The sequence below is a fragment of the Trachypithecus francoisi genome, unplaced genomic scaffold, assembly GCF_009764315.1.
Source record: "Trachypithecus francoisi isolate TF-2019V2 unplaced genomic scaffold, Tfra_2.0 Lachesis_group15, whole genome shotgun sequence".
NCBI classification, from domain to species: domain Eukaryota; kingdom Metazoa; phylum Chordata; class Mammalia; order Primates; family Cercopithecidae; genus Trachypithecus; species Trachypithecus francoisi.
Window position 1 is genome coordinate 6004771 of NW_022681460.1, and position 72089 is coordinate 6076859.

Genomic DNA, 72089 nt, shown 5'->3' on the forward strand with positions numbered 1-72089 from the left:
AGTTATGTTTTCTTCAGACTTATTTCCTTTACTATTGATATTTGGTCGCCGATTACCTTTATGTTTTGTTCTTTACATAATTTCAGTATAGACAGTCTTTTAGTTCAAATGGAATGGCTTTAATTCTGCAATTATGTCGATGCATAAAATTAAAGAGCCACATGGATCCTTACTCCCAGTTTGAAATGCAGTCCTCCTAGGAGGGGTCCATGAATGTCCGTTCACAGTGGATCTTCCAAGATCATTTCAAAGAAAAGATACATGATCAGAAATGTAGAGGACTAACGCTCGTAGCCCTGTCATTAAATTCTGTTTATGAGCTTAGGCCTTGACCATTTCATATGTAAATTAAAGGTATTGGACTAAAGGATTCCTAAAATTACATTATTCTATGAATGTGTTTCACAGAGCTAATCATTAATTTTCTCTCTTTTTAAAATAATTCTTTGCAGATGGCTTTCTGTAGTGCTAGATAACCTATAATTTTCTTTACAGAGTCACTGTTATGATTGAGCTGGGACATAATATTACTTATTCAAATATATAAATGTATTCAAAAATACATAATAGAGATTTAGATTCACTATCTTTACATTCAAAGTGCTCTTATATTTCTAAAGTACGATAGGCTGTTGGCTTACTAGAGTATACTCTATATAAACCTAACCCTTCCTGGAAATAAGATTAGTGCGTCTTATCAAGTATAGTACTTAATCTTGTCGAAGTCACAGCTTGCCCTGCCACCTCCGCTGTCTGTTCTCAAGCAGGTGATGGCTGAAATTCATGAATCCTGTGAGCAGCACTCAGGGTGCTCCCTTTTGCATCAGAATCCACCCGGCTCACAAGTCTGACACATTGCAGAATTTGGAAAGATATTGTATAAGTTGACTTGAAAGCAGTCAATATTATCCAATCTCTCATTATTTATCTATAGACCACAGATTTTTTGAGAGGCATAAACAGTAAGGCACCAAAACATAAATTATCAGTTCTTCTATTAGTTGTGGAGAGATATTCCAGGCATTCTTTCATTCAGTCATATTTTAGGATCTGGATAAATTTTTAAAATTTATGAGTTTTTGGCTTCCTTGAGGGTCTCCGTTGGAATCAGGCAGAGACATCTTAATCTGCTATTGTTATTGCTTATCCAGTTATGTGCTGTGAAAGCTTGTAATTCCCACTGGCCAAGAATCAATACACTGCATCTATTCTAGGTATCATGCCAGCTGTTCAAAGGATGGAATGCATTATATATTAGGCAAGCAATGGTACGTTAAAAAAAAGAATGGTTACTACAACAGCTTGGAAAACGTGTTAAAACTGGTTTATCATGCTAGTTCTAGTTTGTGAACAAAATTAATGTAATCTACCAAATGCAAATCAAGCTAATCCTATGTTAAAGGCTCTTTAGCAAGTAGAGTTGCTGAGAGAATTTTGAATAAGTTATTATCCAGCTACAAAAGAGATTACAGTCAAGTAGCTTCAATAAAACTCATATTCCAAGAAATATGAGACAGTGTTTTGTAATTCTATATAGAAAGTCCTTAAAGAAATAATTTGTAACAGCAAAGTAAAGCCTCTGGATATCACACTGTCTCAGATGCCTGTAATTTAACATATTATGTAGGAAAGTGTGTGCTTCAAATAATCTCTAATAAGAGAGAAACTTAAGCATCTCTTGTGTTTTGGTTATTGTACATTTGTTTTTATTTATTTTGCAACACAGCATCAGTATAATAATGTCTTTGTACATCAGTAAACTGAAGGAAAACAGTGGAGCATCATTTTTTCTTGGAAAACTATTGAGAACCATCAATCCTAATTGCGCCTTACTCCTCAAACTGTGAAAATAGGATGCTAACTGGAGACAGCTATGCATATCTAGTTGTTTTCTCATAATAGTAAATGAAGTATGCCTTTACATATCCATTATCTTTTTCTTCCAGAAGGACTTTTTAATTAATTTTGTTCTGTAAAGAATATTTCTTAGAATATTAAATATTTAAATAGATTTATCATTCATATTCAGAATTTTTATTTATTCTATAAAGTATCAAAGTTCAGCCCTTGGAACACTTGCATCATTTTAGCACATGCCTTTGCTGCTCCAAATATAAAGTTTTTAAAATCAAAGTAGACTCTATATCTATATATACATCTATATCGAGAAATAGATCTATATATTATCTAGACAGAGATAGAGATGTATATCATGTATACATATATGTATATACATATACATCGAGAGAGATACCATATGTAGCTCTATCTATATATGGATACCAATATATAGAGCTATCATATGTAGCTATAGCTATAAATATAGATATCAGTGATTGAAGGAATTTGAACGTTTTCAAGGCAGTGAGAGTTTGTAGATACATGACCCAAAACAGGAGAATCCAATAGGAGTGAGCATGGCCTTTGAGGCAGATTTCCCCCTAAACCACCATTTCTGAAATCAGATGCTATTAGAATGAAAAGCTGTCCAGGGACTGGAACAGTTTCCAGTGGCTTGGAAGGCAAATATACTGTAATTCAGGGTTCACTAAGAATAGTGTAATTTGTTACATAGCAGCAATAGAAAACTAACAAACCCAGTTATTATTAGGGTCTCTTTAGCACATTGCATACTCAGTGAATAGGAGCTGAATGAATAAGGAGCCTGGAATGAAGAATGAGACTCAACTAAGGATCTGAGGAATGGAAGTGGGCCATGGCTCTGGGTCCAACATCTCTATGTATCAGTAGATATGAAACAAAAAAAGAACTCATCTTCCTGAATAATGTACTAACTCAGGACTTGGGCAATCTGGCTGTGGTTCCCTTCTAAGGAAGCAGAACATAGTGCAGGGAGATCAGTTTCTCCATCTTCTTTGAAATAAAAAGGCAAGGTGCAGGAATGAGGGCAGATGCTTTGATCCGAGGGCCGTAGCAGGCCGGCAGCGCACTGAGTGGCAGGCTACAGCAAGTGCTGCAGGGTGAGCATCCACCAAGCGGAGCCACAGGTAATGATGTCAGAGGCAGCGCGGCAGAGGCGGCATGAGCAGCATCCCTGACTGGTCCAGACAATGCTGGAACTCGAAGACACCTAGAGGCAAAGCAATCCTCTGATGGTTCTGAGCCCTGCAGTCTCCCGGTTTAGGGGTGGGGCAGTACCGAGCAGGTAAAATGTGTGTCCAAATGACTTTGTGACTTTATTGGTAGAAACGACGTCTGTGGCCCCTTTTCACGTCTACAGAAAGCAAGGGGTGCGTTGTGGATTGTGTTGTGTTCCCCCATATTAAAATCACTATGATTAATATAATTTAAAAGTCCCATAGGAAAAGTGAACCATGTGCCTAAAGAGATGGAAATATATTATCAGAGAAAAAAAATTTTTAAGGAAAAGAGTAAAATGGAAAAACTCGACATAAACGCTAAATAAAACACAATACCAGATATGACAAATATTTCTGTCAACTTAGTAGCAGATGAGATACAGCTAACTATGAATTAGTCAATTTAAAGATAGGTCAATAAATATTATTCAAATTGAAATAAAAAAAGTTAAGGTGAGATTTTATTTAATGAAAAAATAGAAGAAAACAGTATCAAACAGCTCAGAGAAAATGACAAAGAATGTGACAGACATATAATTAGGACATGCTCCCCCAATCAAGGGAAAGAAATGGAATGGAGCATGGGTAATGAATAAAGAAGTAATAGCAGAAAATTTCCAAAATAAATAAAAGACAACAAAGATAAAGTAAAAACAATCAGAAATGCAGCCAAAGAAAAAGAAAACACAACATACAGATTAAAAATAAAATAATCACAGCTTGATGCTCATTTCAGATTATGCCAAGAAGACAATGGAGCTGATATCTTGAAAGTATTGAAAATAAAACTAGCAACCAATAATTCTTTACTCGGTGAAAACTTCCTTTATATTATTGGCAGAGACACTTCTAAGAAGAATTGAAATGAATACATAAAAACACGCTCAACATGGTCATTTTTACTTTACTTTTGATTTCTAAATTTTTTAATGATGTCTAGTTTTTTTCTTTTTGTAAATTTTTTCCTAGTATTCCTTTGGCTTGGGGATTTCTGGACTTCTTGGATTTGTGGTACGTTGCCTTTTATTTATTTTGAAAACTTTTTGTCTTTTTTGTCGTATCTGATATTTTGTTTTATTTAGTAACCATAAAGAAAAAAAGGTCTTTATTTATAGGTAATATGTTGTTGTATATAGATAATTTTAACTAATCTGCAAAAAAAAAAAAAAAAACTGTTAGAACTAATAAGTAAATTTAGCAGGGCTGCAAGATATGAAGCAAACATTCAATAACCAATTGTGTTCCCATAAATTAACAAAAATTTGATTTTATAAAACTATTTTAAATACCTGCAAAAAACATAAAACATTCAAGGATTTTTTAAAAATCAAAATATGTAAAGGCTATACACTGAAAATGAAATCAAACTGCTAAGAAAAATTTTAAAAGCCTAAATAAAGGCAGATAAATACCATGTTCATGGTTTGAAACCCTCAATAATTTTAACATCTTACATTTTTTTATTCATTGCACTCCCAATCAAAACTCCATTAGACTTATTTGTAGAAATTATCAAATGTATTCTTTTTAAAGTATGTGGAATGAAAAAATAACCCAAAATAAAGCAGTTTCGGGAAAAATAAAGTTGGAGAATTTAAAATACTTGAATTCCAAAATAATTATAAAGCTTTAGTAATTAAGGCCTTGTGGTAAATTCGTATAAACCAATAAAAAAAATGAGTCTTAAAATAGACCCACATATGCATGATCAGCAGATTTTTTTTTAAGTGCCAAGCTCATTTAATGGAGTAAGGATAGTCTTCTCAACAAACAGTGTTGTACCAACTGGAAATCTATATGGGGAAAATACAAACTCCATTTGGTAAATGTAGGTAACCAACAGAGACTTAAATATAAAAAGATAGTAGAATATGTATTGTGAATTGTTAGGAGAATACAAGAAAAAACAAGGAAAGAAACTGAAATAAAACAAGAGCCACCTGACATTAAAACCTAGATTCCATCCTTGATACACCAAAGGAAGTTGGATAGAGCACTAAAATGTACCTCTTCAGCCAAAATCAAATATTCAACCTCAACGTCAAGCTCTCAAATTTAAATGCTATCTAGCAAACCAATGTCGGTTAGAAGACTAAATTTTGATGAACTCCCTTAATTACATTTCTTCTCATCAATACAACTTTACTTGACTATTTTAGTCCTTTACATTGTTCCTCTATAACTGTTCAACACTTGAAATCTGTTGAGAGAAGTGCAAGCTACTACTCAAAAGCCTTTATTTCCAGGATATCCATGGTCTTGGTCACTTTCTCCTGGACATGAGCTGAACACCATAATTCCAGCAGGGACAAACAGGAAAGGGACAGTCTCCATAACTTGGATTGATTCTCTTTGGTAAGTGTGTATTAGCTGTTTTAGCCGATCTTTTTTTTTTTTTTTTTGTTATCATTCCATTTTAATTTCAAAGTAACTTTTCGGTCTTCTTTTTAAGCCAGGACATCTTCAATGGAAAGAGATTTTATGATGACTTTTTGAAACTCAGAGCCTATTAAATTTTGTCTGTACTGTACGGGATTATATTCTAGCATCCATGGTAGTGTTTCCTATCAACTTCGTGTAGTTTATGTATCATATTACAAGTTTTGACAAAAATGGAAAGCAGTTCAAGGATTAAAACAGAACCCCCTGCTTACACAAGCGCTTTTCCTCTAGGTAAAAAATGACCCTTCAATCTACACTTTTTGCATCTATTTGTTCAATCTGCTCTTTTAGCAACCTATATGTATGTATTTTTCATTTGGTACACAAGGACATCATGAGGCATGGTGCTGAATGACTTAGTAAAATTAAGATAAATCATAGCAGCAGCAGTATGGAAGTGTAAGTCACATAAATAATTCATGCTGAAAATACTGCATCTTCTAATAGTTATTGTGGGATTTCCATAGTGAAATTCATATTATAAATATTAAAAGTGTTTCAATTTGCCTAGATTTTGAAAATTTTGGGTAGTTTCCCTGACTAGTTACAGAACTGTCCAAAGATACTAGAATTTTCTAATTATGTACCTTGGAATGAGCTGAAATTCATCTGTGTTCAATTGTATGCATATTAAACAAATACTGAAAGCTTTTAGGTTTTAATTTTGTTATGAAATTTAAATAGCTGCCTTTAATACCTTCCAGGGATATGTTAATTGCTCTGTGGTAAACCTTGTAACTAGTTCATCCTTTGTTTTGCCTCTTTTTCCAAACTCTTGTTCTGTTAATTTCAATAGAGTCTGGGTCTGAAGTCATTTCTGGTTTTATTGGAAAGGGTCAACAGTTTTACACTTTGGGCCTGAGTTTGTTTTTAAATAGCAATTTAAAGTCCTTTACTTCAAATAAATTGCTTCAATATATTGTTGAGTCCTAAGATTCATTCTTGTTTTTCGTACTCATCAGCTACATTTTCATAACCGTAAGAATCTAGAACCATACGGTCCAATATGGTGGTCATTTAAACAAGTTAGATTTAAACTAGTTACAAATAAATATTTAAATTTAAACTAGTTAAGATTAACTAAATTTAAAAATTCAGTCTCTAAGTTGTACTACTCATATGTGAATAGTAGCTACTATATTGAAGATAATATTTACATTAACATAGAAAGTAATATTATAGGCCAGGCGTGGTGGTTCATGCCTGTAATCCCAGCACTTTGGGAGGGTGAGGCAGGTGAATCATGTGAGATCAGGAGTTCAAGACCAGCCTGGCCAACATGGTGAAACCCTGTCTCTACCAAAAATACAAAAATTAGCCAGGCATGGGGCATATGTTTGTAATCCCAGCTACTTGGGAGGCTAAGGTAGGAGAATCGCTTGAATCCAGGAAGCAGAGGTTGCAGTGAGCCAAGATCATGCCATTGCACTCCAGCCTGGGCAACAAGAGCAAAACTGCATCTCAAAAATAAATAAATAAATAAAGTAGTATTATACAGCACTGATAGTACATTTTGATATGTAGGAATAAATGGACCCAACTCCCATCTTATTTAATTATAAATTAATTGTATCAAATTTTTACCATTGGAGATATAGTAGTCCCCCTCCCACTTATTTGAGGGTAATATATTCCAAGACCCCAGTGTATTCCTGAAACTGCAGATAGTACCAAACCCTAGATACACTATGATTTTTCTACACAATAATACACACAGTGAAATTTCATCATGCTCCTCAGAACGGTGTGCCATTTAAAACTTATGAATGTTTTTATTTCTTACATTTTTCATGTAATGTTTTTGGGCCATGGTTAAATATGGGTAACTGAAACTGCAAAACAAAACTGTAGATAAGGGGATGGAGGACTGCTGCATATTTTTTATCTTCAGTCCTATCCTCTACATAATGCAATGAATGGTATGAAAGCAGAACTGGTTTCAAGTCAGTATCTCCCATCTGTATAGTCCCTTAACCTGTCTGAGTATGACTTTTCTTTAAATAATTAATATTATCTGCCCTGCCTATCTCAAAGGGCTTCCAGCATGCCTCTAGTATGCTGAATCACAAATAATAAGGAACAGTGATGCAGAAGAGAAAGCTGGAAACAGGTAGACCTGGCACTAGACATACTGCAGGACTCACCAGGGTACTGACTCACAAAGCAGTTAGTTAACAGTACCACTTGACTTTCCAACTGGACCTGGCAAGTTCTTCTTGATTTGTTTTAGAATTTCTTCCTCAAAATGCCTGATCCTTTTCACTAAATAGGCCTCTCCAAGGAGAAGAAATATGGCATTGTGATCTTGAGTGATCCATCTCTCTGGAGTAGACTCCACTTCGTGCCTATGTGAAAGATAAAGGGAAATCACAGTGTTGGAGCCATGCTCAAGTGCATCACTACAAAGCAGGTCTCCTATTTTGTGGTGGGTCCTAACAGTGCCAGTCAGAAATTCACTAACACAACCAGGAGCGATGGCTCACGCCCGTAATCCCAACACTTTGGGAGGCTGAGGCGGGTGCATCACCTGAGGTCAGAAGTTCAAGACCAGCCTGACCAACATGGTGAAATCTTGTCTCTACGAAAAATAAAAAATTAGCAGGCATGGTGGCGCATGCATGTAATCCCAGCTACTTGGGAGGCTGAGGCAGGAGAATTGCTTGAATCCGGGAGGCAGAGGTTGCAGTGAGCCAAGATCAGCCCTTGCACTCCAGCCTGGCAACAAGAGCAAAATTCCATTTCAAAAAAAAAAAAAAAGAAAAGAAAGAAATTCAGCCACACAAATATCCAGAGAAAGTCAAAGGTAGCTAGAAGAGGGGATGGCACTTCTGGAGACACGCAGTTCCCAGAATTACTCAGGCACATCAGACTTGTTTCTCAGATGAAAGATGAGTTCACATGACTCCACCGAAGGTGGGTTTATCCTCATGATATAATGCCAAGTTGGTCAGAAGTGACTCAAAAATAAGGCTGGGTTTAGGATGTGGCAGAATAAGAAGTGTACTTCTACTTATACATTGGAGAAACCATGGACTCACAAAGAAAATGTGCACTCACAGAGCAATACTCTCAAGAAGTAAACTGTTACTTGAGGTTGTGTCGTAACTTCAGCCCAAGTATAATTTGAGGATCTCCCATCATTTTTTGCTAGCATCAGGAGGCAACAGAGACCCAGAACACAGATTAGCATCAATGACCAGGTAAAACTCCCACTTCTTGATACTTCCCAACTGTGACTTCAGACAAATTTTCTTTCCTTTCAGTGACTCAATTTACTCAACTGTACAATGGAGAAGATAGCTATAGCTCTTATTATAGGATTGCTGAGAAATAATGAGTTAAATGCTTAAAATAATACATGGTTTGGTTGTGCATGCTCCACTTTCCCTCTAAAATACAGGATTTTAATTTGCTGAGCATTTACTATGCATAAGGCATTGTGCCAGAAACTGGTCATATCCAGTTGACTAAACCAGACAGAACACAAAGACTTAGGCTGCTTAGATTCTAGTGACATAAATAGATGGCCTGTTGCAAATCCGTGTGGCATGCGGGCTCTTCAGGTGAAGAGCAATTATGTTTTACTCTTATCAATTGTATAAGAAAAGCAAGTTAGCAAAGACTAAAGAATAAAAACATTTTTCAAACAAATAGTTATATAAAGTCATGTTGAATTAGGTTTTTTCTTTGTGTCCTCTTTTACAACTTTTTCCACTTTAGAGACAAGATTTCATGGAATTTTATGGAATATTTTATGGAAAACAATTGGAGAGGCAGAAAAATCTAAGCAACATTATATACAAATAACATAAATGCTGATCTATAACTGTCATTTTTCTTCACCACACTAAAGCACAGATGCATAAATACATCATTATGTTTGTTTTTTTTTAAATCAGGAACAAAATATACTTATGGTTTTTGCTATTAGTAATTTAGTAAATAGCCATTGCATTTCTATTTTCTACTGGAAAGTTTAGTTTGGCACTGTGGATCCCAACTAAGTGATTCCAATATAATACACTTCAAAAAGGAAACAAATACGTTTACTAAGAGAAAAAACGTGTAGTAGGAGAAAAACGGTAGAGTAAGTTATTAACTGTATCACACTGAGAGAAATATTGGAAGTGTCAGTATAAGTTCAATAGAACAACAGGGAGGGATACAAGTAGATGTACGAGCTCTGAGCAAGGCTTGAGGATATGAGAGCTCATGGCCGGATATGAAGATAAGAGAGCTCATGGCACATTCTGGGATCTGTGCAAACACAATACGCTTTAGAGACATAGATCCGTTTTGGAGAAACTCTGCTCAGCCTTAATGGCTCCAGGTATCGGGGGGGCAATCTGGAAATCTGCATTTTTATGAAACAACTCATCTGATTCTTATGGATAATAAATACATCTTGCTCTAAAAAGCATGAGGCATGTGGGAACCACAATGGATAAAGAAATAGGAAGATAAATCAAAATTAGTTTTGAATGACTCTTGATACCATCTTGGGAAGATTGGTGTTCTATCCAAAAGCAGGAAGGTGTCATAACAAATCTTTCAGAACTAAAATCATGCACAAAATATAGTTTTTAAAAAGTACTCATTTGAATGTGGAGAGTGCGTGAAATTTGTGAGTTCCATCAGGAGTAGATTGGGGCAGATCAGGTGGAAGTCATTTAAAGCTTAGGTTAGCTTGGTAGCAATAGAAATGGAGAGAAAAGTTTACCCGTTAGAATAAGACAGATGGTGACTTTTGTTGGCTTAAATTGTAGGGGAATAGACTGAAAGTATTTGGTTTTCAATAATGGAGGTGACCCTACATTTTGCTCATTCATATGGATACAGATGCTCCCCAACTTACAGTGGGGCTATGTCCCAATAAACCCATCATATTGACCGAGTGCAGTGGCTCACGCCTGTAATCTCAGAAGTTTGGGAGGCCAAGATGAGTGGATTGCTTGACCTCAGGAGTTCAAGATTAGCCTGGATAACATGGTGAAACCCTGTCTCTACAAAAAATACAAAAATTAGCCAGGTGTAGTGGTGTGTGCCTGTAGCCCCAGCTACTCAGGAGGCTGAGATGGAACGATCACTTGAGGCCAGCAGGTGGAGGCTGCAGTGAGCTGAGATGGGGCCACTGTACTGTAGCCTGGGTGACAAAACAAGACCTTGTTTCCAAAAAAACAAAAAAGTCATAAGGCGAAAGTATTGTAAGTTAAAAGTGCGCTTAGTACACTTAACCCACTGAACATTACAGCTTAGCCGAGACTACCTTATTAACATGCTCGTGGCACTTATGTTAGCCTGCAGGTGGGCAAAATCATCTAACACAAAGCCTGCTTTATAAAAAAGTGTTGAATAAATTACATGAGTAATTTACAGAATTCTGCACTGAAAGTGAAAAACAGGATGGTTGTGTGGGTACTCAAAATACAATTTCTACTAAACGCATGTCTCTTCTACATCATCATGAAGCCTCAAAATCTTAAGTTTAACTATCGTAATTCAGAAGCTGTCCATATTTAGTGATTGACACAGGAAAGATATCCATATGTGTTTGCATAACAAGAAATTTATTACTTGATGTTTAACCAAAAAATACCTAGGACATATTTTCTAAAATGATTTTTAAAAAATTATGTTTGTGGATTTTTATGCATATACATGTGTGCACACGTGTGCATATATGTGTGCCTAAATATGCAAATACATATACACATACCTATGTATGGCAAAAAATCATTTAGAATTTAAATGAAAAAGATAATTTTACTACGTGACATTTTAGGGTCTATAATATGCTAACATCCTTTACAGCGCTCCAAAAAATTGAACATTTATGATGTTTTCCAAATAGTTTTGAATCTAAAGTCTCCTTGTATCATGTGACCCATTGCAACCCACCTTGGGCAGCACTGAATCAGAATGACCAACTAATTTTTTAATAAACTTCTTTTACTATTGAGACCTGTCAAAGAAATGCACAATAATTCATTCATTAGACAACAAGTTTAACACATATGTATTTTATACCTATTTTCTTCCAGGTGTTATTACATTATCTGGAGATATAGTAGGAAAGAAAACAAAATAGCATATGACAAAGCAACTGCGAAATTTAACTGGAAGCAGATCGACCACTGTTTGTGTTTCTCTAATTCAAATTTAGGGGACTTGGATTATGATTATTCAGGTAATCCTCAACCAGTGAATCCAATGAAAGAATTTCTTAATAATAATGCGTGATAAAAACATTTTAATCTCTTGTGACTGATTCACTCACTTCTTCCCACCTGCAAAGATGATATTAGCATAGTGTAAGGAAATGTTGTAATTTTCCCAATAGTAAACAACCTGCGATGATTTATGCATCTGTAAATTAAATAATTTTAAAAATCAAACTTGCCATGTAATACAGTGCTATGAAGTTAAAAAAGGTCATTTTCTAAACTCTGACTACTATGACTTGTCCTCTGCTGGTGTATAAATAGAAAAGAGAGACAGCTAGGTCAATTATTAAAATAAAGGCAAGACTAAGTGTCATAGGAGAAAGAAAGTAAAGTGCAGTGGGATAGCTGGTTCAAGACAAGGCAGTAAGCCAAAAGAAACAGAAACCTAGTAGATTAAATTAGAGATATTCAAAGAAATGAATATAAAAATATATATTTATTGTTGAGCAAATGATATGAGCTAAAGAAGAAATAAAATCAACTAATAAATGTGAAAATGTTTAATCTTCTTAATAAAAATAAATCTGAAACAAAACAGTCAGGGTTCACAGCAATGCAAATATTGCAGAGTTGTATTAGTCGGGGGTCTCTAGAGAAACAGAGAGACAGTGAGACCTATGTTATAAAAACTGACTCACATGATCAAATATTTATATGATTTTGGAAGCCAAGAGGTACTATAACATGTTGTCTGCAAGCTGGAGACCCAGTAAAGCTGGTGATGTAATTCAGTCTGAGGCCAAAGGCCTAAGAACTGAGGGGTACCTGTGGTTTAAGTCTGTGATTCTGATATTGCTAGTAGGAGCTTCAGTGTCTGAACCCAGAAGAAGAGGAGCAGAGCTCAGGGAGAAAGAAGTTGCCCCTCCTCCCTCTGCTTTTTTATTCTATTTGGGCCCTCAATGGATTGGATGCTTTCCACCCACACTGGTGAGGGCGAATCTTCTTTACTCAGCCTCCTCATTCAAATGCTCATCTCTTCCAGAAAAACCCCCACAGAATCATACAGAAATAATGTTTTACAAGACATCTGTGCATTCCTTAGCCCAGTCAAGTTGACACATAAAATTAACACTCTTAAGAGTATAATTTGGAAATATGTTTCAAGAATTAGAAAAATTATCCAATACTTTGATCCAACAACCCTGTGACATTAGGGTATGCTACTTGCTCCCCAGGTTCTATTTTCCCCTTCACTTGCCCAAAAACCACTAGCACCCCAGTTTAAACTGTGGCCACCCATCCAGAGACTGTATTCCTATGGTTGCATGAGACCTTAATACTAAATGCTGGTCAGTTGGCTGGGAATGGAAATGGCATAAGAAATTTAAGGAACAAACGCTTTGAAAAGAAAGATTTGTGTCCTTCATTCTCTCTTTCCCTGTAGCTTGATGACAAATAAAGCAGTCAACATGGACATTGAGAAGGAAAACTTGGATTATCTCACCTCCCTTAGTCTCCCTGAGACTGCCCTATTATCTGAGAGAGAAATGAATGCTTCATTCATTTAAGCCACTTGTATTGTGTGCATTTTTTACATAAATTTAATCAATACCCTAACTAATGCAACTTCCTTGCAGGTTGAAGAATATATTGAAAGAAAAAAAATAACTAAAAGTATTGACAACAGCATTAGTATAACAGTAAAATTTGGGGAACTGGGAAAGTTGAATTAAATAATAAAAGAACAGTTAAAAATTGCATTGTTTCCATATAATAAAATGTTAAGAGGTTGAGATTTTTAACATTGAACACATAATTACATAGATAAATGCTCAACATAATATAAAGGGTAATTCAAATAAAACTATACATGATAAGTTATCATTCAACCTTGTTCAAAGGTTCTTGGAAACTGGGACTTTACACAAATTGATGTACAATAAAACCAATTTTTTTCTCATAGTTGTTAGAACAAAACCATGTTGAAGAAAACAATGTTATTTGCGGACCTTCTGTACATCTTTCACTTAAAGTCACCGTTTCTAAGAACCTATGGTCAACATTAAATGCGGACTTACTGTACTCATTATAACCCATACTTTATAAAAGAATTATACATGCACTTTGCAAAGGATTTATAAGATTGGAAGATAATCTACTGTGAGTCTATGCCTATTGCTATAACAAAATACCTTAAACTATATTATTTATAAACAACATAAATGTGTTGCTTAGAGTTCTGGAGGCTGAAAATTCCGAAATCAAGCTGCCAGCAGATGTGGTGTCTGGTGAAGGCCAGCTCCTCATAGGTGCTGCCTTCTTGGTGTGTCTCTTGCATGGCAAAAATGGAGACGGGGCAAGTAGGCTCCCTCAAGCCTTTTGTAAGCCACTAAGGTATTTGTAAGGTGGTTATAAAGGTGCGCAGAGCCCTCATGACCTAATCACTTCCTAAATGTCCCATCTTTTAATACTATGGCATTGAGTATTAGGTTACAACATATGAATTTCCAGGGAACACCAACTTTCAGACCACAGCATTCTCTCCCTGGACCCCCAAAATTCATGTCCTTCTCACACGCAAAATACATTCATTTTATCCCATTAGCCCCGAAAGTCTTAACCTGTTCCAGCACCAACCACAAGTTTAAAGTTCAAAATCTCATCTAAATCAGATATGGGTGAAATTCATGACATAATTCACTCTGAGGCAAATCCTCCTTCAGCTGTGCATCTGTGAAAGCAAGTACATTATGTACTTCCAAAATGGTGGGACAGGCATAGAATAAATATTTTCATTCCAAAGGGAAAAAGTAGGAAGCAAGAAAGGGATAACTAACCCTAAGTAATTCCAAAATCTAATATAGTGAACAACATTAAATCTTAAAGCTTGAGAATAACCTTCTCTGAAGATGCGTGCCTCCTTTAGGACTTATTGCAGAAGGGGTTAGGCCCCGAAGGCTGTAGGAAGTCACACCCCATGGCTCCACTGAGCACTGTCCTAGAGTGAACTCTCTGCAGTGGTCTTGCCTCAGGCCTCCAGTGGGAAATACCCTAGCAGGGAATCTCTGTAGTAGTCCAGGTGCTGTGGTCTTTCTCTGCCTGGGCCCTGAGGCTCTGTGGGAAATTTAAGTGGAATTTAAATTTTGAAATTTAAGTAGAGGCAGCTGCGCCCCCACAGCTGTGCACTCTACACACCGGTGGAGAAGGCATCTTGCAGCCACTGCCAAGGTTTATCACCTATGCTCTCTCGAAGGGCTGCCACTGCACACCGTGCTGCACCTGGGCTCATGGCAGCTACATGTGGGGCAAGAGAGAAGTGCTGCCCTGGAATTCCACAAGCAGAGTCTTGGGTGAGGTCTCCAGGGCTGAAGGTTCCTGTTTTGACATTGCCCTGTTCCCCAGACCTTGACCCTCTGGGCCTATGATGGAAATGGTAGTGCTGATAATCTCCAAAATGCCTTTGGGGTCATTCTTCTCCAATTTATTGATGAATAACACCTGGCTTCCAATGATTCATTCTAATCTCCTTGTCAAATAATTGCTTGGCCACACCTTTGGTGTTCTCCACCAAACAGACTTTTTCATCCTTTATTACATGGCCAGGCTGAGAATTTTTTTCATGTTTAAATTAAGATTTAAAGAGTAATCTTATGATTATAAATTTCATCTTTATTTCTGTCTTCTCACATTTTACCATAAGCATCAAGAGAAGCTATACTGCACCGTCAACATTTTGCCTAAATATTTCGTCCACCAAATAACTGACTTCATTGCTCATCAGGTCCTCCTTCCACAAAACACTAGAACACAAACACAATTAGCCAAGTATTTTGCCACTTTATAAAGAGGACCTTTCCTCCAGTTTCCTATAACATGTTCCTTATTTATCTCATCAGAATGGCTTTTACCATCCATATCTTTACCAACATCCTGATCAGGACCACTTAGGTAATCCCTAAGAAGACTGAACCTGTCTTTACACCAGGGAGTCCAATCTTTTGGCTTTCCTGGGCCACCTTGGAAGAAAAAGAATTCTCTTGGGCCACGCATAAAATACACTAACACTAACGATAGCTGATTAGCCAAAAATAAATTCCCAAAAAATCTCATAATGTTTTAAGAAAGTTTACAAATGTATCTTGGGCCACATTCAAAGCCATCCTGGGCCACATGTGGCCAGCAGGCTGTGCATTCAACAAGCTTGTTCTACACCCTCATCTTCTTCTGAGCTCCCACTAGAATCACCCTTTACAGTTTCTTCACAACAATATGGGCTTGTCCCAGCATGCACTTCAAAACTCTTCCAGTATCTACCTATTACCCAACTCGAAAGCCACTTCCACATTTTAGGAACATATTACAGCAGCACCCCACTCTTGGTACCAATTTCTATCAGAGTCTGTTCCTGCTGCTGTAACAAAATACCTTAGACTGTATAATTTATAAACAACAGAAATTTATTGCTCACTGTTCTGGAGGCTAGTAAGTTCAAGATTAAGGCACTAGCTGATTTGGTGTCTGGTGAGGGCCTCTTCCTCACCAGCACCTTGCTTCTGCATCCTCACATGAATGGTAAAGAAGAGGGGTATGAAGGCTGTGTCATCTAATGAAAGGAAGGGGAAGGAACAAGCAGATTCCCTCAAGTTTTTGTAAGGAACGCTAATTCCATTTGTGAGGGCAGAGCCCTCATTACCTAATTACCAAATGCCCCATCTCAACACTATTGCATGGAGTATCAGGTTCCAACATACGAGTTTTCGGGGGACAAAAACATTCAGCTATAGAACCTACCCAAATACTAAAATGGATTAGTCATAGGTGATGGGATACTGGCATCTTTATCTTTCTATTCATTCTTCTCTTTATTTTCTATATTTCTTTGAATAAACTTGCATTTTTTTTTTTTTTTTGAGACAGAGTCTCGCTCTGTCGCCGGGGCTGGAGTGCAGTGGCCAGATCTCAGCTCACTGCAAGCTCCGCCTCCCGGGTTCACACCTTTCTCCTGCCTCAGCCTCCCGAGTAGCTGGGACTACAGGCGCCCGCCACCTCGCCCGGCTAGTTTTTTGTATTTTTTTTAGTAGAGACGGGGTTTCACTGGGTTAGCCAGGATGGTCTCAATCTCCTGACTAAACTTGCATTTATTGATTTTAATAATCAATAATAGAGTTCTTATAGTCTTTCTCTATATCTTATAGTTAATAAAATGCAAAGGATACAAATAATATGCTTAAGAACTAGCTCAAGGGAACCGGTTAAGGGAGTGAACTATTTTTGTTTAGTTAAATATCAGAATTGGCCATGAGCTGGATGCACTGGGATTGAGAGGAAGAGAAATTGAAACCACTGTGCATAATAAGTGGCCAGGACCTGGTGGATTTGGGAGTTGACAGGTCTTGGGAAGTAACAGGAGGAGATCCAAAAAGGAAGAAATGGGAATTAGCCACATGGTGGGAGGCTGGGTCTGTGGTGAGGAGCAATGAGCAACTTATTTCAAGCATGAAGCAAAAAAAGACATCTGGGATGCAGGGCCCATTATTACTTGCCATGGTTGTGCTGAGCTGCAGTGCATACCAGCCCCTCCCCAGTCAGCTCACCTCTCACAATGGCATAGTTGGCACTTCAGCCACTGCAATGGTGTTCTGCTGCTGCCAACTCATGAAAAATGGTCAGTATATACAGGAGATGAAACGCAAAGAGGAAAATTCCATAGACGCAGAAAATCAGAAACACAGATGGCTAGGAGAAATTCAAGTTCTTCCACTCCCCCATCCACTGTCAGCCCCTGCCTGTAATCATGCAAATATGAGAAGGATTTTCCTCTCTCCATCCGAGGATAATGTCAGACTAGTTGTAAGGAATAGGCATGGGGCTTACCTACCTTTTAAAGTATGCACTGACCCTGAAAAATGGATTTGGAGACCATCAAGAAATTGATATGTCACAAACAGCTCTTATATATATATCCTCAGCACCAGCTATGAATTAGGTCTTGTGCCAAGGACTGCAGTCACGAAAGGGAAGTGTAAAACATTTTCTCTGAACAAGTTATTTACACACTAGCAAAGCCAATAAATATTACATTCTTAAAATAATTAGGACACATTGAAGTGCTCTGCTTTCACATATAAAGAATGGCTTTTTAGTTGCAGAGGCAAATCTGTAGTACTACCCACCTGGAAACAGGAACAAAAGTGTTTTAAATGCAGCAGAGTACCAGTTACATGAGCTTACTTCAGAATGTATTTCTTGAAAGTCTTAAAATGTAATTTCTTTTTTTAAGGTTACCTACACCTTTCTCTCAATTTAGCTTTCTTTTTGCCACTTCTGGTAATTTGCTCACATGCTGAATTTCTGCTAGAAATATCAGTCTATTCTTTAATTTTCCCTTACACAAGCTGGAGTTGGGAGCTCTTTTACACATTCCCTGTACGCTACAGATGCAAATTACATCCTCCTCTCCACCAAGGTTCTGTGGAGCTCATTGTCAGGGCTGACTTCAGGGAGGCTGGAGCTGAGGAGCCACCTCAGGCTCTCCTGGGCACCTAGCTCAGAGGACGCATCATCCAGGGCCTCTGGAGAGAAGGGGAGGACACTGAGCATTCAGGGCAGCAGTAACACTTAGCCTACTTGATTGCAGCTGTCAACCCTGTGGCAGGTTTCAAATGGAAGGAGACTGATTGTAAGGATAAGGAGGCCTACTTCAAATGGAAAGTCTCTTTTCATTTAAAAATAGTACAGTGTGCGGAAGTGCCGAGCAGCAAAGGGTACTCTCGACTGGTTTATGGGCACATCATCTATTACTCTGCTTCCTTCATTCCTAGATGGTAATAAGAAGAGAAAATGGCATCGATGAAGCAATCCTTTCCATGATAATAGAAACGGTATCTGAGAATGGTTATAAGATTAACTTTCTCGATAGGGAATAGGGAGACAAATTTTGTTATTCTTATTTTATTAAACTTACATAACATTTTAACCTCTAGTAATTTTTTTAAGTTTGGATAAAATACTTGTTCTATATTAAATTTGCAGAGTAAGAGTGAGTTAATTAATATAATCAGAGACACAGAGAGAGAGCCCTGCCAGCTCTTATTACTCAGGGGCCAGCTAAGTCAGGAAAAAAGTTTCTAAGAAAATTCAATCAAATGTTGCATTCACTAGTTAATTACCTAAAAATAGAGTTTCTGAGATGAAAAATGAGGCTGTTTCAGTGAAATTTAGCCTCACAGAGAGACAAAAAAAAGACTAAAAATAGAAGAATAAAAAAGAAAAATTTATTTTTTCTAAACATTGTGACAGTATCAGCTCAGGGGTTAGATCCAGACAGGGAGTCTTTACAGCTGTCATCAGCTTGCTACCAACTGCTGCATTTAAGTATTTCTATATTTTTTAGAAATTACTATTGAAAAGTAAAGATATAATTTTTCTGGGTATTTACAAAAAGTTCTCCCTTGACGCAGAATATCAGTGTGTCTGGATCCACCGCGATGTGCCTCCAACTCATAACAAGTAATTAACTTATAAAGACAAATATTTGGGAATAATTGATGCATTTTCCTATACATTAGAGCATATTCAGATTTTAAAATTATCTCACATACATGCGGAGAAACTTCCTGAAATGGGAGAAAACAGGTAAAATCAGCACCAGGGTAGCCAGGAATTGCCCAGAGCCACTCCCCTCCCACCCCGTGACCCTCCCTAGCTGACACTGTTTATCATTCTACATGTGATACGGACCAAAGGCTTCCTCACAAGTGCTGCTGAAGGAAGAAGAGAAGCTGTCATTGCATGTAATTTACTTGTTTTGATACTGATTCTTTTCAAATTATTTTCCCTGCATTCATCTGTAGTGACCACATGGGAAAGCCCTCTGCAATGGGAAACAGTCATATCCTAAACTTCACACTTTTACTAGCAATCTAGGACACATAAAAGGGTTGCTGAATGGAAAGCCTCTCATTGCTGAAATCCATAGGACATACAAATATTTACTGAATGTGTGATATGCAATGTGTGTTATACAATCTGCTAAGTGCTGGGTGTACATCAGTTTGAGCCAAAAAGATGATCCCTGGCCACTTGCAACACTTTTGGTGTTGTAGTGGAGACAGACCAAAAGAAGCAGGCAGACAAAAATAAAAATATAGCCTAACTAATACATTAGCACACATTCTGATAAGTGTTAACAAAGGAACACAATGGATATGCAGAAGGGAAGGAATTTAGTGGTTTGGGCAAGCTTCTCCAGAAAGTGACTCTTTATAAAGCATGAGTTGTCTGTGAGACAATCAAACGGAGATGTCAAGAATCGAACACACAACTTTGGAATCCTCAACATACAAATATTAACATAAAGTCATATGGACAGGACCACCAAGAGATTAAAAAATAAAGATGGCAGAGAATAGGACCATGATTAAGCTCTATGAAATTTTATCAGTATACGATAGGTAGAGAAATTAGAATTGCCAGGCAACAATGAGAAAAGAACACCGACAAAAGTAAGAGTAAAAACAGGGGACTGTGATTTCATGAAAGCCAAGATAAGATTGGGTTTCTGAGCGGAAGGACTGCTCAGATCAATTCGGCCAAGGGAACAAATTAAAGCCGGTCAGACCACACCATTTGATTGGGTCACATGACGTTGTAGTGATCCTAACAAGAATGGTGTCAGTGGATATGTGTGTGTGTGTGTGTGTGTGTGTGTGTGTATTTGTGTGTGGGAATTGATGGGGTGAGGGTTGAGTAGAGAAAGTAAGCATAGAAAGCCATTTCTGGATGTTTCTGAAAAGGTACAAAACAATGGATCATGGCTGCATATGGACTTGGTCAGAGGGAAAAAGCATTATTTAAGATGGAACATGCCAGAACACATCTGTATGACAGCAATGATTCCATAGAGATGTAGAAACTGATGATGTCAGAAATACAGGGGTGCACTGAAGCTGGAAAGCCCTTTGGGAGTTTGAGGAGATGAGGGTGTGGCACAGCGGCAGGGTTGGATCTCATGTAAGAGGAGTGATGCCTCTCACTTAACGGAGTGGCTGAAAGGAAAAGCTTGGTGCAGAGGCTGGGGCCGTGCCAATTTCTAAGTGGGAATATGAGAGAGTTTTCATCTGGTGGCTGCTATTTGTCTACTGAGTTTGTTGGGTTCTGTTGGACTAAGTTTTGAGGCTTGAAGATGTAGTGAGAGACAGTCATTGCAGCCTGTGGGGGCACAGAAAAGTTGAAGCTTATTGGATGTTTGGTGAGCAGAGTTGAGTTCCCACTTCAGATTAGGGGTCATAAATTACAGCCATATTAATTCGCATAAATGCCGAGTTTTCTTCACAACAATATAGATGCCAAAAAAGTGAATGTTTGGTCTTATGAGTAGGAGAAAATCTTTACAAGACAAAAAAGTAAAAAATAAAAAAAGGATTGACAGGAATCTTGCAATTAACCGAAAAGTCAAAATCTACATTTTACAGACAAGAATAAAAAAGAGATATTTTATCTTAAAAGACAAAATAGTAAAAAATAAAAAATGACTGACAGGAATCTTGCAATTAACTGAAAATTCAAAATACCTTTTGCAGACAAAGAATAAAATCAGTATTTTGCAGAAGTTTGTACATCCAATGAATGGCAGAAGTGCATCTGGAACCCGGCTTCAATCTTGCCTTGGGTGCACTGTTCATTTTGGGGACAGGGAGAGTGTCTTATCTATAAAGGAATGGGAGAGAAACAGGGAAACAATATCAGTCATACTTAGTTGTTGGTGGAAAAGACAGTAAAAATTGGATGGAGACACAGGAAAATAAGTGGAAAACTTGAGGCATTTTCTCATAAAACTAAATGAATGAGTCAAAAAGAAGCTGATTCTTAAGACGATTGAAGTAAGTCAAGAGGGCGGATCACGAGGTCAGGAGATCGAGACCATCCTGGCTAACACGGTGAAACCCCGTCTCTACTAAAAATACAAAAACTAGCCGGGCGAGGTGGCGGGCGCCTGTAGTCCCAGCTACTCGGGAGGCTGAGGCAGGAGAATGGCGTAAACCCGGAGGCGGAGCTTGCAGTGAGCTGAGATCTGGCCACTGCACTCCAGTCCGGGCGACAGAGCGAGACTCCGCCTCAAAAAAAAAAAAAAAAAAAAGAAAGAAGCCCTTTCTATAGACTGGACTAGCACATAGCTGAAAGTTCCCCACCCCCCACCCCCGACAGGTCTCATGTAAATTCATCTTTTCCCTTATAAATTGAGCTGAAATAGCAATAGCTGGAATAGCAGTGGGGTACAAAGTTTGATAGTTTTTTCCACTGGATGAACAGAAGAGATTCAGAGAGATTTTATGCACCATGTTTATTCTAAGTATCTCTGGAGCTGAAGTCTACCCAGATTTTTATGCTTCTAAATTCTACTTCAGGAGAAGGCAGAGTAAGTCTGCGGCTTTTAGATATGAGGCCTAAAGTTAACTGATTAGGAATGGCTACAGTGACTGATTTGACCCACTGACTAATCAGCAGGAACAGCGAGTTGAATAATTATTTGTACTGTGCTGTGAACTGAGAAGAAAATCTTCAGGCTGTGCAGAGTTGAATCTACTCGACTCAAGCCTTACACATGCCTAATGGACCCTCCCTCTTAAATGCCGTGTTCCCACTCAGGAATGAGTCTACAGACACATGTGATACCTTCCCCTTCACACCCCACTCCCTACTTCCAGGTGTTCCTTCTTAATTTCACACTTACTGTCATCAGTACCACCTTTCTCCAAGTCTCCCAAATGTGCAACTTTCAAATGTTAGCCATTGTATCCAACACCACTTCCCCAGGGGATTCGCCTAATACCACATTACTTCTTTCTATGTCTTTTTTGCTTAACATTCACCATTTCTTTTTTCTTCCTACAGAAAAACTTTTAATTCATGTCTGCTTAATCATCCAGTTCTCTCCATTCTATCCTACATAGATGGCAATACTGCCATTATTTTTCATTTCATCATGCTACTCGTGTGTCTCAAAAACCCTCAGGATATCCCCAACTACACAGGGTAGAATTGAATTTTCTTAAACTAGAATGTAAGGTCTCCCTACTTCCATTTCCAAACTGGCATTCTGCTATCTCCAAAAAGAATATTCTGATCAGGCCAGACCTGTTTTCCTATCCATAGAACATGCTGTATGCTTTTTCACTTTCATAGTAATGCCCTTCTCCTGGCAGAATTTCCTCTCCTGGTCTTCCCTGTTGACTCAAATCTTACCCAACACTTAAGGCTAGACTCAAGTTCCAATTCCTACGTGAGACCTTTTCTGAACACTACAGTGAATAGAGTCTCTTCTGCCTCTGATTTTTTGTAGCAGATATAGTATGTTTCTTTCATATAATATTTTCTCATCTTATGCTTTTATTAATTTTCATTGTTTGTACAGCTTTTTCAACTAGATTTTGAACTAACTAGTAATTGCAGTTTTATAACTTTCACAGAATTTAATGCACAAGATAAATTTTAAAAGCATGCTCATATTTTGAGAAGCCACAGGAGTTACCCTTTGTAATATATAATTAAGACTGGAGCTTAAGTCTCAACAGGAAAACTAATAGCAAAAACTACAGTCACTTGCAAAAAAAAAAAGAAACACACAGATTTTAGAGGAAACTATCTTAAGTGGGTATCTTGAGTGAGATACCAACATGTTAAGTCATTTCTTGATATTGACATTTCTACAGGCTTTTGCTTTTCAGACTTACATTTTCAGTGCATCATAAGAAAGGGTAAGGTCATTTTGTATTTTTCCTGGTAGATCTGAGGGAAAACACTTTACATAAAATATGACTGGAACTTCATAAATTCTCAAAAAGTTGCAAGGGTAAGTTCACCCAAATTCTCCAAACCAGTACTGTGAGCTAAACATGGCGTATGCTATAAAAGAAAACTTTGCAAACTTTTGCAAAAAGTTCAACAGTTGCCACATAAAAAAATACAGGAAAGAGTAAAACTTAGAAAATTGAGAAGATGAATCCAATCATTTTGGACCTTCTGTTTCATGTTAACAATCAGAATGTTTAGCAGAACTCAGCTTTCATAAGTTAATGGAATGTCTCATGGTGATTGTGATGAAAATTACTGTATCTATGAGTCTTAATTGTAGTGCACTAGAACTGAATAAATATCCTGCATAATATTATGCTTGAAGTGTTATGCACATAGGCTTAATTCATGGGATGTTAAAATCTTACTGAACTAAATCTTGTGTCTGAGAGTTTAAAACAAACTCAGAAACCTCAGGCAGTATATTAATAAATGTTAGCAATATTCTTTCCACAGCTAAGTACAGAGTTTGCTATAATTAATATTTATGATCCCAAATAACTAAAAATTTTGCTTTCTTTTATTTTCCATATGCACTCTGATTTTAAAATATAATTTTAATAATTCTTTCTCTGCTAGGAGACATTCTATGAGCATGTGTTAATTCTCTTCAATTCTGCATCTTATATGAGTTTCTTGACTGTTAGTTTGGTTGACTGATGACATACACACATCATGTGTAGTAACCAACCTTTTTCTCATATAGAAGATATGGCGGGGAGAGTTAAAATAGAATTTCTTAAATAACTATAAACATGAAATATCCAAAATTATTTTTATGGATATAGTATTTTAAATAACTAGGAGAAGAGGATATGAAAATATTTGAGTTATTCATAATTAGTTCAAACTGAATTAAATATTTGAAATATAGAATTAAAATGACCATAGCCTCACAGCTTAGACACTTCCAAAAGAGGCCTCACAAATATAAGGCAGCTTGTATAATATATTTAGGAAACATCAAGCTCTTTATAGAAGGTTCTAAAGGGAGGTGGCATGATGCAGATGGAAGTGAATCATCTAATTGATAGTAAATTATAGGAAAAGGACGTCAGAAAGGATGACTGAAAAATCTAAATTTAGCGTGTTCTTCAAATCATTGCTTCAAGTCAGTGCTTCTGCTCCACATTTAACAAATGTAGGAATGAAACCAACATGGCTTCTTAATATTGAGATCTTTTACTTCAATTGCAGTGTATATGGTATGAGACCTTAAAACAATCAGGTTATTGTTTTATTGCTTCCTCTGAAAGTAAATATTATATTTAGAGCTAGAAATGGAAGTATATCACAAAAGAACCAAGGCATTCCTCATCAATATTCAGCCTTGGCCAAGTTTTGACTACATTTCACCTAACAACTGCAGCATCTAACTTAAGAAGTCAGTGGAAAGTATTTTAAAAACCTTGAAATATTTGCTATCTAATATTTCCCTGCTAGATTTCAGAGATTAACTCCCTATCATCAATAGAAGATACAGGTCAGTATATGGTAGGAAAGAGAAATGCTGGTGTCATTACATAAACACATGCTTGAAGACTTTGAGTGCTGAGTCCTCAAAAAATCAAACAAGCAAGCAATACAACAACAACAACAAAAAACCACTTGAAGAAATACTGTTATTCATCATTTGTAAAGCTTTAGAGATGAACAAAATGTGGTTTGTTTCTGCTGCTTCCAAGTTAATCAGGGGCCTGGTGCTACCACTGCTTTCCAAGGTATCTGTGGATGGCCCTCTGGCCAGGTTCTCCCTGACACTGTGCTCAAGACATTCTGCTACCCTCAGAAGGCTTTCTATTCCTATAAACAATGATAATATTCCCCTTCTATATTTCAAAAGCATTTATCAGACTTATCAGCCTTCATTTATCTCATAATACTGATCGTAGACCACATATATGTTCTCCATGGTGCCTGGTTTGCCTTTATACTTTCAGAGTGAGTTTTCTTCATACTTCTTGGCTTTTCAAATTCTCCCACTTCAAGTCCCCCATTACTACATTTTGGCTTACATTTACTTGAAAAAATAGAAAACACAATATTTTGCATTGGTCTGAAGATTTGTGTCCCCTCAAAATTCGGTTGGTAAAATCCTAACCCTGGCCGGACGTAATCCCAGCATTTTGGGAGGCCAAGGCAAGTGGATTGCTTGAGCCCAGGAGTTTGAGACCAGCCTGACCAACATGGCAAAACCCTGTCTCTACTAAAAACACAAAAATTAGCTGGATGTGGTGGCACATGCCTGTAGTCCCAGTTACTTGGGAGGCTGAGGCACAAGAATCGCTTGAGCCCAGAAAGCGGATGTTGCAGTGAGCCGAGATGGTGCCACTGCACTCCAGCCTGGGTGACAGAGCAAAAGCCTGTCTCAAATAATAATAATAATAATAAAAACAAAAATCCTAACCCTCAAGGTGGTGGTATTAGGAGGTAGGGCCTTCAGGAAATAATTAGGTCATGAAAGCAGAGGCTTCATGAATGGAACTGGTGCCCTTACAAAAGAGGCCTGAAGGAGACCCCTTGTATTTTCAACCATGCAAAGACCGAGTAAAAAGCCATACATCGACCACTAAGCAGGTCCTCACTAGACATCAAATTCACCAATGCCTTGATCTTGAACTTTACAGCCTCCAGAACTAGGAGATGTACATTTCTGTTGTTCATGAGCTACACAGTTTATGATATTTTCCTATAGTGGCTTGAAAAGACTGCAATACATCCCTTCATCTTTAAATCAACAAATCATGAATTCATCTGCATCTGAAACTATTTTTTCTTCCATTCCTCTTGGAGCCATGAAGGAATTCTTTCCATTAAAGCTTATCTTTGCAAATGCCCAGTAGATCCCATCCCCTTCATCTGATTAATGTCTTTCTTTCTTTGGTTTCGCACTCTGTTTTATGCATCATCAATTTCTGTCTCTCCTCTAGATGTATTTTCCTCAGTGTACATCATATAGGCTTTAATTTTCCATCTTAAAAACATTAAATAAACAATCTCTCCCTTGAGTCTAACATCTGTCAACCTACCTACCTCCTTCTTACAACTAAACTATCCATGTTTGTTATATATACAAACTGATTCTGGTGTTTTACTTCCTATTATTCTGCAACTCATTCCATAAAAGTTCTGTTTATCATTTTTTGCCAGCATGGTACCAAAACACCCTGTTGATCAAACAAAGCTGCATTTATTTTTAACCATGGTAAGAGATCTGACTCACAGTCTTAATAGCTTCTCACACACACACACACAAAATCAAAGTTGGGATATTTATTGACACTTCGCAGTGTGGTATATTTTAGTCTTTCAATGTGAAAGCTTTGTTAGCATTGAGTAAGTGTCATGATACAATAAGATTTGTGAACACAAGGCAAGGCTTGGGAGTAAGGGGTTCAAGGGTCTTGGTGTGTAATTCATTCTATGTTTCAAGAAATTTATGAAATAAACAATACAGTTACTTGCAACTTTTATCTTTCTGGGAAAAGTTTCCTGGAATAGGAAAGTTATGTTGTTGAAGTGAGTGGATTATTAAGATCATGTAAATGCAGCCAATCAGCTATGTAGAAGGTTGAAATTCTCATCATAATTGCCTTTGTTGAGATCATCATTTGACCAAGCATAGTGGCTACTTGCTCTCTTCATCCAACGCAACATCTTTACACTCAGTTAAACATTGCCTCTTCAAAATCTTTTCATCTTTGGGCTTTTATGGTGATATATTCTTTTTGTCCTTTTATATCACTTGCTATTCCTTCTCATCTTTTTTTCTGGAGTCTTTTCTATCTGATTTCTAAATGTTGGAAATCTTCTGAGTTAAATCATGGGATGACTTATCTCTCTTGTATGCATCCTTTCCTGAGTGACCTTATCTACCTCAATCATTTAAAATAAAGTCTATATGATAATAATGCCCAAATTGATGTCCATAAACCAGGAAAAGCAACTTAATTCTTTACATTCCTTTATTTCCAGCCCAGAGGTACTATGGACTTAATATGTTCAATTGCACCCATTCAAATCTTTTTCTTCCCCAATTTTTATTATATCAGTACATTTTATTACAATATATTGAGTTGCACAAGCCACTGTGTTACACCTCTCCAGGGGTGCCATTCACTTTTCATTCTTCTCTTGTGAATGGTAAACAGTACCTTTTGGGTTTTGGCCACTCACCTGGTCTCACATGCTGAGCACTCTTGAGTTTATGCATCTGTCTCTAAATTTATCGCTAAATATTTTGAAAAATATTCTAGCGTTCCAGTATCAAACTCCTTGCTTTTCATTTTCTTCTAATCTATTACAATCAAATTTATATCTTTGCCATTCTATAAACATTGTATGAAAAATTCTGGTAAATATCACCAGTAAATTTCTTCTTGATAAATTCGTTAGATACATTTCATTCACTCTCATAGTTAATGAATTTGAATTATTCAGTCCTATTGAAAATTCATTATTTTTTCTATTCCATCTTCCATGTTTGTCTTAAGTATGATGATCTCAAGGGTTTTACCCTCTTCTAGGACAACTGCATGTATCCTAAGTGTTGGTCTTTGCCCTTTCCTTTTTCTAATACCTCACAGTTTGTCTGAAACACTATTACCTCCCTCAGTTTCAACCATCATCATGCAATGCCTTGAAAAATCTTCATCTCTAGTTGTGAGAGTCTACTGAGCATTAAACCCAATAATTTTAATGTCTTGCTAGATAAACTATCCAATAATTACAAAGACATCACAAACCCCAAATATCCCAAACAAAATGTCTTACTCTGTGCTGCTATAACAAAATCCCTGAGACAGGGTAATTTATGAAGAACAGAGATTGATTTCTTATGGTTCCGGAGGCTGGGAAGTCCAAGGTCATTTGGCAAGGGCCTTCTTGCTGCATCATTCCATAAGGGAAAGTCAAGAGTGTGAACATGCGTAAGAGGAGGGGGATGAACTTACTTTTTATAACAAACCACCTCCACAATAAAGGCATTAATCTATTCATGATGACAGAGCCCTCATGATTTTTATTACCTCTCAAAGTTCCCACCAGTCAACAATGTTGCATTGGGGATTAAGGTTCCAACACATTAATTTTGGAGGAAGCACTGAAAACAGCACCAAATTATTTTATTTCCTTCTTGAATTCAAAACTGACTTTATCTCTTGCTGTTCTTATCTTCTACAATGGCATTATCTTTCACCTTGTCTCTTAGTCAGGAAAAGTGATTGATAGTCATTATTAATCAACCCATCTTCTTCCTCAGTTTTCATATCTCAGCAATCATTGAGTCCCATAAAATACTTCAGAATTATTTCAAAGTATTTTCTTCTCCTCTAATGAATAATCAATTCCAATTATTAACTGCTTCATCTCTTGCCTGAGTAATTTTAATCACCTTTCATTAATCTTTTGGATTTTTAGTTAATGCTTTTTCTGGTCAGTTTCTATTTTACTCAATATTTTATTTTATAAAACACAAATGTCATCGGACTATGACATTTCTCAACTAAAACACTTTTGACAGCTCTCAGTATGGGATTTTTCTCTGTCTAATTTTAATGTTCTCCTACAGTTGTATTTCTGATCACTCCTCTCCTTGACACATTTGAAAAAATAGCCATACTTGGGACCATTTTTGGAACTTGGTATATAATTAATGGTTTCATATTGTGTTCACCTTTTCCTTTTCTTCTTCTACACCCTTTTGCCCATTGTTGACTTGATAAATTCCTACCCATTGCTAACAGTTCAAAAAATAGGTGTTCCCTAGGAAGTTATCTTCAACTCATGTAGACATTCTCTTTCTTAATGCATCCACATAACTTTTTCCTCTATGATGGTACCCATTTCATTGTATTGAAATATTTATTTGCATGCCACTATTCCTTATTGATTGTGAGCTCTTATGCTCACTAATTGGTTTTGTAATTTTTTCACATGAATATATTGGTTTTAATAAATGCAATATCAGTGAATTATTATATAAAAATAGTTAATAGTTAAGAAACAAAAATTCAGAGAGTCACATGGCAGAATGCCTGAAAATCATGCTGGGTGTTATTATAATATTACTGTAAGCAATAGTGAGACATTGAATGTCTTTGAGCAGAAAAATAATCATTGTTGTACCAATTATATATATGATTGATGGGCTGGAAGAGAGAGATGTGGAAAACAGAAAGCCACCTTCATAGATGCGTAAGCAAAAAACTTTTAATCCTTGAAAGTACAAAAGAAAAAACAAATTGCTTCATGGAAAATATTTTTCTAAACACATTCCTATCAGCAACTGAACTACCCAGGTAACTTTTGTGGTCTGGAATGTGCTCTTCCTGTGATAAGCAGAGCGGAATAAATTTATGGCTACATGTATGGGTCACATCCAGGTATGTTTCATTGTCTAAAATTTGCCTTTTACCATGTCAAGCACAGTAGAATACACAGGCAAACGATTAGTAAAATGCTTCAAGTTTTCTGAAAGCGTCAAAAAAGGCATCTAAATATAACTATGGGTGCATAGTAGGTAGCTGAACACCAAACCACTCATTTTATTCAATGGCTGTTTGCTTACATTTTAAAAGCAAAACTTTAAATGCAAACCAAACAAAAACAAGAAGTCTTAAATATGTACCTCATGATAATCCAAATGTAAGTTTAAAGAGGTACTTTCTGTATGCATCTTTCTGTTCGGAAAGGAGTTAGAGAAATGTACTCAAGTAATAACAGATTGCCAATTTTAGTATATCTGGAACTGCCATTTATGAAATTCAGATTCGTTATAAAAATATGCTGATTTTGTACTCTCTGTTTAAAATGTGCATCTCTTCTTTTATTGGGGATCCATTACATTTTTCTGAATTCCCTTTGGCTTTGAAACTTAAGATGTGAGTACAATGTTTATGAATGCAGGTATGAGTATAGTAGTTATATAAACTCAAAATCACATTCCTCATTTTACATAGGATGTATACACGAAACACTAGATTCATAGGTATATATTGTTTTAATAGCCTTTACAAATGATGAAGTCCTCACATTAGCTGTTCTTCAGAGAAATAAAGCTATAGGTATAAAATAACTAAAAACCACAGGAGAAGATGTTGATGTTATTACAATCAAATGAGGAAGAATATATTGACAGTGGGCTCGAAGTGAATCCCCTGAAGACCTGTGTCTGGGGGTTTTCAGGCTAGAGATAGATAAGGAGTTAGAAGAGTGAAATAGGAACAATAAGAATTTTTAAAGCATTTTTTGGAAGAAAAGATAATTTTAACATCTAGATATTACATTTTTTCCTTTACCCTGTATTTATTTTCAACCTGACATTTTTGTGTTTAAACTTTTTTTCTGCCACATTCCGCATCACGATCAGTGGCATGCATATAACTGGGTAAGGCCAGGGCTAGGTACATCCCTGAAATTCATCTGGCATCCTCTGATCTGCTCTCAATCAGAGTGAAAGGCATGCAGACAGGAAAACTCGGGATGAACCAACCAGCTTCTCCACTGACGGAAGTTCGTAACTCACAGGAACCACCTTGAATTATGACTGAAACCAAATGGGAAGTGGGTACATAAAAAGCCTTGAACGCAACGGCCCTTCTTCAGCCTTATTGGATTATTGATTTTGTTTGTCATCTTAGTTTATTTTGGGAATGTGTTTTAAGCCAGTGATCACATAGGAGAGAGTAGGGAGTGTTATTTATTTTAAATAATGAAAAAGAAATGTGAAAATGCTTGAATCTGTTATATTAGAGTAGGGCTTATTCCAGTATAACAAGTACGAAGAAGACTTGTCACACTGAACTTTATTTGAACCTCAAAGAGTGTGGAATTAATTTACATTTCATTATAGTCTGGTAATTCCCTCAGCACTGCATAAGGGGGTTCTAGAATGAAAAAACTGTGTACTTCCTTGCTACTGCAAGATCCTGTGAGTACCAATCCTACAATCCCAGCCAGAAAGGTCAAATGTGCATTGTTTAATCAATAACAATCTTACTCTGTACCTTTGGAGAGTGGTCATTCTGCAAATAGGAATATTTTAAAATCAAAGTATTGAATTCTCATTGCAGTCACCAAGTGCACCTGAGATCCAATAACAAATACAACAATAGGTTAGAATATGCACTAACTCACCGTCTAGCAATTCTTTCATTAGCAAAGTAAAACAAAAATATTGAGGTGGCAGTGAAATAATAATAATATTTATACTATTTTAAAATTTTTGTAACAATTATTATTTATTATTATTATGCTTTTTATAAACAATTCGCATGCCACTTATGCTCCTTACCACCCTGATCTTAGATGTTATAAGAGACCTGCTATATCCCTAGTCTCCTTTGGTAAGCTCCCTTTAAGAATTTGTTGTGTGTTTAAAGATTTTCAATAGCTTCTTATATTTCCTCAGTATTTCTAGGGTTGGTGTTTTCTTTTTCTCCATAGATTCTCCAAAATAGGTTATGATATTTTAAATCATAGGTAGCAATAACTAATAAGATATCATTTTTCTGAGATAGGAGCAGAGGTTAAATTATAGTTTAAGGAAATGACCTGACAAGATGTTTGCGTATGCCTCCATATCTCCAGTGCCCTGGAGTTCATGAGCCTTGACCTTGCTTTAAGCATTCTAACACACCTTTTTGAGCCATTTGCCTAGGATATTTGTAAACATCTTTGTCTTTTTATGAATGTCTCAATTCAGAGGGTTTGCACTCTCCAATATGAAACTGGAATTGTATTATACGCTGAAAGACATTCTACTAAAAGCAACACTTGTGCCTCTGCTAAATTCAATTTGTTTGTGAGAATCAGTTCTAAGCCCCAAAGGAGCAACTCTTTAGCCACCAGCAATGGTGCGTGTGAGGCCTATGTTAACAAGTTAATCAATATTATATTACTTCATGTGGAAGGTTGTTTTTTCTAAAGGCAGCCAACAAGAAATCCCATCCCATAAACTATTCAACAACGCAAACATGATCTCCTCCCATTCAGAGGTGGTGTCTATGTCCTTTCTCCTTGAATCTTGGCTTCTGACTTATTTGAACTAATAGGAAGTATCCAAAATGTTGCTGTCTGAATCTGAGGCTATGTCAGAAAAGGGACTGCAACATCTAACTAGATGTTTGGAGTACTCATTATGGTACCTTAAACCAAATGGTAAGTAGTCCTACTGCTGTGAAGTTACTATGCTACAAGGTAACCCAAACACACTTATGCAGAGAAATCAGAAGAAAGGCTCCTGAAAAGAAAGATGTCTGGCCAGCTCGCAGCTATTCTAGCTCCCCTTTGTCAGACGGTAACCACGTGAAAGAACCCAGATCGCTATACGTTAGAAAACCACTCAGTTACTTTCACGGAAAAGAAGGAAGACCCAGAAGGAGAAACCAAAGGCCCAGAGAACCAAACCCAGAGCACAGTAATGGACCCTAATCAACTCTACATTGTGCCAAAACTCAATCCATTGACCAGCGCTTCAGTGACAGAATTTGGTCTTTACTCTGTTGCCTTTCCCTGCAAGAAAACAGAGGGCTAGGATAATCTCTAAAGTTAGTGCCCACTTGGCTGGGCATGGTGGCTCATACCTGTAATCCCAGTACTTTGGAGGGCTGAGGTGGGCGGATCACGAGGTCAGGAGTTCAAGACCAGTCTGACCAAAATGGTGAAACTCCATCTTTACTAAAAATACAAAAGTTAGCCAGGCATGGTGGCACATGCCAGCAATCCTAGCTACTCAGGAGGCTGAGGCAGGAGAATCACTTGAACCTGGGAGGCAGAGCTTGCAGTGAGCCGAGATCATGCCACTGCACTCCAGCCTGGGTGACAGAGCAAGACTCCATTTAAAAAAAAACAAAATAGTTAATCCCCCCTCAACAATGAGAGGTATGAGAGGTGAGATCCAGGGTAAAGGGAATTATTTGAGAGTCCATTCAATCGAAGTCCATGTAGCAAAACCTCTCTTAAAATCTTACTATCTTGCCCATATAATGAACATATATTTATTAGACAATAGAAAATAAAACATATGAAAAATCTTATTTTGATTCTACAATGCAGACATAGATGTTTATAAATATATGCTGTCTCAGTTGTTGACAGCATAATCCACTATAGGTAGTTTAAGCAAAGCTTTATAAAAATAAGACATAGTGACTGGGCGCGGTGGCTCACGCCTGTAATCCCAGCACTTTGGGAGGCCGAGGCAGGCAGATTATGAGGTCAGGAGATCGAGACCATCCTGGCTAACACAGTGAAACCCCGTCTCTACTAAAAATACAAAAACATTATCCGGGCGTGGTGGCGGGTGCCTGCAGTCCCAGCTACTCAGGAGGCTGAGGCAGGAGAATGATGTGAACCTGGGAGGTGGAGCTTGCAGTGAGCTGAGATCACGCCACTGCACTCCAGCCTGGGCGATGGAGCCGTCTCAAAAAAATAAATAAATAAATAAAAAGACACAGTTTGGTGAGTAAAGAAATATTGCTTTCAGTTTATTATCTTGACGGGTTGAGCACTATAGAGATGCTCACTTGACATTTCTTTTTAAACCGTCTTTACTACCTAGGTCAAGGATCCAATATGGGCTTTCTACCAGTTGCTTAGTGTATTTACTGCAATTAAACTCAGAAACTGGAGAAATAATCAGATTCTCTGTAGTACATTTTGAAATTGGGAAGTATGAGTCTTCCAATTTTGTCTTTTTCAAGGTTGTTTTGGCTATTCTGGGTCACTGCACTTCCATAAAAGATCAGTTTGTCAAATTCTGTAAAAAACAAAAAAAAGAAAGAAAGAAAGACAGACTAGGATTTCAATAGGAACAGCACTGAATTATGGGATTATGGGTCAATTTGGGGAGAACTGCTATTTAATAATACTAAGTCTTCTGATCCATGAACAGGTGATGTCTTTTTATTCATTTTATTTAAGCCGTTTTCTTTCTTTCCACCATGTTTTGTAGTCATTAGTGCACAAGGATGACTCTTTTTTGGTTAAATTTGTCATTCCAGAGGTCTCCCTTTTTCAAGTTTTTGGCCAGGTTTTTGGCTCTTGTTTGCCCTGACTGGCATTGCGGCCCCAGGCAGCAGGATGATGAATGATCACTACTGATTGTTTCCCCCAAAGCTTTGAGGATAAAGGTTTCCCTGAAAAAAGAGCACTGAGTCAAGTTGTGTAAAACAATAGAATTTTTCCAGGGAACTGTGAGACAGGCCAAATAGTAAAATTGCACTTCATATGAGATTTTCTGGGGAACTTCAAATGCCACTTGTCCCGTTTGGTTGCTGTAGGTTGCTGGCCTTCAACACCAGTGAGCGCAGTTGGGGGAAACAGGGCCGGGAGTCAATGGAGATGAATTGTCACAGACTGTGCTGTTCTTACCAAGGTTCAGCGGATTTTCTTGAATAAACACCTTATACTGTTTTAAGTCTTTAGTTAATTTCCAGAGTTCTAAAAACACTCGTTTAGCATAGCATTGCCAATATGTTTGTTGGCTTTGCTGGGGAGTATTATTTGCCAAGGTCCTCACTCCACCATTCTGGAAGTGTTGCTTTCCTTCCTGGTTTTAAAGCAAATTTATTTATTAATCAATGGAGCATAGTGCACTTGCTATATTGAACCTTATTTTTTTTTCACTTGACAAGAATATTATAGAAAATTATTAAAAATATTTCCCATATCAATAAATATAAACATAAATGATAATTTTACATGATTTTTCCTTTGAGTGAATGCCATATTCAACTATAATCATAGCGCTGTCTGTTAATAACTGCTAAGATTTCTTTCTTTTATAAGCACTATAGGTTAATAGGCAATTAAACAAAAATTGATGATAAAACATTAGGAAGTTTAAAAGAATCATAGCAATACACAGCAGGAAACATTTTTAGGGAACATATTAGGGTGTGGATAAAGAGATGTTATGCTTTGCTTATAAAAAAATGTCATTTAAACAAATTTTGAAGAATAAGTACTGTATTAGTCTCTTTTCACATTGCTATCAAGAACTACCTGAGTCTGGGTAATATATAAAGAAAAGAGGTTTAACTGACTCACAGTTTCACAAGCTATACAAGAGGCATGCCTGAGGAAGCTTCAGGAAGCTTACAATCATGGTGGAAGGAGAAGGGGAAGCAAGCATGTCTTTTATGGTGGTGAGAGAGAGAACATGAAGGGGTAAGTGCCATATACTTTCAAAATCCAGATCTTTAAAACTTACAATCATGGTGGAAGGAGAAGGCGAAGCAAGCATGTCTCTTATGGTGGTAACAGAGAGAGAGCATGAATGGGGAAGTGCTATACACTTTCAAAACCCAGACCTTGTGAGAACTCACTATCATGAGAACAGTAAGGGAGAAGTCCTCCCCAGTGATCCAATCACTTCCCACCAGGTCCTTCCAACATTCCGGAACACAATTCAACATGAGATATGGGTAGGGACACAGAGCCAAACCATCTCATTTTTCCCCTAGCCCCTCTAAAATCTCATGTTCTTCTCACATTTCAAAACACAATCATGCCTTCCCAACAGTCTCCTAGAGTCTTAACTCTTTCCAGCACTAACACAAAAGTCCAAGTCCAAAGTTACATCTGAGACACAAGTCCCTTCTGCCTATGAGTCTGTAAAGTAAAAATCAAGTTAGTTATTTCCAGTACACAATGGGGATACATGCATTGGGTAAATGCCCTCATTCCAAAAGTGAGAAATCAGCTAACAGAAAGGGGCTCCAGGCCCTGTGCAAGTCTGCAAATCACAGCAGGACAGTCATTAAATCTTAAAGATCCAAAATAATCTCCTTTGACTCCATGTCTCACATTCAGGTCACACCGACACAATGGGTGGGCTGTCAAGGCCTTGGGCAGCTCTGTCCCTGTGGCACTTCAGGATACAATTCCGGCAACTGCTTTCACAGGCATTGCCTGCAGCTTTTCCAGGTACACAGTGCAAGTTGTTGGTAGATCTACCATTCTGGTGTCTGGAAGACAGTGGCCATCTTCTCACCGCTCCACTAGGCAGTGCCCCAGTGGTGATTCTGTTTAGGGGCTCCAACCCCACATTTGCCTTCTGCACTGCCCTAGTAGAGGTTCTCTATAAGGGCCCCGCCTCTGCAGCAGACTTCTGCCTGGACACCCAGGCGTTTTCATACATCTCTGAAAACAAGACAAATGTTCCTAAACCTCAACTCTTGCATTCTGCACACTCACAGGCCCAAAACCACATGGAAGCCACCAAGGCCTGGTGCTTACACCCTCTGAAGCAATCATCCAAGCTATAGCTTAGCCTCTTTTAACCATAGCTAGAGCTAAAGCAGCAGGGATGCAGGGCACCATGTCCCAAGGATGCACAGAGCATCTGGGCCCAGGACCGGACCCACAAAATCATTTTTCCCTCCTAGGTCTCCAGGCCTGTGATAGGAGGGGCTGCTGTGAAGGTCTCTGAAATGCCCTGGAGGCATTTCCCCATTGTCTTGGCTATTAACATTCAGCTCCTCTTTACTTATGCAAATTTCTGCAGCCTTGAATTCCTCCCCAGAAAATGGGTTTTTCTTTTCTACTGCATGGTTAGGTTGCAAATTTTCAAAATGTTTATGCCCTGCTTCCTCTTTAAATATAAGTTTCAATTTTAGACCATCTCCTTGTGAATTCTTAAAAGCACACACTGTTAGAAGCAGCCAGGCCAATTCTTGAATGCTTTGCTGCTTAGAAATTTCTCCCAACAGATATCCTAAATCACCTCTCTCAACTTCAAATTTCCACAAATCTCTAGAGCATGGACACAATGCCACCAGTCTCCTTGCTAAAGCACAGCAATAGTGACCTTTACTCAAGTTCTCAATAAGTTTCTCATCTCCATCTGAGACCTCCTCAGCCACTTCACTGTCCATATCACTATCACCACTTGGGCCACAACCATTCCAAAAGTCTCTAGAAAATTCCAAACTTTCTCTCATCTTCCTGTCTTCTTCTGAGTCCTCTGAACTGTTCCAACCTCTGCCCATTACCCAGTTCCAAAGTCACTTCCACATTTTCAGGTATCTTTATAGCAATGCCCCACTACTCTGGTACCAATTTTCTATATTAATCCATTCTTACACTGCTATAAAGAACTACCCAAGACTGAGTAACTTATAAAGAGGTGCAATTGACTGATAGTTTCACAGGCTGTACAGGTGGCATGGCTGGGGAGGCCTAAGGAAACTTGTAATCATGTTGGAAGATGATGGGGAAGCAGGCACATCTTCACATGTTGGCAACAGATATAGAGAGAGTGAAGGGTAGGGAAGTGCTACACACTTTTAAACAACCAGATCTCCTGAGAACTCACTGTCATGAGAATAGCAAAGGAGAAATCTGCCCCAGTGATCCAATCACCTCCCACTAGGTCCCTCCAACACCCAGGATCACAAATCAACCTGAGATTTAGATGGGGACACAGAGACAAAACACATTAAGTAGAAATAATACTGGCAAAGTAAAGGAAAAATATCTTTAAGGCAGAATGCAAAGGTCTAATTTTTAAAGAGTATCTGACTTGTTTTTCTAAGACCACCAGATCGGGTGCAAAGGAACCAGCGACTAGGCAAGGGTAGGAGCAAAACTGCAAGTTTATTTTGGTCACCTAGCTTCAGGGGAAGAAGGTGGGTAAGGAGAGGTCTGTTGGCCTCCGGCAAATGAGGCCCCCAGAGTTCTCCATGCTGCTCTCGGACGGAATTCCGACAGTCCCGACCGCAGTGGGGAAGCTGGGAAGTCCGCGCCTGGCACTGGTCCGGAGCGGCTTTTCTGGGAGTGGGAGGGCGATAGGCGGGGCACGGGCGTGTCCGGGGGCGTTCCGCAGGTGCGACCAGGTAAATCTTGGTCTCTTCAGATTGACGTCACCTGGCGCATGCCCAGTTGGTCTGCACCTTCCCGGGCGTCGGCTGCATTTTCGCGCGCGCGGGAAAAGTTGGGGGGGATGAAGAACCCGGAAGTGCGCCATCTTGCCTCCGTTCATCCAAACAGTATCCACTATGGGTGTAAAGCTGAAATCATAGGGAAGTGGCCAGAGATTGGTCTAGAATGGCAGGAGAGAGCAGAGGAACCATGCAGCCACAGGTAGGTGACCATTTTAGAGAAGTAATGGATGCAGAGGGTAAAATGTGGGCAAACCTGCTTATGAAAAAGTGAAAGAGGAGATCATCACTGAAATGCTGATGCAGAATAATGTTGACTTTGTCCAAAGAAATAAAGCTGCAATGGAGACAAAAAGAATATGCACAGTTCAGAGACATACAATGGTAAAAACTGTTGATGAGTGGAGAGTTGAGAAGAGAGTGAAGTAAATACTGAGACCCAGAATTTAGATTTGTATAACTGATTTGAAGTTCTGTTCAGCCATTGGGAAGGGGAATGATTTTGTAGAAGAGGATTGTGTTTTCTCTCTGACATATTCACATTTATCTTTACCTGTACCGTAGTACAGGTGAGATATGTTTTTCAGTTACTCAGTGAGGCTTTTTAACATATGAGCTGGGATCTTAGAAAAGAGATCTTGGCTGGCCATATGAAGATTTAAAAATCATCAGCATAATACTGATAATTGAAACCATGGATGTGAATATGATGAAGCAGAGAGGAAAAAGAGAACTCTCAGAGCTGAATGCTGATGTTCAGCAAAAGATCCAGGGTAAGAATCCGCAAAGGAAACTGAAGGTGTGGCCAGAGATGGGTGAAGCCAGCCAGGAGAGTGAGGCATGTGGAAACCAAGGTTTAGCAGGAAAAACTGAGTGTTGGCTGCTGCTAAGGATAAGGAGGAAACAGATTAAACACTGCCCTTTGCATTTAACAACAGGGTCATTGGCAGTTTTGTTGAGCACACTTTTGATGGAAGTGTAGGCACTGAAAACAAATTTCAGGGTGAGTGGCTTGTAAAGATGTAGAGGGAACAACTAGACATGTCTCTTAAGAAGCTTGGCTGTGAAGAGGAGGAGGAGAAGGCTACGGGCAGCTAAAAAGGAAAGACTGGCATTTAGATCAACTCATGGGGCATTTTCTTTCTTCCTGTCTCTCTTTTGCTTTTGGACATATATAGTTTATGTTTTTGGTTTTTATTAAGCTGCAGAGTTACAAACATTTAAATGTTGACAAGAAACAGCTAATGGAGAGGGAGAATTGAAGATAAAAAATACTGAAAAGAAGTAAGTTGATTCAGGGAAGACAACAGCTATGCATCCACCATGTCCTTCCTCTAAGCTGGTATATATTTGGTTATCAAAAACTAAGAAAAAATAGGACATAAACTGTCCATAGCCTTCCTCATGACAATTAAAACTAATTTAATCAAATCTAGTTCCTTAGGTCACCAAAAATCTAAGTTTTCTTTAATTTGGAGTATCCTTCATAAAAGAAAAGAAAATATGCAATTGTGGGACTCCCAGAAGTGCCAAGTTATTCCTCTAAATGACATCTGTGGTGAGCAACCAGGTGCCTTGTTCTTTCTGCTCCACCTCCCACAGATCTTTTTGCTCAGGACACATTTAGAACCAGCCAAGGCCAACAGATCCCTGACATCAATTTTGAGCTTTCCTATAATACAATTCTCTACCTCACGACTGAATTAGCCCCCAGGGGTGAGAAGAAGCAGGTGTCTGTCATTTTTCTTGTACTCATAGGGAGTCTGGTTCATTTTCTGAAGCCAGTCCTTTCAGGTGTAATCAATTCTTACTTTTCTTACCTCCCCTTCAAGATTTGCTTTGTCATACATGGCAGCTCTTTACCGCATACGGCTACCAAAGGTAATACCATGCACTGGCAATTACACCAGTGGGTGCTGCAGCCACATCTTTTTGCAAAAGGACTATAACCCAGCCAAGGAAATTCTATTCTACTTTTCTCCTCCTACCTCCCTCTGAGTCAATATGTGGCTCTTCCTGTCTGTCAGATCTTAATCTTCCAGGCTCCAAAGTAAAGTGACTAAAGAGCTATCCCTGTGAGACCCTCTAATGAGCGGTTTCTAACCCCACTAGCAGCACATCACTGATGAAAGCAGCACTCAGTGTAGGGCCTGCCGTCATCAGGAGTACGGATGGGAAAGAAACCCTCTGGAAGCCACGGATTCCCCGTGGGCTCTAGCATCATCAACAACTGTTTCTTCTGCAGAAGTCATTCTGCTGGCTCTGCAGACAACAAAGTAGAAAAGAAAGAAGGAAATTAGATAGCAAGGAGAAAGAAGAGAGACATTAGCTCTGCTTAAAAGCACACCGAGGATGATGGCTTCCAGCAAACACCTCATGTTCTCACTCATAAGCGGGAGTCGAGCTGTAAGAACACATGGACACAGGGAGGGGAACATCACACACCCCGGCCTGTTGGGGGTGGAGGGCAAGGGGAGGGAGAGCATTAGGACCAATACCTGATGTATGCAGAGCTTAAAACCTAGATGATGGGTTGAAAGGTCCAGCTAACCACCATGGCACATGTACACCTACGGAACAAACCTGCACGTCCTGCACGTGTATCCTGGAACTTCAAGTAAAATGATTTTTTAAAAAGCACACTGAAAGAACATTAAAAAAAAAAATTTGTCAGGAATAAAGCGGAAACTTATGAAGTAACTTGCTTGTATTGCTTAAATGGAGTGTCAGAAAAGGCTTGAAAATGTTTGTAGCAGTGTCAAAATAAGCAGTGAATAGTGGGAATACCAAGAACAGGACTGAATTTCTGAAATTCATGTAGCCGCTCTGCCTCTTCCTGTAATCGTTAGACCTTGCAAGAAATTGCTGAGGAAAAAATAGCGACACCCTTAGTGTCTTACTTTGAAATCACTCAGCATAGGAGATCATTATGATAATGTATACAACATCTTTCCTTCCGCCAATGATCCTTTTCATCAATCTCTCTATTGTTTTTCCCAACAACATGATGGGTAGTAATAGGAGGCTCCAATTCTCTCTCTTTTTTAAATACCATTAATGCTCGCTGAACCACATTTAATTAAGGGAACATATATTGATACGCATAGCATAATCGGGTCAGGGACTGGAGCTGAAATTGATTGAGGACAGCTCTTTCACACTTATTTCAATTTATGAATGCTCAGATGCAGACGGAGAGTGAAAAGGATTTAATTTCCATTTGTGTTGTTTGCACATTCTTTATAATGTAAGCATTAATTGGACATGCTCGGTGTCAGTGCAGAGCAAGCAAGCATATCCATTTTTCATAAATGAAGGTCACAGGTCAAACTTGAGCAAGTTTCAAGCAATCTAGTTATAGAAATGTGTTGATATCGGATCAACCATAATGTGAAAGACTAGAGATCCGGAAAATTAGCACGAGGAGAGGGATGCCACTTCAGCTACAGAATGGCACCTCCTGGAAAGCACACAGCAAGGATTTGCAGCCCTTCGCCTTGCAATGTTGCTTTGGCACTTGAAGCGCACTTCTGAAGGCTTCCTTCACTTTGCCTCTCGATGCCGCTCTCCCCAGAGGATGAATTCCAGCTGCTGAGCCTGGGGGATGCTGTTGTTAGCTAAGATTTAATTTGGTGAGGAGAGAGGAGATGATTGAAATCCACAAAGTGTTCTGTCCACTCAATTCACAAACACTTATGAAGGGCGTACTATTTGCTGAATACTGTGTCAGACACTCTTTGTGCAAACTGAATAATGTATTTTCCAGATGAACGTAGGGCTATTTTTTAAAATGTATGAAGACATCAACTTTCCAGGTAAAATGGAAAATTTATAATAGCTTTTTTCTCATAGTGTATTTTCCCAATTTGACATTAATACCTTTGTGTTTTAAAACACTGACACTGGATTAAACTATTTTGCACATTTCTCGATTTTAGCATGACTTCAACTTAAAATTGACTTGTATATTTCCTATAACACAATCCAAGTTCCCCGTATTTTGATCTAATAATTCTGTAATAAAAAGGAGTCGCACTTGCTACTCCTGTCTAAAAATGTGCAAAATTTCTCACATCTAAAGTAATATTCTCCATATATTGAACTCACAGTAACATAAAAAGAAAGTAGGAAAAGCTTTCAGAAATCCATCTTCTCTCCTGAGAGTAAGCATTTTACCCACATAAACAGTCTTACCCGTTTATGTCTTCATCAACAAATGTAATTCAATTCACTGCCTCAGAGATGTTGAAATAGTCACTGGATCCTGCCTCTCCCTACCGTGCCCCTAGAATTTTCAAAAGTTTATGTCCAAGAATCTTGTAAACTTATTTTATATTTTGTCCTTATGCAGTAAATAGTAAGTTAACTAAGTCAGTTAGCTATACTACTAAAATTTGCGTCTGATTTGACATTTTAATCTTCATAAAGACGTTGAAAAGTTGAAAGAAATGATCATTGTAATCAGGTGAGCTATTCTGGGTCACAACCAACTTCTGTATCTTGCTTCACTCAGAAAAACAACAGCAAAAAATTAGAAATATTAGGGTCAGACAAATACTTTTCAAGTTATCTTTTAAGTTAGACTGGAGAAGTCAGTGAAAGGGAAATTAAAGAGGTAAGTAACATGTTGAAGAAACCACATTGAAAAAAGCAAAAACGCGACTTACACTTTTGTAACTCATATTCCTAGTTTATTTCTTTCCTTAATTTATGAAAGATGCTTTGAACAAAACCTTGCCTCTAAAAAGGGATCCAAAAGGAAAATATTAGGGCCTATGGGAAATTTTTGTTAGTGTATTTCTTGGAATTGGAATTAAAGAGGTTTTTTCCCTGATTCCCTAGCCTAAAATGTAACAAGAAAGAGGGCAAGCACCTTACTATTTAAAAACAAAAACTACTATTAGAGGGAGGAGTTTGATGTTTTTACCAGAGGAAGAGACTGGGATTGTCCCATCCCCCGTGCTTCCTGTCCCCTCTGATAAACATCAAACATTTTTATATTTAGTCATATGAGTGACATGGTAATTCTCTGTCCTCTTTTCCTCATGTGGATTAATTTAATAAATTGATCTTTGTTCAAGATCTCGAAACTTTGTGGGGAAAGATATTGCAGCACATGCTAGAGAAAATATGAATATAGTTATTGTTAGATTAGGAAGGAGAAAAAAGCCCTAGAGACAGGAAAAAATAGATGACCTAAATGTCCAGGCTCAGAGAGGAACAAAAATGCATGTTGGGCGGCTCTATTGTCTGTCAGCATGAGACTTTCACTCTTGAGAAAGAAGATATTCTTAAACTGGCAGATTCCAGGGGAAAGAGAGTGACAAATTCTAATTGGAAGGTCATTGATGGTGAACAATATGCACAATGCCTCTAAACACTGCAGATGGAAAAAGAAATGTCGTAGATGGTATCTTCTCGGAAAAATGAAAGGAAATTGTTTGAAGAGAGTGTGTGAGGACTGCTCTAAGAGGAGTTATTAAGTGGCTTCTAACACTCTATAGAAAAGTCCCCGTGGGCTGCTTTTTGATCTGGAAAAGAGCTGTGTCTTATCACATATATTCTCTGAAATAGTTGAAGAAGCACAGGTCTCCAATCCCAGAGTTTGGCAGGTAAACAATCTTTTCTCAGACAGAAAGGAAAACAGAAAAGACATTAAATGAAAAATGATACATATAAGTAGCAGAATAGGGTAGCATGTCTAGAGATTAAAGTTTTTTGAACTATTATTATTGTTTTCTTTTCCTTTTGATGGCAAAGTAAGCAGGAAAAAAACACACAGAACAGACTTAGTGTTTTTTTGTGGAAGGTGATGTTCTACTAAATTAACAGGGAGGGTTACTGGATGTTTCTTATTAAATTTAGCAGCAGTTGATCCATATGAAGTATTTGCTTTTCCGAGTTATGAAAACACTGGAATTTGCTTATCTCTCATTTTCTTTTCAGCCATTAAGTTCCCAGAGAAAAAGTGATTATCAGTCAAAACTGGAATAGTATTTTCCTAACATACATGGCTTTAATTTTTATTCATTTTTAATAAGTTCCACATAGTGCTTTCCCTTAAAACAAAAGACAGTGATCTTATAGAGTCATCTCTTAAACTCATAGTTCTGTCTAGCACTATACTAAAAGAGCATGTGACCTTATTTCCAAAATACAGAAGTTAACCAATTTGAAAAAATTAAAAATAAGACGTTGGCTTATGTTAAATCAACAAAAAAAGGAACATATGAATTTCTCTTTCAAAAAGTCTAACTCACTGAACCATTATATTATACATCTTAAATACGTGCAAATGTTATTTGTCAATTATACCTCAATAAAGCGAGGCAGGGATTCATATTTGTACCTTCTGATCTACCAAATGGGGAGTTTGCAAACTATGGCCTGTGGGCCAAATCCAGCTCCTAGCCTGGATAAAGTTTTGTGTACAACACATCCATGCCCATTCATTTACCCCCCGGCTGGGTTTGCACAATGACAGAGTGGAATAATTATGATAGTGGCCATATGGCCTTATTATTATGTTAATATTATTAAGAATTCTGAGAAATATTATCTCAACATCCCTAATTATGTAACAATGCCTCATTGTTATCAAATAATACAATAGTATGAAGGAATATTTACAAAGTTATTGAGCGCCTAGCATGTAGGAAGCAACTTGCTGAGGACTCGGGATAAAAGAGTACTTCTCCCTGAGGAGGGCACAGTCTGATGCAGAAACAGGAGGGTACACAGGTGATTTTCCGCAGCATGCAGGAGTGCTCTGATGAAACTAGGCACAAAATCCAATGGGACCTCAAAGACTGGGAGCCCTGCCTGCTGGGGTCTGTTGCGTTGGGGTTTGGGGAGTGTTCTTGGAGGAGTAACAGCAAAGTTTATTCTTCAAGAACAAGGAAAAGTGATTGAGGCAGTGGAGGGAAATGCCGATGATGACAATGGTGGGGATAGGGATGCAGGGATCAAAAATCAGTTTGGTATTGGGGAGCATATTGGTAAACCAGAGAGTCTCAAAATGAGGCTGGCATGGAAAGAAGAGATGAGTAGTGGCATCTTCTGTGTTGTCCTGGGATTTAGGCTTTGACTTGTGATTAACTGATGCTTCTAGCATCAGGGAGCAACAGAATGGAGGGCCCTATTTTGCTGTTAGTATATGAAGGGTATGTACATAGGAGGATGGAAGAGAAGACTGAGTCAGACACTATTAATGCAGTTAGGAGAAAGATTATTTGTGACTGAGCTAGGAAGGGAGACAATAAGAATGGGAAAAGGAGAGTACATTGGGAAAATATTATAGCCACATAATGTAATATATGATTCAACATAAAGGATGCTGTGTTAGTGTGTGAAGGAAATCATGTCTAAAAAATAACAAGAAAGAGGGCAAGCACCTTATCATTATTTAAAAACAAAAACTACCATTACAGGGAGGAATGTGATGTTTTTACCGGAGGAAGAAACTGGGGATTGTCCCATCCCCTGCGCTTCCTGAGCAAAAAATCTCTCTGTTTTTTTGCTGTGGATATTGAGGGTTCTAGTGTGACCAAAGTAAATAAGAAATGGGTTAGAAGAATCTGTCATAAAGGGAAAGATGAAGAGACCTATTTAAATATGTTGTGTTTGCCATGCTTACGAGTAAGTACATCAAAGTGAATGTGCCCTGTGTGCATTTGGATATATAATCTGAAACTAAGTAGTTACCATAAAGATATAATTAACATCACCTTGGTCATGGAGGGCATGGTGAAAGGGAACAGTGAAGGAAAGAAGATAAAACCATATGGTAAAAAAAAAAATAGTGTGAAGAGATAGCTGAGGGCTTCCATGGAAGGGATGAGGAGAAAGCGGGAGCAGGATAGCACAGAGCTGCAGATGTGAGAAAGAAGAGGCGTGACCAGCGCCAGAGGAACAGAAAATCAATGAGATCAAGAAGGGAGAAATAAAAACGTGCATTCAACTGGTGATTAGGAGATCACAGGTGGCTGTAGAAAAAGAAATTTCAGTGGAGAGGGGAGGAGAGAATCCCAGTTGCAGGAAGAGGGGAGAGTAGATGCAAACCAATCTTCTAAGACATTTAGCTGAGCAGGACAGTGGGGAAACTGGCCATTATCCTGAGGGGATGACCACCACCGGAGATCCCCACGCCCACCAAGGACAACAGGGATCTGAAGAGGTGTTTTCAATTCTTGGTTGCTGGAACATAGCCAGGAGACCAAGAAAGGATGAGGATCTCAACTAAAAAGAGAATAATTCATGAAACAATGTTCTGGCAAAAGTGGAATCAAAATAATGGAGGAAAGGGACCCTTTATCTTTCCTTTTGTCTAGAAACTTGTGCCACCTCCCTTCCCAAGGTAGGCAGCCAAGGCAATATTTCGTTAACCCAGCCTTCAGCTGTCCCTTCATACTATTTTTTTACCATAGGGTTTTATCTTCGTTCCTTCATTGTTCCCTTTCACCATGTCCTCCATGAACAAGGTGATGTTAATTACACCTTTATGGTAATTACTTAGTTTCAGATCATACATCCAAATGCCCACAGGGCACTCTCACTTAGATGTACTTACTCATAAGCATGGGACAGCCGAATTTCAGGTTTGGGGAGCCCATGTGCAACCTGGTTGGTTTACTCAGTGATGAAGGAGTGAGTTAGAAGTGCATTATGGGTGGGTTCATGAGGTGCATTTGAAGCAAATGTTAAGTCTCTGAAAGTAATTGGGTGGGACTTGGCTAAGGAGAAGTAGACATATTTTTGAATGGCAAGAATGGATTTTTTGAAAAAGTCTTAACAATTTGAAATATTTTCTTTCCAAAGAAAGAAAATTTGCTTTCATTCCCATGGAAATAAACTATTTGGAAATGTTAATGGTAGTCTCCTGAATTTCCTTGTACCACTTCCCTTCCCAAGGCAGGCAGCCAAGGCAATATTTCATAAACTTTAGTTACTTCCTCCCCTCCTACATGATTTTCACCATCTCAGTGAAGAACCTGCATGCTTTCATTGCTTTCTTTTTTTTCTCTTAATTCACTTATTTCATGAAAAATTATTTCAAAAAGGAAACTTAACAACACAAAACTAAAAGGGAAGGTGCATCTCACTCTATTTTAAGTAGAAGGTAAGCATAAACTACGTGAAATTTTTAAAAGAAGGCTATTAATTTCTACCTAAATACTGTTCTCAGTGAAAGTCTGAGTCTGTGCCCCTACTCTCTATGTTAAAAAGAGAGATAGTGAGTATACTTGGGTGATTTTATGAACGTGGGTATCCCAGCAGAATATTTCTCTCTTTGGTCTAATCAGGAGTGATAGAGAGTTAAAAAGAGAATGACTTTATCACAATGTGACTCAACACCATTTAATGCATTGAGCCTGAATTCCTCCTAAAGCCACTCAGTATCACCTGTGATGCTTGTCTTACAATTTGGGAAAACTGGGGTAGGGGATTCTACATTCATTTCCTTGCAGAGAAAATGCAGAGTGTATATAACGGAGATGTGATTGGAGCTCAGGTTTGGTGCTACAGAAGCAGGCCTTAGGAGTAGGTGTGCAGCTCAGGGCAAGGCTGCCCCTCTCCCAGTGGCCAGAATCACACACAAAGAGAAATGACATGGGGTCCTCAGGACTGGGAAGGGGGAGGTGAGAAATGTGTGCACACTGCATCCCCTGAGAAGTGGGCTCAGCACCTGGTGCTCCTGCCCACATTGGGGAGGGAGAGCAGTGAGGGAAGCCCTGGAGCAGGTAAAAAATCCTAGAACAGAGGGAGCCTGTTTGGTCCTTCCTCAGGTAGAGACCCCAGAATAGAAATGGCTCTGTTGTCACAAGGTCCCAGCATGCCTGGCTTCATTCCAGGGTACAAATCTAGTCTGAGGGGATGTTTTCCATAACCAGTAGGGTTTATAGAGATGTTGGATTTCAATCCCCTCAGTCTGCACTTTCTGGGTGACTCTGACCTGTCCACAACCCACTTTTACCTGCTCCTACTTTCTCACACGTTGTCTCGGCCTCTCTCTCTCCCTGTCCGGAAGATTGCTGTGTTTGTATCCCATGACTAAGTGATCAGGCCTGAAAGATCCCTGGGTGATTCCTGGGGTCCCAGTGTGCCTAGGAAACAGGAATACGACTCCTTCAGTCTCCAGAGATTAGATAAAACCCCAGGAAAAGGGACCGAATCAAAATTATGCTCCAGCCGCCAAGCTGAATGCATACTTGAAATAAGAATGAAGTTTAGTTCTGGAAGAATGGAATGCTATTTCCATATAGTTTGGGGTAGGCTCAGTTAGCTACAAATATGAAAGTGAGTAGTCACTAATTGCAGAGCAGATGTCAAAGACCTACTTTTAAATATTTGGCTGATTGAGATAGAACCAAAAGACAAAGTGGGTCCTGTACCGCAGCGCACCAGTGCGAGAGCAAAACTGGACAAAGACCGTGTAGCCACTATGGGGTGGTTTTGTGCAATTAAAAACTAATTCCTGAGAACCAGATGCTGATGGGGACATAGCCTGCCAGAAGCATCTCCCTGAGTAGAGATTAGAAATAGGACCCAGTCAGCCAGCTAGGGGACACCCCCATGAAGGAAGCTGTACCAACATCTGATCGTAAGCTATGAGCCCAGAATTCCAGTCTGTCTCATCCATCGTGGTATCACCAGTGTCTTGCACCTTCAGAGTAGTTAAAAATGTTCAATGTGTGTTTGACTTGGACAAAAAGAAGAGCCAAATATAAGAAAAAATATAGACTACCTAGTGTACTGAAATGTGAAGTTGTTAATAACAGTTTTGGAGGGAAAACGAAAGTTCTATTTAAAGTCTAAAAGAAATACTCTTTCTCTTGAATGTGACTTCCTCATGGAGATCTACCGTAATTACCACCTTATTTGAAACTGTACTCCCCTCTCCCATCTTGTCTCATTTCTAAGCCCCTTACCTTGATCTACTTCTTTTAAATTCATATCTGCCTTTCAATTTTCTTACTTGTGTCTGTTCTCACTAAAATGTCATCTCTGCTTTGGGAGTGTATCAGTCCAGAGTGGCTGTGCAGACTAGCACGGACACCTCAGCAGCTTCCTACTCGGGGTTCCTTTCCCTGCAGAAATCGAACAAGACTTTGCTCATCAAAGTCACTCTGAGATCCAAGCTAGTGTGGGCTCAATCTTGACATATGCTACTGTGACTTTAGATACCATGGAGCAAAGGTCACATGAACCACTCCCTGAAGAGACTGAAGGGAAACAGATGGTCTGTCCTTAGGGAAGGATGGCCAACGTGGATGAGGAAGAACTGCAATCTACCCCACCGCGGGGCTCTGTTGTCTGTTCTGCACTCGTGTCTCCCAAGCACACAGAACAACAACTAGCATAAGGCAGGTGCTCAGTAATTGTTTTGTTTTCCAGTTTTCTTCCAAATTTCCAGTTTTTACAGCGATCAGTGCCAAAGCACACCGTGTTTCATGTCCTCTGGGGCAGCATGTGAGCTTGCTGTGGGAATGCTGCCATGGAAAAGCTATGATGGAAGAAGTTTCGTTGTGTTGCAGAACATGCATTCCAAGCTTCATCCAGCCAGGGGGAGAAAAGAAACAGTCACTTCTTTCTGAAAACACAACATATTCTGATAATAGTTTCCATCTTATAAATGAACTAGAAGCCAATTTTTTTTTTTTCTCTTTTCTGGGCTTCTCCTCCCTGAAATTCCAAGGACTGCCTCCATGTGTTCAAGAATTCATTTCTAAGCACCAGTTGAAGGCTCTCAGTGAAGTGGACGGGTGGTGAACTCCCACATGGCTGACTCAGCAAGCCCAGCACCGGCCTCCTCAATCACTTCTAGCACTCTCAGGACCCTGACTGCGGGCTCTGGTGCCAGGAGAGCCATGATGTCCTGTGTTTTCCTTAGACAGGGTCTGGCCAGCTCATGGGTCTTGCTGACAAGACCTCCCTGTTCTTTGACCGCTGCTGCAGATGCTGATCATTCACTTAGTAGATCATGTTCCTTTCAAGTTCATGTTCAGTCAAGAGCACCCCACAGCAAAGCGACAGGAATCAGTTCCACCATGTTTGGTGCTCACAGGTGACTTCAGCACACTTGCATACAGTATTTTCTCCGGGACATGCCCCAACACCACAAAGAGGTGGCTAAGAAAACCCGGGGTCTGGCACCAACAAGACAGAAGTGCAAAGATCCAGTTTCTACTTGCCTGAGATGGAAGTCCACATTCAGACTCCCCTTTCCCTTTGAGTGTCTTTCCTCTAGGGTTCTCAATTGTCCTTCTCTGTGATATGGCCTCAGTTAGAGCTATCCAGCCCTCAGACTTGTCCTGATAACTTTTAACCACAAGTGGACGACATCACTGTGACCATCACTCTGACCCTACAAGAGCTCATTGCTCCCAGGTATGTGAAAGGAAATAAGAACATTGGGCTGGAGGTCCACTTACCCTATGCCCTGATAGTTTATAAGCCTCAGGCTCCTGACAAATTTAACATCTTTAAATTCTCACAGCCAAAACGACCACTCAATTCAGTCTTTCCAGAACAAAAAGACTCTCCTCCTTAAAGTAAAATGCCAACCTATGAACCCGAAGGCAGAAACTGCTCAAGAAATTTTCAGTTTTCTAGCTTTAAAACTCTGAAGGTCCAGAGCATTACAGTTAATTAACTTTATTAATTAGAGCATTTTTAGAATATTTTGACCGGTCCCATTTTTGCAAGTCATACCAATGATTTCTAATCTGTTGAGAGTCACAGAATATGGCTTTTGAAAAGCTGTATGTTGAGAGAACACAGACCAGGTAATAATTTGGAACACCTTTTTACAGATAGGCTGAGTGATGTCAGAAAGTGCACTTAACTACCTGGGCTTTCGATTCCTTTCTTATCAAATAAAAGATGAAAATCGGGATATCTTTGAGGATCTGTCTCTCTCTTTTATTATATAATTCTAGTGTTCATTAACCTGTGCTGGCGAGGACCTTGAAACGCACAGTCTGAGTGCTGCCATTCTTTTTTCGATGTTTGTTCATGATCTTGTGGGAAGTCTTCTTCGAGTATAGTATTTCAACTGAAGATGATGAGTCTTCCGCAAAGTAACTCAACAATTGCAAAGAAGAAAATGAAAACTCCTGTGATGATATTAGAAGACATGGAAAGACCATTTTCGGTGTCCTATAAGAAGATCTTCCAGTGATATTGGTAATTCAAAGGAATGGAAAAATTACTAGATATGCAACATGCAGGCCATTTTTCTATTACAGCAGATAGTTCATCTTTTAATCGATCTGTTTGTGATGAGTTGTGGACACCACTTGCAATGACTACAATTGAATTCCAAATGGAGAAGTTTAAGTTAATTAACTAAAGGCTTTGAAAATGTCTGAAAACTATTATTTTCTGGTAATTGTCCCTTGCCAAAAAGAAATACAGAAAAAACTTAGATGTTGAAACTATTGATAAAGTGTGTGCCACTGAATTTTCTCATTAGTGCCTGTATTCCTTTTGAGAAGAAGGAGGGTGGGTGGTCCATTGTTTCCCTCTCTTTTGCCATGAGAAAGAGGTTCATCTATTTTAAAGACTGGATTTAAGGTTTGGTGTATTTGATTCAATTACTGTCAAATATTTGGGGAAAACTTTACTTTTACTTAATTTCCCAGGATAGAATCATTTATATACAGTTGTAAAAATCGAGGCTTTGATCTGTTTCTCATAAGTATTTAAATATGATACAGCTCACAAAGTGAGTTGCCCAAAATTTACACAGCAAAATTAGTTATTTACGTGATATGATAATTAAAATAACAGAATTCACAGCATAGTATAGCAGTCCTAGTTTCCAATAATTAGAGTTAAATTACAAAAAAGGAGCAAATAAATTGAAATAAATTTTAAGCATTTTCAAATTTAAAATATTTTTAATGTTTTAAAAAATTAGCCCTTTAATTTGTTTTCTATGTTTAAACAGAAAGTGTTTAATTTATGTAAACAAAATATAGATGTCCATTAAGAAAACAACGCGGTTTGAAGACAAAAGTAAATCATATTTTTATACAGTTTTAATAATATTTTTAACAACTTTATATCTGTTTTATATTTGTTCATTTTATTTGGTTGAATTTAAAAATAAGCACAGTGACAGCAGCTAAATAAATTGTAGATCTTATATTAAAGATTATGGGCTTAAAACATATATTTATTTATATATTTCTCAAAACCTCTAAGATAACAAGAAATATATGTTTTAAACCATCAATCTATAAAAACAGAAAGAACCTAGTTTTGAAACCTGGAGCACAAGTTTACGAGTTGCAACTGAAATAGCACAGCCAGGAAGGAAAATAAAAACTGGCCTTGGGAAAAGCTAAAAAGTCATCTAATTTACACTGTAAATGAATACTCCCCACCCCATAAAAACACACAAATTAGTGGGCTCAAGTGCCTTGGGAGTTAAAAGTGAATTTCAGAGATAAAAGTTGAATTTTTTGGAAATGCTCTTAAGAACTTGTTTAAAACCTTTTCCAAATCCCACACAAAGAGACCACTGCGTATGGGTGACAGCAAAACAGAGAGTCTCTGGGACGGCTGGAGACAGAAGTGTCACATTGAAAGAAGGATAGCTCATGAATGTTCACATTTGGAATGCCGACAATTTTAAATGATGACAACAATCCTTTTTGTCTTCTTCCTCTCAGATCCCAGAATGTTAACAGCCAGAACACTAATGTTCTGACAGTAAGTCAAAAGACTCATATCAGAAATTATGACCAGCCCAAGAAGAAAGCCTGGGGGTATCAACTCCTGGTATAACAGCGTTAGGGAGCTACAATGACTAACTCCCTAGTGAAGCTGGTAAAAAGCGTAAAACACATGTACACACACACATGCACACAACCACTTAATGCCTCTAGAAGTGGTCCTAAGGGCAAATATCTACTCAAGAATGTTTGTGAGATTTTGGTAAAAAAAGATAAGAGACTATGATATGTGAACAAAGACAGCTTCATTGCTCCTCACTCCCAGCCCCACAAGGCAGAGACTCCACTCCAGAACGCTAGACCCAAAGATACAGGGTTGCCTGTCCCCCCAGTACTCACATGAAGGACTTTCTTCCTAGGAAGAGCAGGACAGTAGCATCTCTTATCCTGTCCCCACATCCTGTTGTTGAGTCTAAGTCCCAGGAAAGTTTAGTCTTCTCTTTCACACAGTTTCTACTTATGAAATGGAAGCCCTCCCTTGGCCATCAAATGCTACAACTACAGGGATCCTGATCACTCTTACCCAAGTTCATCTCGTAATGTATCCAGGCCAAGAGAGGCAAGCCAAGAGTACTCCCAGGCTCCTGCATTTAGTATCTAAACTAAATAGCTATCATTTAGTTTGGATACATGTGATGTACTGAGAGTAAACAAAACAATAAAAATTCTCAAACTCCACCAAATTTCCAATTATATTAATCCAAATTCCACACACTGAAAAAGAAGAAAAAGAGCACCCGTTTTTAAATACAAAGTATATTTATCTGTTTCTACACAGGAATGTTCACCTTCTAAAAGCAGTAACAATAAAATGAGTCATTAAAATGTTAAAAGGAAAACAAATGAACAAAAAAGTCCGAAAGACAAAGCAATCAACAAAGCCAGCCTTAAATAATACAATCATGTTGGAACTATTTGATAGGTACTTTAAAATAGCCATAATTAATGTCTTAAAGTTCCTAGTGAATAAAATGCAAGATCAGATGAAAAATTTCAGCAGAGATACGAATATTATTAAAAGAAACTAAATGGAAATGGAGAGAAAAACAGTAACATAAAGGAAGAATATCTTTGATAAGATCATAAGTAGGCTGTAATGTTATAATTTTTATAGTGTCTTAGGAACTGTAGCAGTATTTTGTCTTCAGGTCTCTCTCTTGAAGACAACCATAAGCCAAGACAGGCACTCTCTAAGAGAGGTCTGATGAGAGATTTAGGTTCAGAGTGTGTGTCACGTGAGACACAGTGATAAAGTAAAATCAAAATGCATGAAGCAGACAAAATTTATTACTCATGGGTCTCAGAGAGGTAGGAGTACTGACAGGAGGCCAGTAGAAAGGCTGAGGCTGGCAGACAGCTCAGCCAGTGAGTGAGGAGAGAGAAAATGAGAGAGTGGGACCTACGGGACTATGGCTGTATTAAGGTCCATGGTGGTTTTCCCTTAGGCTTTCCAGCAAGAGTTGTGAATTGGGTAGTTTAAAGAAAACATTAATGAAGGAGGAAACTAATTTACATAACCCTGGTGCTGAGCATTATGTTTGATCATGGTCAGCAGCTTTGGGGTGTGTTCTGTTTTGTGGTGAGATAAGGAACAAGTAAACAAAGGGAGGGAAGTTTAAACTAGGCCAAAGGTGAAGGGGTATGACTGCGTTTCAAGTAACATATGTCAGGCCTCAAAATGGATGCTAAGGCAGCAACTATATTAAACAAATTTATGACATCAGTAAAAATGAGAAAAAATAGCCAGTGAACTTGAAATAGATCAATACAATTACCCAAACTCAATTTTAAAGGTTAGAAAGGATAGAAAAAAGTACACAGCATATAAAAATTGTGAGACAATATGGAATGATTCAATAAATGGTTAACTGAAATCTTAAAATAGAACAGATAGATGATCGATAGATGGATGGATAGATAGACAGTCTACACACTATATATGAAGTAGTAAAATATAATTTGAAGATAGAATTTTATTAGTTAAAAAAGTATGTTAACCACCTCAAGGAAACCAGGAAATATATTTTAATAAGGTATAAAAATTAAGTTATTATAGAAGAAAAACGTAATTATAAATAATAATCAATTGAAACAAAAGACAGAAACATAAAAATAAAACAAAGAACATAGAAAATAGAAAACAGTAAGCAAACTAATATATCTCAATACAAATCTATCGATCTATCTATCTATCTATCTATCTATGAAAGCACCTAAATTAATGGCAGGCATCAATCTATAGACCCATGAATACCAGAGAACACAAAATAAGATAAACATCAAATAAACAAATGAACAAATAAATGAACAAAATAATATCCCACCTAGGAACGATGTATTCAGAAATATTATATTTTGTGAATATTTTATTTCTGAAAATAAAACACAAAGAAAAATTTCTGAAGGCAAAAACGGCAGAAGAGACATATTACATAAAGAGGAACAAACAAATCATAGCATACTTCTTAAAAGAAACCATGAAGGCCAGGCGCAGTAGCTCAAGCCTGTAATCCCAGCACTTTGGGAGGCCGAGGCGAGCGGATCATGAGCTCAGGAGATTGAGACCATCCTGGCTAACACGGTGAAACCCCGTCTCTACTAAAAAATACAAAAAACTAGCTGGGCGAGGTGGCGGGCGCCTGTAGTCCCAGCTACTCGGGAGGCTGAGGCTGGAGAATGGCGTAACCCGGCGGGCGGAGATGCAGTGAGCTGAGATCCAGCCACTGCACTCCAGCCTGGGCGACAGAGCGAGAGACTCTGTCTCAAAAAAAAAAAAAAAAAAAAAAAAAAGAACCATGAAATCCAGAAAGTAATTGAGTGATAATTTTCAAGTAGTAAAAGAAAAAACAAGTCAACATATAATTCTATACTCAGCAAAAATGTTCCTCAACAATAAAGGAAAATAAAGACTTTCTCAGAATTCAGAAATCTAGATAATGAATTTCCCGCAGATATACACTACTAATATATTAAAAGAATGTTTTCAAAAAACGCTATAATACCAGAGTGAACTTTGGATTTATGCAAAGTAATAAAAAGTGATGAAAATGTAATAAGCAGAGGTTAATGTTTTGTTATTTTATTATTTTAATGTTTTTCCTACTTTCATTTGTTCTAAAAGGTATTTCGCTATCCAAACTAAATACATAGCTATCATTATGTATTGTGTGTTTAAAGAAGATTTAAAACTAAAATATAAGACAATTGTAACACAAAAGATGAGAGAAAACTATACAATGAGGCAAGGTCCACACACTAAATATGAAATAGTAAAATACGATTTGAAGGTATAATTTTATTAGTTAAAAATACGTATTATCAACCTCAAGGCAATCATGAGAAACATTTTACAAAAAGATATACAAAATAAGTTAATACAGAAGAAAACAGTAATTATAAAAGATGATCAATTGAATCAAAATAAGACAGAAATATAAAAACAAGACAAAGAACATAGAAAATAGAAAACAGGAAGGTAATATATCTTAATAGAAATATATAAATATTCATTTGTGAATAATTTAAACACAACTAATAGATAATGATTGTCAAATTGGATTAAAAAGCAACACTCATGTGTCTAAAAGAAACTTACTTTAAATATAAAGACATAGGCTGGCCGGGCGCGGTGGCTCAAGCTTGTAATCCTAGCACTTTGGGAGGCCGAGACGGGCGGATCACGAGGTCAGGAGATCGAGACCACCCTGGCTAACATCGTGAAACCCCGTCTCTACTAAAAAATACAAAAATAAACTAGCCGGGCGAGGTGGCGGGCGCCTGTAGTCCCAGCTACTCGGGAGGCTGAGGCAGGACAATGGCGTGAACCCGGGAGGCGGAGCTTGCAGTGAGCTGAGATCCGGCCACTGCACTCTAGCCCGGGCGACAGAGCGAGACTCCGTCTCAAAAAAAAAAAAAGACATAGGCTATAATTAAACGTCTGGGAAAAGGCATACCATGCAAATACTAACCTAATAAATGTAGCTTTAAGTTGACATCAGAACAAGAAATATCATCAGGAAAAAAATTACCATTGCGTGATTTTTAAAATGTAGACTTTATTATAATCCCGAATGTGTATGCACCTAAAAACAAAGTTTCATGATTCATGAAAAAATTTATTAAAGAAATAGGCAAGGCCGGGTGCAATGGCTCACTCCTGTAATCCCAGCACTTTAGGAGGCTGAGGTCAGCAGGTGGCTTGAGCCTAGGAGTTGGTGACTAGCCTGCGCAGCATGATAAAACTCTGTTTCCACAAAAAATCAAAAAGATTAGCCAGGCATGGTGGCATGCATCTGTAGTCCCAGCTACCTGGGAGACTGAGGTGGGAGGATTGCTGAGGCCGGCAGTCAAGGCTGCAGTCAGCTGGATTGCACTACTGCACTCCAGCCTGGATGACAGAGTGAGATTCTGTCTCAAAAAAGAAAAAGAAAATAAAAGAAATAGGCAAGCCTTCAATTATAGTTAGAGATTGGAATACTCATCTCTCAATAATTAATAGAACAAATAAAAACTCAGTATTATAGAAAAGAAAAAAAATACTGTCAACAACATTAACTATGACACTTACAGAACTCACTACCTCAAAATGATACAATGCCCATACTTTCTGAGGATATATGAAGCATTCTCTGGAAGACAATCGTAAGCCAAGACAGGCACTCTCTAAGAGAGGTCTGATGAGAGATTTAGGTTCAGAGTGTGTGTCACGTGAGACACAGTGATAAAGTAAAATCAAAATGCATGAAGCAGACAAAATTTATTACTCATGGGTCTCAGAGAGGTAGGAGTACTGACAGGAGGCCAATAGAAAGGCTGAGGCTGGCAGACAGCTCAGCCAGTGAGTGAGGAGAGAGAAAATGAGAGAGAGTCAGAGAGAGAGAGGACCTATGGGACTATGGCTGTATTAAGGTCCATGGTGGTTTTCCCTTAGGCTTTCCAGCAAGAGTTGTGAATTGGGTAGTTTAAAGAAAACATTAATGAAGGAGGAAATTGATTTACATAATCTTGGTGTTGAGCATTATGTCTGATCACGGCTAGCAGCTTTTGGGTGTGTTGGGTTTTGGGTCTGCACTCTGTGCAGTGCCATAAAACAAGCCACAGAAAATTTAAAAGTCTAGAAACAATGCAAAGTGTCTTCTTGGATCATCAGAGAATTAAATAAAAAAATTAACAACAAGAGATAGCAAAAAAAATCCCCAAATAGCGGGTGATTAAAGTAAAACATACTCAAATACTTCTAAGTGAAATTTAAATTAAAAAGGAAGTACGGAACAAACCTTTGAAATATTTTGAACTTAACACACTGAACACAACACATTGAAATGTGTGATATACAGCTAAAGCAGTCCTTAAAGAGAAATGTGTAGCATTAATTGCTTATGTTAGAAAGAAAGGCCTCCAATAAGTAATCTGTGCCTCTACTATATGACACTAGAAACAAAAAGGCAAATCAAATCCAAAGCAAATGGAAAAAAAGAAAGAATAAAGGTAACTGGAAATTAATAAAAGGAAAACAGAGACAAAACAAAAAAGAATGAAAGCAAAAGCTGAATCTGAAATTATGTACAAATGGGGAAAACTAGCCAGATTGACTATGAAATAAAGGTAGATACAAATTATCATTAACAAAAACAAAAGTGGAAACATAACTACAGACACCATAGATATCAAAAGAATGATAAAAAAATTGTAATAGGGCAAAGGCAAATCACCAAAACTCACTCAAAAAGAAATAGATTACTCTAACAGTCCTAAATATTCTAAGGAATTACAAATTATACCTTAGAACGTTCCAATGAAGAAAGCCCTAGGCCCAGATTGTTTCACTGTTTAATTCTCTCAAATATTTTAAATCCAAATTTACAGAATTTCTGTCAGTGTGTAAGAAGGGAGAGAATACTTCCCAAGTCATTGCTTAGATCATAGCAAAACTAAAAGCAAAGACATTATAAGGAAAGATCACTGCAAACCAATAACACTCATAAATGGAGACATGCAAAAATTCAACAAAATATTAGCAAACTGAATTCAGCAATATATAAGAATATTAACCATAACCAACTGCATTTATCCCAGGTGTGCAAGGCTTAACTCATATTTTAAAAATCAAATCAATGAAATTCACCATGGTAAGAGAATACAGCATAAAGGGAAAACAAATGAACATCTCAATTTAGATATGGAAAGCATTTGACAACATTTATTCTCCTTTCATACTAAAAAACAAAATCTCAGCAAACAAAGATTAAAAGGAGACTTCCTTAATCTGACAGGCATCTCCAAAAACTATAGTTGACATCACACTCCGGTGAAAGACTGTTTCCTAAGACAACACAAGGCTACTAATCTCACCACTCCTATTCAACAGACTGCAAATCATGGTCAGTGCCCTAAGGCAAGTAAAAAAAACAAATAAATAAAAGGCATATCAATTAGGAAGGGGAAAATAAAACTGTTTCTGTTTCTAGATTATAACTGCCTCTTTCAAATTCAATGTAATAGCTACAAAAGAAGCTGAGGTTTTTCAAGGATGTAGGAGGCCTGGTCAGTATACAAAAAGAAATTGCTAGAGACTAGTAATGAATACTAGAAATTTGAATTTCAAACAACTATTTAAAATAACTTTAAAAATAAAATAAATTTTGAGGTAAAAAATAGCAGCAGTATTTATATTGTAAAATCGGAAACTGTAGAAAAAAAATTTTAAACTAAATAAATGGAGCTAGATACTAAGTATACACATGTTGAAAGAGTAAATTTTCTTCACTGTCAATTGAGATATAGATTGATCAGCTTCAATGCAGTATCAGGAAATCTTCAGCAGCCTGAGTTGAACCTATCAACAAGCAAATTCTAAGATCTCTGTAAAAAATAAAAAGACCCCAAACAATTTTGAGAAAACAAAATTAGAGAACTTCTATCATCAGATTTCAAAGCTATTTGAATGTTACAATGATCAAGACAGTATGATATTGGGGGAAAGAATAGCTTTTAGATAATTTAGACAGAACGGAGAGTCCACAAAAAAAGATATAGAAATAGTCAATTGATTTTTACAATGTCCAAAGACAGTTCCATGGAGAAGTAATAACTCTTTCAAAAAGTAATGCTGGAAAACTGGAATTCCAGAAGTCCAAAAAACAGAAAGCAAGCAAACAAACAAAGCCTCTTAATTTTTGCCTCATATCAATGCAATTGTTTAAATGAACTATAAGCCTAAATGTAAAACAAAACTACAAAATTTTTAGAAAAAAATACAGCAGAAATATTAGATAACCTTGGGCAAGGGAAAGGGGTTTCAAATATGACTGCATAAGTGCTTAGCATAACTTTTTAAAAAACTTATTAGCTGTTTCTTAACAAAATTTAAAGTGTTAGTTTTGCAAAAGGGGCATAATAGCATGAGTAAGCTAGCCACAGACTAAGAAAACATTTGAAAACCACATCTCTAATCTAGAATTTGTATCTAAAATCTGTACTGAACTCTCAAAACTCAACAACAGAAGACCAAACAACCCAATTGAAAAATACTTAACCAAATAAAGTATATTAATTGTAACCAATAATATAAAAAGATGTCCCACATCATTAGTCACTAAGGATATGCAATTCAAAATCAAAATAAAATATCACTAAGCATTGATTAGAATGTTTAATTTAAAAACAAAAAGCAAAACAAATTAAAACAAAAGAAGCTGCCAAACCAATTCACTGGAGAGGATACAGAGCAACGGAAAATGGAATACATTGCTAATAGTATATGAGAAGTCACTGTACTATTTTGGCAAATTTTTGTTAACTTAAATGCATTTCAATATAAACTTTCAAAATAGGGAAAGAAATTTGCTTAATTAATAGCTGATATGGAAAGGATTTCCATATTATAAATTTTAAGGAGGAAAGCCCCGCTAATGATAATAAAAACAAACTCAAACAGAAAACCAAACTGCTTCAAAATGATATCCCCTTTAATATAGGAAGAGAGGTCAGAAAAATGTCTTCAGTGCTCAAAAGCAGGATGCTTTTCAGTACATTCTTGCTTGTATACAAACTCTCACTCAGGGTAGAGAATACATTGATTGTAGAGGAAAGAGTGATAGTCACTTTACGTACGTGTAAACAAAATAGAGTTGAGATTATGAGCCAAAAAAAGCATCTCTTTCAATAGTGTCAGTTTACATGTTTTTGTTAACTTCATGATTCAAGTCTTTATCCAAAGAGTTGTGTCACAAATAATTCAAGTTCACATGATTTATCAAATATGGTATTAAGTTTTTATAAATCATCATGGCCCAAATGAGATATAATTCAGAGATCTTTATGTTTAATTAAATCTCACAAAATGTTGAATTGCCTAAACTGTTTTAATTCATATATCTCACAAAAATTTACTTTGTCATCTAAAACAATAAGGAAATTTCCCAAAATAGAATGCTTCCATGCAAATATATAAGAAAATTAAATTAATATTCACAATAATTTTCTCTGTGAGTGCTCATTATTTTAAAAAATAGTGTTAATAAAAATATCCTTATTGTTTTCAAATCCACACTCCCTGAAAAAATGAAAGTAAAAATTTAAAAAATAAAATAAATTATTGCCTTTATAAAACTTCCAAGATATTTCCTAATATTCCGTGCTATATTTTTGTAATCAAGTTTATAAACACCTAAGAAACCAGAAAAATTTACTATATCAGAAGTTTTTTTCTTTTTTAAAAGAAAAGCGCTTAAAAAATAGCTCAACTCCTAAAAATTCAAGTACTGTTTTTGGATCTTCAAGTATTATTTAAAAGTACCAGTGAATGCATTTATAAATTATGTTTCTAATGGTATGTTAACGGAACAAAATGAAAAAAACAGTCAAGAATTGTGTTTTTACAAATAACCTTTGGCTGACATCAATTTAGGCGTGACTAAATACTAAATACACACAAAGTTAGAGTCATAATGACAAGATGTCACTTTGTTCTTAAAAATTCTCACCTCCTTTTCGAAATTAAGAAAAACACAAAAAAATTGCCCCTGCAAGTTGCAGATTCCAATGCTTCTTGTTATCAAGAAATTGCAAACCCAGTGCTAAATTTTGAAAATATGTGGTATTAATTATTATGCATTTCCTCACAAACTCCATGCATCTTTTGCATTGCATGTGGGAGAGTGTATATATTGCCTTTGAATCTAACAACATTGGTTCACTCCATTTCTCCTTTTGATGTTACACAGTAATTTTTATTTTTTAATCTTGTTTTAGTTACCAAATGTTAATTTATAGTATAGAAATATCAGTGTTTTCTTTTGTATTTTAGAAACAGGCTCTCACTATGTTGCCCAGGCTGGCGTTAAACTCCTGGGCTCAAGCAGTCCTCCCATTTCAGCCTCCCAATTTCTCAACCTCGTAAGTAGCTGGGACTACATGTGTGTACCACTGAGCCCAGCCAATTGGTTTTTGTGTACTCTTTCCAAAATGAATATTTCTATACCATTTTTAACACATGGCACTAACCATGAAAATCATCATTGGATCTTATGCCCACAACATTTTCAAAATCAATCAGGAGCTTTAAGTGGAACATAATACATTATGTCTCTTTATATTTACTTTGAGTTTGTTTCCATGAGAAGCTGTGGCATTCACCTACAATAATTTGTACATGCTACAGGATACCAGGATTTGATTCAATACAATTAGAAAATACATAGTAATATACTGATGTGAATGGGTGGCTGAAAGTTGAAATTCAGACAAAAAGAAAGAAGACCAGTAGAGAAGTTAAGAGAACAGATTTAAAAATAAAAAAACTCCACGTATGTAATGAATCAAAGTAAAGGACGTTTTAAAAAGTGGGTCATATTCAACTCAAAAGAAATTTAACTTGAGGTGCATCGCAGAGAACAATTCTTTGGCCTGATTTATTCTGAAGAGACAAAAAATGTGGAACTGAGTCAAAGCTATCACTTTTAATGTAAATCAGTTTCCTTAGAATAGTGCTATTGAGGCATTCTTGTGCTTATACATTCTAAAAGTGAGATTGTATAGTTTTACTTTCACTTTGGATGTAGAAAACTGCAGGAGAACTTTGCTCCCACTCTAACAATGAGTAGCAGCCAGAAAAACTATAAAATTATAACTGCTTCAGCCCATCAGAGAGCCAAAGCAATCAAGTGAACTGAATTCCAGTATGTGACATGCCCCTCAGAGGGTACAGGGGCACGTGAATTGTTTCCTCTTTTGGAGCAGGAGAGGACGTGGTAGCAGCAACCATGACACCAGGCAAGAAAAATGTCTTCAGCAAATGGTTAAAGGAAGAGTGTGCTCCTGAAGGAATGAGCAACCATTCGCCGGCTCCTTTGTGCCTGCAGCTACCACTGGATGCTTATGGGGAAGACTGAAGCCCAGAGCCCTCCCAGACACATCCCAGACACACAGAGGGTGAGCAGCTACTGCTGGAGACAGGCACCGAACTGTCAACACCGTGAACTCTTCTCTCATAGGAAGCAAATGTCATGTGCTGCTTGAGGACAGCCAGGAAGTGCTGCTGCCATCTAGTCTTAGGCCAAGGTCAGGAGCTTCAGGGGAGGGTGGAAAACCTGCACGTCTCCATCTGTCATTCACAATGTAATACTGATCTACTAATAAGAGAGGTGTGGGGAAAACACACTCATGGACACCGCCCTGCTCTGACACAAAGGAGAGCTCAGCTGACACTAGACAGGAACAAAAAGACACTTGTGCTCAAGCACCCCTACTGACACGCCACCTTGTCGGGGAAGGAGGATGGCAAGAAATCCCCACCTCTGAAGTTCAGATGCACAAGGCCTGACAATGACTAAGGATGGACCGGAAAATGGCACCCTCCCCTTCCCCCAAAAGACTTCCCCCAGAAGCCTCGCACTGAGTAACAAACAACAGCAGTCTACTGTGGGGAAATAATTAGGAACAAATAGGCACTCTGAGCATTGAGAGAAAGGCGATTAAAATGTGTCCATTGAATATGCTAAGAAAGAAAAGACAATGTCAGAGATAAAGAATTCCTTTGACAGACATGCCAGAAAGCTAGACACAAAATTGATGTGCCTAGAGGAAGAAAATGGAGGAAGCTGAAGACAGGTCAATAGAAATTTTTCAAATTGAAACTCAGAGAGAAAGAAGGAATAAAATGGAACAAAAATCCAAGAGCCCTGTCAAAAGGTATTATATACGTGTAATTGGAATGTCAAAAGAAGAGAAAGTGGGACAAAAGAAACGTTGACGATATAGTGACCCAGAAATAGACAAATGTAATGAAAGGAAACCAACCACAGATCCAAAAATCTCAAGTAACCCCTAGCAAGATTAAAGAAAAACTCTAAATTTATCATAATCAGACTATTAGAAATCAAAGAGGAGAAACATTCTGAAAGCATCCACGGATCAAAGAAGAATAAAAAAGTACACACAGAGAGACAAAGATGAGAAGACATCAGGCTGTCATCAGAACCTATGCAAATCACGAGAGAATACAGCCACATGTTTAAAGTACCAAATGAAAAACCTGAAAATCTAAATTTATACAACATGTGAAAATATCTTCTAAAAGTTAAAGCACAGAGTTTTCTTTCAGAAAAACAAATCATGAGTGATACTGTGGCCAGCATATCTAAACTAAAAAATATTTTAATGAAGTCCATAAGAGGATAATATAAGATGGAAATTTGGAAATATAGAAAGAGATAAAGAGAAGCAGAAATAAGAAAAATATGAGCAAATATGAATGATTTTTTTTTCTTATTCATAATATCTTTTAAAGAAAACTAAATGTCTAAAGATTAATAATAATGCTTTGCAGGATTTACACTATGTAGAATTCAAATGTATGACAAAAACAAGGAAGTGGGGAGGAAATGAAATTATATATTGGGAAGTTTCTTAGAAATTATGTGAAGAGGTTTTTTTTTTATATGTGACTGTGATCATTTAAAAATGTATATAAGCCCGGCCGGGTGCGGTGGCTCACGCCTGTAATCCTAGCACTTTGGGAGGCCGAGGGGGGCAGATCACGAGGTCAAGAGATCCAGACCATCCTGGCTAACATGGTGAAACCCCATCTCTACTAAAAATACAAAAAATTAGCCAGTGTGGTAGCGGGCACCTGTAGTCCCAGCTACTCGGGAGGCTGAGGCAGAAGAATGGTATGAATCCCGGAGGTGGAGCTTGCAGTGAGCCAAGATGGCGCCACTGCACTCCAGCCTGGGCGACAGAGCGAGATTCCATCTCAAAAAAAAAAAAAAAAAAAAAAAATACATATATATATGCCCTAGAGGTAAACAATTGAAAAATAATAAAACACAAAGTTCTAACAATAAGCCAATAAAATAAATAAAAATGAATAATAAAATATATTTAATTATTTCAAAATGAGGCAGGAGAAAGGACAAAAGGAATAAATTACATTTAGAGAAAATAGAAAATGAATAGCAAGATGGAGGATCAATTCTCAACCATCATGAAGAATTAGATTAACAAAAAAGGTCTAAATGCCCAATCGAGAAGACAAGATAGTAATATTGGATATAGAAGCAATATCCAACTATATTTTTCTATAAGAAATATACTTTACATAGAAAGGTATATGTGAGTTAAAAGTTAAAGGACAGAAAAAGTTACATTGTGCAAATCCTAAGCAAAAGAAATTTGCAGAGGCTCTATTAGTATTAGACAAGCTAAATATCAGAATGAGAAATATTACCAGGGATGAAGAAGGAAATTCTACATGTCCAGACATCAATTTCCCAAGAAGAGATAACAATTCTAAATATGAATGCAGCAAAAATTCAAAATCCAAAATATACAAAGTAAAAACTGATAGAACTAAAAAGAGAAACAGAAAAATCTACAGTTACAGATGAGAACATCAATCTCCTCAGTACATGTGAGCGGAATGAAGGAGGCGGCTGACTACATGTGCTACAGACATTACAAGAATGAGAGAATGTTATGTTGAACTCTTTGCCAGTAAACTTGATAATTTTGATGAAATGAACAAATACTTGAAAAATGCAAATCATCAAACCTTACTCAGAAAAGAATACAAAACTTTATATCCTGCACAGAAATTAATTTCTTGGTTAAAATCCTCTGACAAGTATCTTGGCCAAAGTTATTCCACTGATTAATTCTACCAAATATTTAAGAAAGGAATAATACCAACCCTACACAAACTCTTCCAAAAATTAAAAAAAGGAGGAAAAAATCTTCCTTATAAATTTTAGGGGTCCTTCAATTACCCTAATACTGAAGCAAAAAAGTGTTTGCAAAAAAAGTATTGACTAGTATGTCTCATGCACATAAGAATTACCATATTAGGAAATAAAAAGCCATATGTAAAAAGGATAATATACCATGACCATACTGGATATATGCCATGAATGAAAGTTAATTTCAATACCCAAATGTCAATTAGCATAATAAACCATAACATACAACAAGTTAATCAAGAAATTTTAAAAATCTTCTTAATGGGAGCAGAAAAAGCATTTCCCAAAATTCAACACGTTTTTGCAAACTAGGAATGGAGACAACCTCTCCATCCTGAGGAAAGTCTTCTATAAGGAACCAATATCTAACATACTTCATGATAAAAGACTGAATATTTTCCACCTAAGAGTGTGAACAAGGCAAGAATGGCTGTCCTCATTACACCGACTTAACATTGTACTAGACTTAGCCAGTGTTTTGTAAAGTAAGAAATATTAAATTATAAGAAATAATGGGTATGCCGTTTGGAAATAAAATAAAAATCTGTATATTCTCAGGAAACATAATTTATGAAGAACTCCCAAAGGAGTTTCTAGAAATAACCTGTTAAAACTTTTAAGTATGTTTAGCAAGGTCACAAAAAACAAATTTAATAAACAAAACTTCACTATATTCCTATATATTAGTAAAGTAATTCTGAAAATAGAAATATAAAACATACCAATTACAATAGCATCAAACCCAGAAATATTTAGGAATATATTTAACAAAATATGCACAAGACTTCTAAACTTTATACAATATTGCTAAGAAAAATTAAAGTAGTACATAAATTATGAGCTATCCTGTGTTCCAGGGACCAGAAGAACCAAAATTGTTAAGATGTCAACTCGCCTCAAATATATCAATAGATTTAACATAACACTGATCAAAATCACAGCATGCTTTCTTAAAATCGAAAGTAAATGAGGTGACTTCAAAATTTTATATGAAAGATTAAGGAACTAATACAGCCAAAAGCATTTTGAAAAAGAAGAACGAAGGATGGCATGGTAGCTCACGCCTATAATCTCAACACTTTGGAAACCGAGTCTGGTGGATCAATTAAGGTCAGGAGTTTGAGACCAGCCTGGTCAACATGGTGAAACTCCCTCTCTAATAAAAATACAAAATTAGCTAGGCGTGGTGGCACATGCCTGTAATCCCAGGTACTAGGGAAGCTGAGGCACAAGAATCACTTGAACCCAGGAGGCAGAGGTTGCAGTGAGCCGACATTGCACCATTGCACTCCAGCCTAGGCAACAGAGCAAGCAAGACTGTTTCAAAAAAAGAGAAGACTGAGGTTTGAGGACTTATATTACATGATTTCAAGAATTACTAGAAAGCTACAGTATCAAAAAGAGTGTTGACTAAGAATAGACATATGGAACAATGGAATAGAATAGAAGTACCAGGAACAGGCACATCTGTACAGGGTCAGTTGATTTTTTATAAACATGCCAACTGAATTCAAAGGGAAAATGATAACCTTTTCCACAAATGTTGCAATATGTAAACTCTTGCATTTAGTTGGAAAATTAGATGGCTATATGCAAAAACAAAACATCCTGACCTTTATCTCATACCATACTAAAATTATCTTAAAATGGGTTAGATATTTGAAGTTACAAGATGTAACTACAACTTGTATAAAAGTAAACATGGGAGGAAATATTTGTGACAATATGGAAAGCAAAGGTTTGTTATGTCATTCGTAAGTTGGCTGGCTTCAGAATTTAAAAATACTACTCATCTAAAAACGGTTAAGAAAATGAAACAAACCAGAGACTGGGAGAAAATATTTTCAAAACACATACATAGCACAGAAGTTTTATCTATTTTACATTTAAAAACTCATAAGTCAACAATAAGACAAACAATCTGATAAAGAAATGGCAAAATATTTGAATTGCTACTTCACCAAAGAAGATATATGAGTGGGAATTTGCACATGAAAATATGCTCAACATCTTTAGTTATAAGTGAAATGCCATTAGGAACAGAGGAAGATACCACTACACAGACACTAGAAAGGCTAAAATTAAAATTCTGAGAGTACCACATGCTGGCAGGGATGTGTAGGAATTGGGGATGCAAAATGGTACAGCTGTTTTTTTAAAAAACAGATTAGCAGATTTTTGTGAAAATCAACATACACTTACCATATGACCCACCAGTTTTATTCCTTGATATAGGATTTCCCAGGGGAAATAAAAACACATTTCCCTACAAAATAATCTACACACAAATATTTGTAGTAGCTTTGTTAACACTGTCCCAAATCTAGAAATAACACAAATGTTCAATAGGTGAACAGATAAGCAAATTGAGTAAATCCGTACAATAAAATACTATCCAGACACTTAAAGTGCTGAACCATTGATATATGCAACAATATGAATGCGTCTCAAGATCACATGAAAGGTGCTGGACACAGAAGACAATGTTATAAATATAAATATGATCTTTATGTATATGACATTGGAAAAGGCAAAATTATAAGGACAGAAAACATCAGTGTTGGCCAGTGACTATTAGTGGTAAGAAGGAATTGACTTCATAAAGGCACAAGATAACTTTTTATAATGATGGAAATATTCTATTTCTTGATTGTGGGGATGGTCCCATGACTGCATATATTTGTCAAAGTGATTCCATGACACACTCAAAATTGCTGACCTTTATTGAATTTAAAGTATATCCCAATAAACATGACTTTAAAATGATGGGACTACAAAAATGTATAAATATTTGAGTATATTGGGAAATTATTATTTAATGTCCTAAACATATTGTAAAGCTTGATTTTTAAGTTTACCATTAGTCCCCATTAATGTATCTACTCAACTTAGTAACGGAATGAAAAACAAATGATTTTCCATGTAAAGTGATTATTTTTAGCAATTTCTAAAACTTCTTAGGCACTTTTGAAAATAACTATTTAAATTGAAACTAAAAAAACTGCATGAAATCAGACATTGGAGAAAAATTAAAATACTGTTAGAATAATATTTTGCCTTGTACACTTAAAACTAATATAGGAACCCTGATAACCCCTTGTTAGAGTGATGTCTAATCCAGTATTATGGTCATGTCTGTCATGTTTTGTATTTATGCAGAAATGAATATGGATATTAGTCTGAACACTTTAACAAATTGTTTTAAATCTGAAGACTCTATTGTAAAAAGCTTACTTAACAAAAGTCACAAATATTAAATAACCGTAAGTAGCAATATTGTGCAATGAGTATTCTTAGTATGGTGACTTTGCTAGAAATGAATAGTGGTAGAATTGAAAGTCCAGTCTCTTGATTCCAGTAGTTTTCAATAAGTGACATGGCCTGATACAGCCTTAGAAGAGCTGGACTTGAACTCATGAACTTTTTCATTAGGCCAGTTCTTTAATTTCTTTTGGCTCAAGTTTACAAACCTTCTAAGTGGAGATGTTAAGAACCTACCATGCAAGGTTCTTGTGAGTGTTACAGAAAATGCATATAAACTGTGTAGCATAACTACTGGCACAAAACAAAACTCCATAAATGATTCATGTTATGAATGAGGATATGTACCCTATGAGTATAGAATCAAATTGTTCAACAAATTACATGGATTAAAAACAGCATTTGAGAAATAGTTTACAACCAATCTTTGTTTTAAGTGAATATAAATAATTTTAATCTTTATAAAGAAGTGAATGTTTAATTTGCAGCTGAAAATTAAATTTATAACTGTTTTTAAGACTGAAAGCATTAGTATCATTTTGATGAAGATGATGTAAAGTGACTACATCTATCACTCACTTAATCTTACAAAAAGGACTTAAAGGACAAGTAGGGAGGATATTTACCTGGTATTAAACTCTATGGCATAAAGTTGTTTAAGGTCTGCTTCCATTCTGATTGGTCTGTGCTGGTTTTTAAATGTTATCAGTTTTATTCCTGAAATAATGTTGATAATTCTAAAGTTTCAGAATGGCCTTCCACTCACAACAACATAACAAACCTTAGATTCAGGCATTTTTACCCTCCAACCTACTGAAAATTTTGTATATAATTTAATAAAACTCATGTATATCAGTGCTCACAAGAAAGAAAATAAATTCCAGGGGCTAAAACCAAAAGTACTGGAAACTGGAATCCACAGTGACAAGCTGTCAATGACACCCTCGTTTGTTATCTAAAGACCTTTGGCTAAAGAGAGGACCATGATCAGAATACTTGACAGCAATGAGACAAGATGCTGGGCTCACTCCAAACAGTGAAATAAAAGAGGTTCTGCTGACCAAAGCCAGGACTCTTCAGTGAAAAAGTGAGTTAGCAAATGTCTTCCCACTGGAAAAGGACTCTACAGTGTACCTTACAAGCCACAGGCATTACATTCAGGTGAGAAGAAAAGAAATATGATGTTTTCTTGAGAAATTACAGCCTTAAGCCTCACATCACTGGGCCATGGGGTTCAAATTTACACAAAAATTCAATAAAATCATTTAAAGTGATCACATATTCCTGGCATCTTAAGCACATGGTAGAAGCAAAAGCAAATCTTTTCTAGAGAAAGGTTTCCTCAAGAAAGTCGATGTACACATTCTTCAAATGTACTACAAGCCTGGGTAATCTGAAAGATGTATTCAAAGTTTTTTAAAATTATAAATACATAAAAACTCACCATGAATAAGGGTCAGATGAAACAATGAATAGCCACAGATCTGGATTATAAACTAAATTGGGTTTTAAAATATAAAGAAATACATGAGAACATTAACAAGATAAACAAGTAATAAGATTCAATAAAAATTAATAAACATACTGATTTGAAAAATGACTGCTTAGAAAATGTTACAATACATAACCCTATTGAAATAAAATCTGTCTTTAAGTTGAACATAAAATTAGAATTGAAAGAATATTAAAGAAACAGAAACAGGACTTGAAAAAGAGACGTAAAAAGAATCCAAGCAATATAAATTTAAAAAGAATTCTATACTAAACCATGGTGTAATGAAACTGCAAGACATCAAAGTCGAAAATCTTAAGAGTAGAAAAAAAATTGAGCCACAGAAAGAAGGAAAGTGATAAGCCACAAAAAGGATAGTTGGCCTAACAGCAGATTTACCAGCAGAAGCGAAGAAGCCAGAAGATAAGAAATAACACGTCCCAATTACTTAAAGAAAATAACTATAAACATAAAATTGTATACAATACAAAATAACCATTTAAAACCAAGGAAATATAAATAAATTTTCGAATAAAAACTTCGGGTTTACTCTTAACAGATGGACGTTAAGGAAACTTAAGAGATATGCTTCAAAAAGAAGGAAAATGATATTAGAATAATGATCTGAAATGGGATAAAAAATGAAAAGAAACAAATTAGCAAATAAGTTTTAGAATAAAAATAATTGACTCTTTATAGCAATCATAATATCTGAATTCTGGAATTAAAAGACATATTGGCCTGAAATGTCAGAAAACTTGTGAGATAGATGAGTATAGAGTTACAGTGGTCTAAGTATTTTGATTGCTTGGGAGGAGAAAGACACAATGATTAATGTTTGATTTTACGTACACATAATAAAAACTTAAGAACAAACACTGACGAAATTGCATTAGCAATGTAATTGTCAAAGAT

The 72089-nt window shown here is 37.2% G+C and overlaps 1 long non-coding RNA gene across 1 annotated transcript; it reads right to left on the reverse strand.

Annotated features, from left to right (window-relative positions):
- Positions 1–7398: 7398 nt before the first annotated feature.
- Positions 7399–51525, reverse strand: LOC117097969. Its single transcript, XR_004443120.1, has 3 exons — positions 51395–51525; positions 21280–21415; positions 7399–7888 (listed from the first exon to the last, which is right to left on the reverse strand). It is a non-coding gene; the product is annotated as an uncharacterized LOC117097969 (long non-coding RNA).
- Positions 51526–72089: the final 20564 nt, after the last annotated feature.